We start from the raw sequence: 72,089 nt of genomic DNA, 5'->3' as shown, positions 1-72,089 counted from the left end.
TTGATAATTATATATTAACTTGTATCAATTTGATGTTTTGTGAACATATATTCTTATACATAATTTGACAATATCTTGGAGCCTCTACTACAAACATATGTCAGGACTCCTAATCATTCTAGTGGAGTACCATATGTAGAATGTCTTTCGGAAAAAAGACATAGAGTTGAGAGGTAATCGAGAATTCAATTTTAGAGAAATTATTGTTCAATATATATTGATTTTGATGTTAATTTGACAATTATAAATTATATCTAACTTGTGGTTTGAAATTTTATTGTGTAACCATCTTTAGAGCCACAAAATACTTAAAAGAGGCATGATTTTGATGATCCACCAAAAAGTGTAGGATGTGCTAGAGATATGTAGTAGTCACTTGTGGACATTTAGGGATTCATACATACTTATTTGGTATTTATATTTTATATAGATATCAAGATGGCATATGCCACATTTTGTAAAACTTTGTTGAGCTTGAGTTAGCGTTTACGTCATTTTTGTATATGGAAATACACAATTATTCTATAATTTGATATATAAAAGTCGACATTAAATCTAATTTGTTCCTCATGTGCATGTCGTCGTACTTTGAAACTTTAATTTTGAATGTATAATTAGTTTAGAATGGTTAAGATATGTACAATAGCATGGTATAGTGTTTGAATGATATTGCACTTCAATAGAACATATGAATGGAAATTGACAATCCATCTATATTCTAAGTGTTAAATTTGGTTACCTTGGGAAACTTCACCAAATTTTATCACCATTTTTTTAATTCTATCAATCGTAACATGAATTCTTATTAATGCTGGATAACAAGTAATTAAAATAGGATTCAATTTCCTGTAAATTTTTATTTCATTATCAAATGAATCACTTAGTAAGCCCATGACTAAAGAGGAAGTCAATTTTCATTCACATTGTACATTGCAAAAATGAATGTGGGGTCCACATTTAAAATAGTGACACATGATAATGGAATACATCCTTGCTACTTTCTTGAAAATATACAAGAAATAACCATGATGCACATGAACAATGTGATGCAATAAAAAATTGACACCTAAATGGCACCACAACATACTAAATAAAAACCACATCATTGCAAATTAACTATGATTTACATGACTATCTCACTTAGGATTGTTCTAGGTTCATTAGGACTATCTTACGTTTATTTAAAATGTCCTATAGTCACTAAGATTGGCTTAGGCTCATTACGAATGACCTCAATTCATTATGAATGACCTCAGTTCATTAGGGTTGTCCTATATTCATTATGAAACTCCTAGGTTTATTTAAGGTTTGTCAAAAAGTGTCAAAAAGTGTCAAAAAGTGTCAAAAAGTTACAAAAACTATCATGGGCATGAATCATCAGTGCCAATGTGTTTGGTTGATCTAGTGTATGCTAGGCATGCTTCTATTTTTCTTCCTTACTCACTTGAACATTCAAGGCCATACCCTAGTGATAATATCTCATAAGTACACCAAGTTGAAAAAAATGTCAAATTTTGATGAGCGTTTCTCAAAATCTAAGGCATATACAAATGATCCATTTGAACCTACAAGATCATGTGAGGCCTCTCTACAATAACCAATCTCTGATTTTCAAGACTAAAACCCATTTTCTTAAGGAAACAATTTTTCCTGTTAATGCAAAAGTTCTTAGATGCATGCAACATTTGCAAAGTTGCAAGGTAGCCTAATTTTTGTTTTGTTTATCGTGGTACCTAACCATCAACACCAACAACTCTCTGAAACATTTTGGGCCATACCTTAGTTGAAAAGTATGCTAAGTTCAAAAAATTATCAAAATTTGATGAGATGTTTCTCATAATTTGGGGCACATACGATTAATCTGTTTGAACCTAAATATTCATGTGAGAGACATATATAATAGCCTTTCTTAGGTTTTCAAGACTCAAAGACATTTTCTTAAGGAAACAATTCTTTTGTTAATGCAAAAGTCATTAGATGCATGCAATGAAAAGTTGCAAGGTAGCCTAATTTTAGTTATGTTCATCGTGGTACCTAACCATCAATGCCACTGAGTCTAGGTAGGTGGGTTTATGCTAGGCATTGTCTTTTTTTGCTTCCCAAATTAATTGAACGTTCAAGGCCATACCGTAGCGATGCCATCTCTTAAGTGTCTTAAGTTTGAAAAACTGTCAAACTTTGATGGGCTATTTCTTAGAATATGTGACACATAAAAACATATCATTTGAACTTGGAGGATCGCATGAGGCCCCCCTATACAATAACCTATCTCATATTTTCAAGATTCAAACCCAATTTCTTAGGGTAGCAATTTTTCTATTGATGTAAAAATTATCAAATGCATGCAATGAAAAGTTGTAAGGTAACCTAATCTGTTCATCATGGGAATGAAACATTAGTTCCAACACGTTGAGGTGGGTAGGTTTATACTAGGTGTGCTCTTATTTTTCTTCCCAACTCACCTGCACATTTCAAGCATACCCTAGCGATTCTATCTCTTAAGTGCGCTAAAGTAAAAAAACTATCAAACTTTGATGGGTAACTGTTTCTCAAAATCTGTATCACATATGAACATACCATTTGAACCTATAGGGCTACTTGAAATCCCTCTATAATTACCTATCTCATATTTTAAGACTTAGACCCAATTTCCTAGGGCAATATTTTTTTTGTTGATGCAAACACTGTCAAATGCATGCAATAAAAAGTTGCAAGGTAGCCTAATTTTTGTTTTGTTCATCATGAGCATGAACCGTCATCACCAACACATCCAAATGCAAACATCTACACTAGGCATGGTCATGCTTCACACCCAAGCTCTCCAAACTAACTACACCGAGATTTTGGTCCTGTAAATATTTCTCTTTTAGGTTAGCAATTACCATTCACAGACTATGGTACAACATGGGCAATAATATCTATCGCAAATATATTTGCTACATTCTACATAGTACTCATGGATTAAATAAAAGTGGGTAGATCACTGGAAAAAGTACCTAAAAAATGACAATACTAATGAACCTAGTATATTCTTAATCAACGTCCTAATGATCATAGGGTAGTCCTAATGAACCTAGAACTAATATAATTAATATAGGACAATGCTTATAAACCTAGGATGGTCCTAATGAACCTATGACAACCCTAATGAGCCTAGGTAAACCCTAATGATTGTAGGGAAATCCTAATGAACCTAGGACAACTCTAATAAACATAGGATAACCTTAATGAACCTAGGACAACCCTATTGAATTTAGGGAATTCTTGATGAACTGAGGATAGCCTTAATGAACCTAAAACAACATTAATAAAGGTAAACATGGGATATTTTGGTCTATGCATATTTTCATCAAAATCATCATTACACATACATGCAACATCTCTAGACATGTGTAAGTAGGTCATACACATAAGATTTGTTAGTCTATGCATCTTTTACATCATAATCATCATAATTTGCATACATTATAGACACATAGTCAACAATACACATACATGTGACATCCATGAACATACATAAGTAGGTCATACACAACACTTTTTAGTTGATGCGTCTTTTTCATCATAATCATCATAATTTTCATACATTCTAGACACATAATCAACATTTTACATATACATGTGAAATTTGTGAACATACGTAAGTAGGTCATACACATAAGATTTATTAGTCTATGCATCTTTCTCATCATAATTATCATAATTTGCATACATAGAAATAGAAACATAATTAGAATCACACATACATGTGACATCATATATCCACCATCAATATATCCTTATGATTTCCCATGTCCTCATGTACAAATACATCATATATCATCAATACAACTAATAATAGCCATATAATTTTGTCTGTTTCATTATGTACAAATACATCACTACATCCTACTATCGAGCTATTCTAGATACACAAGTAATACATGTGCTTCTAATATCCTTGCTCCATAATTTACAACTCCAACAATTGCTACTCTTGAAGACACCTACATTGCAATATTATAAAATATGTTAGTAAAAAAGAAGGAATATTGACTAAAGGTAATTTAATAATGAAAGTAACATGTACTCCAATTTGGATGCATTGCCATAGTAACTTCACATGTGTGTAGACAAGTGCCCACATATAAATTAAGATATACATCTATTAAGAATTGTTAAGAAACATAAACAACATGAACAACAATTTTTTATGATCATTCTTTGAAATTAAATTCAAGATAATAAATCAAGAGGTAGGAGTATATCAGGAAAAATCCTCTGTATGAATTACATTGAATGCACTAGCAATGATCAAGCAAAATGTTGATGCAATAATATTGTCCATCAAAATGCCTACATTTGTTATGAATTGTTAAGAAACATTAACAATGTGAACAATTTTTTTTATGATAGTTCTTTGAAATGAAATGCATGATAATAAATCAAGAGGTAGGAGCATATCATGAAGATACCTTTTTATGAATTAAATCAAATGTACTCGCAATGTTCAAGGAAAATATTGATGCAGTTTAGTACTGTCCATAAAAAAACCTACATTTTAAAAGAATTTTTAAGAAACATAAACAAAGTGAATAATAAAGTTTTATGATCTCATTCTTTGAAATTAAATACACCATAACAAATCGAGAGATAGGAATATACCTTGAAGATACTTGTTTATAAAAATTACATCAAATTTACCCACAATGTTCAAGCAAAATGTTGGCGCAATAGTATTGTCCAACAAAAATACCTACATTTGTTAGTAATTGTTAACAAAAACATAAAATCCAACATACGTTTCACTCAAAAATGGTTAAAATTAAACACGAGTATGAATATGACATGGAAATTATCATATTTCCCCCCATTTGGTATTAGCTAGATATGCTAGTCAAGTGTGCCTGAAGGTCATCTCTTAGCTTCAAAGTATCCAATATTGCTTCATGATTGACACAACTAACTATCCATAGTTCTTTTGTCCTTGGTTTGGCATGATGCTTCAATAGCTTAACAATTGTTGATAGAATTTAAGGTGGTAATACATGGGTATGTGCAAGATCATGGGGGGCCAAAAAGTGGCAATGGAGAAAGAAATGTGTTTTCAACCTTTCCAAACACGCCAAAATCCGCTTTGACTTTTTGTTTGGGTTGGGTGAAATTTGAATTTGGTTTGGTAATACCAAACCAAATCAGATATCCGATAATATCAACATAAAAAATATAGTTTAGTAAAATGGGCATAACTTTTGCGTTTCTTATTGAAATTTTGATTTTTTATAGGCATTGGAAAGGTAATTCATAGACCTATCAAATGGATGAGGTATTTTGATGATATTATAGACCAAAAATTAATTATAATCATTTGAAGTTAGTCCTTCAATTTTAAAACTTTAAATACTCACAAATTTTGCATACAAAGTCTCATTTTTTTTTTCCTATCACCTCCTTTATCTATCACTTGTCTATCTATACTTATATAATATATTTTATATATCTCTTTCTTCTCTACTTATGTCACTTGTTTTCTCATTCCATGTAGATAAATAAATTCCCAAGTTACATGCATCTCTGCATATATCTCCATCTTTCTATTCATTTCTCTCCCTCTCCCACTCCATCATTGTCAGTCCTTATTTCTATATTTCTCTCTAATAATCTCACTTCTCTCTATTTATCTCCCTCCTTTACCTTATCCTACCTATACTTATATATTACTTGTCTCTATCAACTCCATTCTCTCCCTATCTTGTCCCCTCTCTCTCTATATCCCTATAGATCTATCTTCATGTATATTTATATCTCATTATCTCTAAATCTCACTTATTCACTCCACCTCTCCCTCCATTTTTCTTACTCTCTCTATCATTTTCTATCCATATATATCTCTATCTCCATCATCACATCTCCATCTCTTTCCCTATCAATCTCTCTTTTTATATGTTCCTCTATCTTTATATATATTCCTCTATACATGATTAATCTACTTCTCTGTCTCTTCCTCTATCACCCTCTTGAAAATTTTATCTCTTTAGGTACCCCATCTTTATATATATTTTTCTCTCTCCCCACATCCTTCTCTATAGTGCCTTTATATATCTCTCTTCCTCTTTTTCTCTCTCCCTCTCTATCTATCCCTATCTATAATCTCTATCTCTTACTTTTTTTTATCTCTCTGTTTACCCCTCTTTGTCCATTTTTCTCCATCTCTTCATATATTTATCTTTGTCTTTACCTCTCTCTTTCTCTATATCTATTCACCTCCCTCTCCCTTTATCTTCATTTTTTATCTCTATCTTCCTCTCTCCTTTTCAATATCTAGATATGTCTACCTCTCTCTATCCATCCTTGTCCTTTAGTTTTTCTCCCTCTCACTTCATACTCCTTAATATCTATATCTTTATTTATGTCCTTGTCCTTTAGTTCTTTTCCCTCTCTTTAGTTCTTCATCTCTCTTCACCCTTATATCTCTCCTTATTTGAAAATTAGTATATATGGTCTCCTAAGGGGTTATATCATGTCTTAAGGGGTCATAGAACATCATATGACCCCTTAGGACACAATATGACCCCTAACGACACCATATGGTCTCCTAAGGGGTCATATGGTGTCATAAGGGGTCATAAAACACCATATGACCCCTTAAGACACAATAAGACCCCTAATAACACCGTATGGTGTCCTAAGGGGTCATAAGACACCAAATGACCCCTTAGGATACCATACAACCCCTAATGACACAATGTGGCATCCTAAAGGGTCATATGGTGTCCTAAGGGGTCATAGGACACCATATGATCCCTTAGGACACCATATGACCCATAGTACCATATAGTATACCAAGGGGTCATATGGTGTCTTAAGGGGTCAAAGAATATCATATGACCAATTAGGACACAATACGACCCATGACGACACCTAAGGGGTCATATAATATGACCCCTTATAACACCATATGGTGTTGTAAGGGATTGTATGGTGTTATAAGGGGTCATAGGACACCATATGACCCCTTATAACACCATACGATCCCTTACGACACCATATGGTGTTCTAAGGGGACATACAGCACCATATGACCCCTTATAACACAAGAAGACCCATAATGACATGATATGGTGTCCTTAGGGGTCATATGGTGTCAGGAGACACCATATGACCCCTTAGGACACAATATGACCCCTAACGATACCTAAGGGGCCATATGGTGTCCTAAGGGGTTATCTGATGTCCTAGAAACCTTTAGGACATAATATGATCCCTTAGCACACCATACAACCCCTAATGATGCCATATGGTGTCCTAAGGGGTCGTAGGACACCATATGACTTGTTAGGACAGAATATGACCCCTAACAACACCTAAGGGGTCATAGTGTATCCTAAGGGGTCATAGGACACCATATGACCCCTAATGACACTATATGGTGTCTTCAGGGGTCATATTGTGTCCTAAGGGTTCATAGGAGACCATATGACCTATAACAACACAAAATGACACCTAACGATACCTAAGGGGTCATATGGTGTTCTGAGGGGTCATAGGACACAATATAACCCCTTAACACACCATACAACCCCTAATGACACCATATGGTGTCCTAAGGGGTCATAGAACACCAAATGACCCCTTAGGACACCATATGATGCATACTGACACTATATGGTGTCCTAAGGGATCATAGGACACCATATGACCCCTTAGGAGACCATATGACCCATAACAACATAATATGGTGTCCTAGAGGGTCATAGAACACCATATGACCCCTTAGAACACCATACGACCCATAACGACACCATCTAGTGTCTGAAGGGGTCATGAGACACAATATTACCCCTTAGGACATAATATGACCCCTAATGATGTCATATAGTGTCCCAATGGGTCATAGGACACCATATGACCCCTTAGGACACCATACAACATCATACCACCCTTTACGACACCATATGGTGTCCTAAGGGGTCATATGGTGTCCTAAGGGGTCATATAACACCATATGACCCCTTAGAACACAAGAAGACCCATAACGACATGATATGGTGTCCTAAGGGGTCATATGGTGTCATGAGACACCGTATGACCCCTTAGGAAATAGTATGACCCCTAACGATACCTAAGGAGTCATATGGTGTCCTAAGGGGTTATATGATGTCCTAGGAACCTTTAGGACACAATATGACCCCTTAGCACACCATACAACCCCTAATGACACCATATGATGTCTTAAGGGGTTGTCGGGCACCATATAACACGTTAGGATGCAATATGAACCCTAACAACACCTAATGGGTCATATAACACCATATGACCCCTTATAACACAAGAAGACCCATAACAACATGATATGGTGTCTGAAGGGGTCATATGGTGTCAGGAGACACCATATGACCCCTTAGGACACAATATGACCCCTAACGATACAAAAGGGGTCATATGGTGTCCCAAGGGGTTATATGATGTCTTAGGAACCTTTAGGACACAATATGACCCCTTAGCACACCATACAACACCATATGGTGTCCTAAGGGGTCGTAGGACACCATATGACCATTAGGACACAATATGACCCCTAACAACACCTAAGGGGTCATATTGTGTTGTAAGGGGTCATAGGACACCATATGACCCCTAACAACACTATATGGTGTCTTAAGGGGTCATAGGACACCATATGACCCCTAACGATACCTAAGGGGTCATATGGTGTTCTAAGGGGTCATAGGACACCATTTGACCCCTTAACACACCATATGACCCCTAATGACACCATATGGTGTCCTAAGGGGTCATAGAACACCATATGACCCCTTAAGACACCATACGATGCATAATGACACTATATGGTGTTCTAAGGGGTCATAGGACACCATATGACCCCTTAGAGGACCATACAACCCATAACAACATAATATGGTGTCTTAGAGGGTCATAGAACAACATATGACCCCTTAGAACACCATACGACCCATAACGACACCATGTGGTGTCTTAAGGGGTCATATGACACTATTTGACCCCTTAGCACACCATATGACCCCTAATGTCACCATATGGTGTCCTAAGGAGTCATATGGTGTCCTAAGGGGTCATAGAACACCATATGACCCCTTAGGACACTATACGATGCATAATGACACTATATGATGTCTTAAGGGGTCATAGGACACCATATGACCCCTTAGAGGACTATACAACCCATAACAACATAATATGGTGTCTTAGAGGGTAATAGAACACCATATGACCCCTTAGAACACCATACGACCCATAACGACACCATGTGGTGTCTTATGGGGTCATAAGACACAATATTACCCCTTAGGACATAATATGACCCCTAACAATGCCATATAGTGTCTTGAGGGGTCATAGGACACCATATGACCCCTTAGGACACCATACGACCCCTTGTGACACCATACCACCCTTTACGACACCATATAGTTTCCTAAAGGGTCATATGGTATCCTAAGGGGTCATATAACACCATATGACCCCTTAGAACACAAGTAGACCCGTAACCACACAATATGGTGCCCTAAGGGGTCATATGGTGTCATCAGACACCATATGACTCCTTAGGACACAATATGACCCCTAACGATACCTAAGGGGTCATATGGTGTCCTAAGGGGTTATATGATGTCCTAGGAACCTTTAGAACAAAATATGACCCCTTAGCACACCATACAACCCCTAATGACACCATATGGTGTCCTAAGGGGTTGTAGGACACCATATAACCCGTTAGGACATAATATGACCCCTAACAAAACCTAAGGGGTCATATTATGTCCTAAGGGGTCATAGGACACCATATGACCCCTAAGGACATTGTATGGTGTACTAAGGGGTCATATTCTATGCTAAGGGGTGATAGGACACCATATGACCCCTTAGCACTCCATACGACCCCTAACGACACCATATGGTGTCTTAAGAGATCATATGGTGTCCTAAGGGGTCATATAACACCATATGACCCCTTAGGATACCATACGATGCATGATGACACCATATGGTGTCCTAAGGGGTCATAAGACACTATATGACTCCTTAGGAGACCATATGACCCATAACAACATAATATGATATCCTAGAGGGTCATAGAACACCATATGACCCCTTAGAACACCATACGACATATAACGACACCATGTGGTGTCCTAAGGGGTCATAAGATGCAATATGACCCCTAACAACGTTATATGGTGTCCTAAGGGGTCATACAAAACCATATGACCCCATAGAACACCATATGACCCCTTAGAACACCATACGACCCTTTACAACACCATATGGTTTCCTAAGGCGTCATATGGTATCCTAAGGGGTCATATAAAACCATATGGCCCCTTAGAACACCATATAACCCCTTAGAACATAAGAAGACCCATAACAACACGATATGGTGTCCTAAGGGGTCATATGGTGTCATGAGACACCATATGACCCCTAATGATATATAAGGGGTCATATGGTGTCCCGAGAGGTTATATGATGTCCTAGGAATCTTTAGGACACAATATGACCCCTTAGCACACCATACAATCCCAAACGATACCATATGGTGTCCTAAGGGGTCGTAGGACACTATATGACCCGTTAGGACACAATATGACCCCTAACAACACCTAAGGGCTCATATTGTGTCCTAAGGGGTCATAGGATATAATATGACCCCTAACGACATAAAATGATGCCTAACGATACCTAAGTGGTCATATAGTGTTATAAATGGTCATAGGACACCATATGACCCCTTAGCACACCATACGACCCTTAATGACACCATATGGTGTCCTAAGGGGTCATAGAACACCATATGACCCCTTAGGAAACCATACGACGCATAATGAAACCATATGGTGTCCTAAGGGGTCATAGGACACCATATGACCCCTTAGGAGACCATACGACCCATAACAACATAAAATTGGTGTCCTAAGGGGTCATAGAACACCATATGACCCCTTAGAAGACCATACGACCCATAACGACACCATGTGGTGTCCTAAGGGGTCATAAGACACAATATGACCCCTTAGGACATAATATGACCCCTAACGACGTCATATAGTCTCCTAAGGGTTCATAGGACACCGTATGACCCCTTAGGACACAATATGACCCCTTAGGACATAAAATAACCCTAATGACACTTAAGGGGTCATAGGATACCATACGACACATAACAACACCAAATGGTATCCTAAGGGGTCATATGGTGTCCTAAGGTGTCATAGGACACCATACGACCCATAGCACTATATTGTCTCCAAGCATATGGTGTCCTAAGGGGTCATACAACATCATATGACCCATTAGGACACAATAGGACCCCTGATGACACCTAATGGGTCTATTAGTGTCCTAAGGGTTCATAGGACACCATATGACCCCTTAGGACACCATACGACTCCTTGCGATACCATATGGTGTCCCAAGGTATCGTATGGTATCCTAAGGGGTCATATAATGTCCTAAGGGGTCATATGGTGTCCTAAGGGGTTATAGAATACCATATGACCCCTTAGGACACCATAAGACCCATAACGACACCATATGATGTTCTAAGGGGTCATATGGTGTCCTAAAGGGTCATGGGACACCATATGACCTCTTAGGACATAGTATGAGCCCTAACAAAACCTAATGGATCATATGGTGTCTAAGGGGTCATATGATGTCTTGTGACCCCTTAGGACACAATATGACCCCTTAGCACACCATACAACCCCCAACGACACCATATGACCCATTCGTACACAATATGACCCCTAACAATACCTAAGGGGTCATATGGTGTCCTAAGGGGTCATAGGATACCATATGACCCCTTAACACACCATACGACTTGTAATGACACCATATGGTGTCCTAAAGGCTCATAGAACACCATATGACCCCTTACGACACCATAAGACTTATAACAACATCATACGGTGTCCTAAGGTGTCATATGGTGTCCTAAAGGTTCATGAGACACCATATGACCCTTTAGGACACCATATTCTCTCTCACATTATTTATTTTCCTCAATTACCCTTGATAACCTCTCTCCTCCTATGGGTTTATAGATACTTCCCTCTCCCCCTCTACCCACCCCCTAATTACTCTCTATGTCTCTCTTCACCTTTGTCCCCATCTCTCTTCTCTCTTTGTTGATACTTTCCCCTCTCCCCCTCTCCTCCTACCCCCTAATAATCTCAAACTCTCCCTCTCATTCTCTCTTCACCCCAATCACCCCCTCCCTCTCTCTCTTCGCCTTCCACCTAATTACCTATAGCTCTCTCTCTCTCTCACTCTCTCTTCCCCCCAATTAATCTCTCCTTCTCACCTCTCTCCCCATCTCCTTTTTTTGATACTTCCCCATGCCTCTCCTTGTCCCCTCTGATGCAGAGATGAGAAGGAAATGCTAGAGAGACTAGTCTAGATCTTAGGGAAGAGAGAGTGACATAGAGGAGGAAATTATGAAGAGGTAGAAACATAAGCACCTTGTAGAGCTTGAGAGATTTAATGAGGTATTCATTGATAGTTAGAGATATCGGTCTAGAGAGAGATGTATAAATATGGACAAAAGAGAGGGAGGAAGAAACAAATAGGTGGTGTGATAAGTTTAGGAGAGAGAGGTGGAGAAAGGAACAAACATAGATAACATGGTTTATCAAAATTTATCGAACTCAATAAAATTCATAAATTTTTTATTATTAATTAATTAATTATTTAGTTTATTTTGAGATGATTGTTACAAAAATTCATGCAATAGGGAAATCATATGAAAAAGTCATGAGTTTTTTATGTTTTAAAAATGAAGGATGCATTTAAATGAATTATAATTATTTTTTAAAACAAACAATTGAAAATATACCTATTCCATATCATAGAGCTCTTAATTACTTTTCCAACGCCTGTAAAAAATCAAAATTTTGATATAAAACGCAAAAGTTATGCCCAATTTACTAAAATATATTTTTTTATTTTTTATAAAATTGGATATCCGATTTTATCCGATATCCAATTTTAAAACATAAATTTTTCCCCCCATATTTTGGTTCGAGTTTGCTTTGGGATTTGGCTTGGAAGTGACAAGCCTGGAAAGTCAACGGAAAAAAAGTGTTTTTCAGTATTCCTTGATTTTCCAGACTTTACACTAGTGGCTGACGACTTTTTTTATAGCCAAAATTGATAAAACAAAAAGGGTTTTTTAAGGACGTTCTCAGTTTTCCAACAATATAAGGCTTGTCTTATTTTGAATTTAATAAAAAATTATTATTTATTTTCTTATTGAATTCTGACAAAAGTCCTGATTGATTGACTGATTGAAAAATACTCATAACTTTCAAACCGCATAACATTTTTTGAATTTGAAACATGCGTCACATCCTATGCTTCGTCTACTATAGGGAAAAATTTTTAAAAAATGAATTTCATAAGGTTTTGACCAAGTTAAGGTGGTCAAATGTAGGAGTTTCTAAATTTCTGAAAAGTTGTAGTAAAAAATTCATAAATAATTATTTACTTCATAAAAAATTATTAAAAAATATGTGTCACATCCGGACATGAGTCTAATACTTATATTATAAATCTTATAAAAAAATATTATGATTTGATTGTGATTAGGGTGGTCAGACATACACCTACTTCTTATCTTTTTCCTAAAATTTTTGTACCACTGCATTGAAATTTGAAATTTTCATCAAATAGGATTTTTTTTTCTTTCTAAAAACAACTAGTAGCTTAGAAATTACATTCAATTTTCTATAGATTCTCTTCTTACATATTTTAAAAATAATGTTCATAACTTATTCAATTTTTCATGTCAAGTTGCATAACTCTGATTTTTTGAAATTTCATTGCCACTTAAGGGCCTGTTTTGGCACACCATGATCCTGCACATACCCACATGATAATGGTTTTGTGTTTCTTGTAGTCTTAAAATGCAGGTATGCCATTCTTTCTAATCATATATATTTACAACCAAGTTCTAGCAACAACTAAACTTGTAGGATACATGAACTCGTCAACATTTATCATCACTTGTGTTAGCTTCAACTTTCCTTGTACACATTGTGCCAACTAGTAGTCCAATCTCTCTTCATTCCCATGTGGTGCAACAATTGCATATGTCCTAGCTATAGAAGATTTAAAAGACGATCATAGTCAAGTGAACTTTCCATGTCATCATGTAAAAGGATATTGTTTCAAATAAAGGAGTTAGATAATGTGACATCTATGTATCTATTGACTCACTAGACTCACATTGATTAATTGTGACAAAAATAAGTCAAATGTTGTGTCTAAATAGTCCATGTACTTGCATGTAAGCTTTGAAATGAATGCATCTTTGAAGATTCTTTGATTGTCTGATAATCCAATTTGTCTCCTATTGTGCCATCATCAACCAATTAAAAGAACTTATGCATTTGAATCAAGTGTCCCTCTTTGTGACAATGATGAACTACACCAATCAACAATAGAACATGCATCACTAAATGTATCACCTGAAATCCTCAATTTCTCCTTAACCAAAGCTCTCTTCACACATGCACCTACTCCATCATGCTCCCTATTCCCATGCCTAGCTTTAAAAAAACTTTAAATATGAGGTATACCCCTCTCTACATGCATTCTACTTAACCAATAAAGCATACTAGCATTATTGAATTGATCCATTCACTTATCTAACCAAGTGAGATGTCGACCCAAATCAATATCTTTTTCCTACAATAACTCAAAAAAATCTCAAAACAATGATGTACATACTTCAAAGAGTGAGATATATCATCACTCATATAAAAATGGTAATCCATGATTATCTTCTTGTCCTTTTTTGTACTATCAAGGGCATGTCTATATGTCATGTGAAAAAAAATAGTAATCTGAAATGAATTTTAATATTGAGATTATACCTTATTTTGTGGCTGCAATGTGTATTTTTTTGCAAAATCGACCACTAACATAATAATCCCATTTGGGAAAGAGTCCTTAAACACATCTTGAATTGTTGATCTAATCACTGAGACCTATGGCTATGCTTTGCATATTTGTAGAAAATATTTTCCTTAAAATCTGAAATAAAATCAGAAACACTGACTTTTGTTGTAACCAACTTGCATCTAGAACTTTCACCTCCACTCTTCAAACTATATTTCACCATCTCATATCTCTTTTTCTTAAATGTTTTCTTTCCAAATTTTTTTAGTTGCCCTCACAAAAAAATGAAACAAACTTTGGCAAGCCACCAAATTGTGAACACTTCTCATTTAAACATTCATTTCTATAGAAAAGAAGCCAACATCTCTAACACCTAAATAAAAACCAACAAGTCCATGGATGACATCAAAAGTTGCATTGCACCACACTCATACAACATTTAATTAGAATGGAAAGTGGAATAAATATAGAATAATAGTTTATGATGCATTGAAAATCCTCATGGTATTTACAACTAGTATTACCAATTTTAAGAGGTACACAATAAAATGGCTAACAAAATTGAAAAGTCCTTTGTGAGATTTGCAAAGTTGGATGTGTTTCACAAAAAAATTGCGCAACATTGTTTGTCTTGATTCCAAAAAATGTTTAGGATGCGGTGTGTAGTCTCAAATGTCAATTTTGAACTTTAAAACATCCTATACATTGGGTGATACTTTAGAGTTAGAGTGCCAAAATTGTTGAATATGCTCCTTTACGTTATTGATTAGCTTCTTATCAACATGTGGAAGCCTCCCAAAAAAAGCCTATGTATCATTTTGAAGAGGATCATCGAGTCTTTCTATATTTAGAAGTGTTGTTTCTAACATTTTGTGATTTATGTTGAAATCAATACAAGTTTGTCTCATAAACAAGCCCTTCTCAAATGATGGCTTACTAAAGAGGCTATGAAAATTCTATGAGCAACCCTCTTATTATTTTTCTTTCTAATCTTTCTGATGCCCTGCAAAATGGACAAGGTTAGTCTAAGATGAATAACACACAAGAAAAACCCAGGAAATCATTAGTGTTAGTCAAACAAAAACTAATCTAACAAGGCATACCAAGAGAGACACTAAAAGCATGCTAATGTATCTAATAAACAAAACAAAGATTGTGAGACATCTCCAACTGCCTCTTAGCATGGCCTTAGCTCCTTCTCCCTTATTCCTCTCCTCTCCAAGTTCCAAAATAGTGTAGCTCTCAGCAGCTTTTTGCACTATGGATGCTTATGGAGGATTGAGATTTAGTATTGTGCTTCAAATATGAAATGAAATGCTAAATACTATGCTGTTGATGCTAAAATGATTTATTTTAACCAAAATAACAATATATTAGTTGATTATGCTAAAATGCTCTCTTAAAATGCCTATAGCTTAAATGCATACAAGTTTTCAGGATCTGGATTATGAAGAAATGGGCTCTATTTATAGGAAAAATGGAGCAATGGATGGTTGAGATTGAGTAATCTCAACAAGGGTCAGGATTGAATGATTTAAAATCCATGTGAGGGCTTTCAACCCAATCCCAAGATGACAAGTGTCAATGTGAGATAGGTTGAGAGGAGAGGAAATAAGCATTTAATGCTTGAAATGACCTTGGGAGTTTAAAGTCAAGGTTGGTTAAATGAATAAACTCTTTATTCCAAGAATAAAGCTTTTATCCAATGGATAAACTCTTGTGCAAATGTGAAATGGATGAATATGGTCGAAACAATAAATGTTTGGGGAGACAAGTTTGAAATAACCATAAATGGTTATGTAAGAGCCATAAATGGTCATGTAAGAGCCATTAGTGGTCTTGGAAGACTTTGGGGGTTAATTTGTTGAACACACAAAGCATTAAATGCTTTTCAAAGACTTTGGAGTCTTTGAGAAGTGACTCCATTTTGCTTAGGAATGTGACAATAATTAGGGGATGGATTAAGCTAATTAGGAAGGGGTTAGAAGAATCTAGAAGGAGATTAGATTTGCAAGTGGATTTGGTGGGTGAGGGAAAATAGGATTTTATTAAAATAAAAATTCATTTATTTCAATAAATGTGTGCAAGTTGTATTTGTAGGAAAATGCAAGTGGGGGGGGAATAATGATTTAAATAAATGTTTTATTTAATTTATTTAAAAGAGGAATAGGGGATTTTAATTAAATAAATATATTTTATTTATTTAATTGATTTGAATTTGATTTAATGAATTAATTAAAATAAATTGAATAATTTATTTAATTAATAGAAGAATGTTTGGGGATGAATTAATTAAATATTAATTTAATTAACTGATGGCTAGTGGATTTTTAATTAAATAAATAGCGAATATTTATTTAATTAAACTGGACAAATTTGTGTGACTACACTTTCCAATATAATTGATAGCATTAAAAATATTTTTTACAATAATAAAATTGTCTCAGTCTTTTTGTTCACACAAATCTTCAATTTGGCTAGAAAAAGTCTCATTTTGTGTATCTTTAGCAATTTTTAAAAATGTTAACATTCTTTAGTCAATGTCTTATTGCTAAAATATTCATTGAAAAGTTATGTAGCTCACAATTGAACAGTTCATGTTGACTTCATTCCTTCAATTTTTTTTATAATTTTCTCATCAATTTCAAGTAAGCATTTTGGGGTTCTTGAAGGTCTCGGATTTGGAAATGTCTTTCTTCCACAAAAGGTCTTAATTTCTCATATAATTTGGTGCTACACAATGTTCAATTGTTTCATAAGTTTCAATGTTATCAATTTTTTCATTTTGAATGTTATCAACATTTTCTATATCAATTCCAATATTTTATATTTTCAATCTCAACATTTTCAGATTCAATTGATCTACATTTTTAATATCAATTTCAAAATTTTTATTTTCAATTTCAATATCATGTTCAACAATTTCATATTCAATTTGATTTTCACTTACAATAACATTTATGGATGGAGAATAGGCCACACCTTGACTAATACTCAACATACTTTATCTTCTCTTGTTATGAATTTCTCTATCTTTTTATCCATATGCTTCAATTTTTTATATTGTGGGTTTTCTCATGTCTTTTTGTTTACGACAACTATTTCTCCCTATTAGACCTACAAAGAGATGAACAAAAATAATTAATAAAGTGAATTTTGTGTTAAAGAGTGCACCAAAAGCTAAATTTTATTTGTATCAGATAGAAAACATGGGTTTCTCAACTACAAAATGAATGTGGGGACTATTGGAATGCTCAAAATGGTCCACCTTCCTTTTTTGTATGACTCACCAAATGGATATCCTTTCCAAACTAATATCCATTCAGTTTTCACCAAAAAAGAGAACCAAAGGATTTTCCTTGGCCTCTTTTTTTTTTACGCATCCAAGGTAATCAATATCAAAAAAGGGAGATGGGGAGAGAGGTGAGAGAGCAGGAGAGGGTAATTAGAGGGGAAGAGAGAATAAGAGAGAGTTAGGAGTAATTATTGAGTAGGAGAGTGAGAGAGGGAGAGGGGGAAACTTATCAACAAAGGGAGAGATGAAGAGATGGAGAGAGGGGTAGAGAGGGAGAGATATGGAGATAAGTGAAGAGAGAGAGTGAGATAGAGGTTAATTAGGGGGAGGGGGAGAATAGGGAGAGGGAGAGAGGGAGGAAGGGATTGAGAACTAGAGAGGGGAAAGAGAGAATGGTAGGGAGAATGAGAGAGAGAGGGGGTAATTAGGGGTAAGGGGAGGGAGAGAGATGGGGAGAGAGGTTAGAGAGAGCCCATAATTATGGGGGAAGAGAAAATGAGAGAGAGATTTGGAGGTAACTAGGGGCTAGGAGGAGAAGGGAGGAGGAGCAAGTATCAAGTAAGTGAGAGAGGGAGAGATGAGGAGAGAGGTGAAGAGAGGGAGACACAAAGAGAGAGGGTGACTAGGGGGAGTGAGAAACATCAACAAATAGAGAGAGTGTGTAATGCCCCTCCCGTTTGCTTTTTTGCATTGCAAACTTCTTTGTGTGGACCCATCCTTATGCCCGTGGATTGTATCTCTTGCAATTTGATGTGGATCATTTTGTGGCACTCCATCTTGCTTTGGACTCTTTATTGTTGCAGTGTATGTTGTTTTGAGTGTTATCTTATGCCTTGCTTTGATATATGTCTCATGATCATTCTAGACTAGTCATGTGTTTGATTGATTCATGGTGATTTGATTATTTTGTTGCATTGAGATGTGAGCTTTCTTCTTGTGCTTGGTTGTGAGAACCATTGCATGATTGATTTGGGTACTTGACTTATTGGGTTGTTGCTACAACATAATCTAGACCTAAATTGTGCTTAATGATTGAAATAGACAAATGTTGTGATTCACAATTGTCATATGAGAAATGTGGATATAAATGTTGATTTCAATATTGATTAGAATGAGATAAGTGATGTTAGCTGGATTAATTGATTAAAAGTAATGAATCATATTTATATTTTTTTGGGGTGTCATGAGGTAGTTCTCAAATGGGTTGGTCTTCATTTTTATCAAACTTGATGCCGCATATGGTTTTTCGGAGTAGAATCATGCAACTACACCAAGATTTACATAGTTGCTGATGAAATCACGCAATTGCTAATTGATTTACACAATTACTAATTGAATCATGCAATTGCACTTAGAATCATGCAATTACACTCAAAATCACACAATTGCCTAGCAATGAGCTAATTTTGGGTTTAATTCTTCTTCACTGTCGTGTTTGAGTTGTTTCTCCAATTTTCCTTGATATCTTGATTAAGATATCACCTTGGTTATAGTTATTGCATGTTTTACTTATATAAAAACATATGTTTGTTACTGACTTTTTCTCCCCATCATCCTCTACACACTCAAAATACATTTAAACACTTTTTAAATTTTATTAGTTTTAATGTGTTCCAATTGTCATGTCTAAATGTCCATAAGATCAAAGTTGTTACCTTAAAGCTCATTTATTGATGGTCATGTGTCAGATTATCTATTTTAATAATATTCTCTTAACCTTGAGTTTCCTAAACCAACATATATGCAAAAAGTGACAATTGAAATAGGGATGTACTATGCAATGGGTATGGTATGTGCCAAGGTAAGTTTTGTGTTCCATTAATAATCTCTATTATAGCACCTTAGGGAACCCCCCTTGGTCTAGAACCAAAAGTGAAGGAGGTCTTGTACCCACCTTAGCAATTGGTCCTAAGTTTCCCAAGTTGAACATAGGTTTCATGATACTCTTTCCAAGTTTGACACCCGTAACATTTGGGAGACTATACAACCTCAGGGATTTGGGGTCTACAACTCAAATTACCATTATTTTCAATGGTTAAATAGTTCCTAAAACATGAGAGAGAGAGAGAGAGAGAGAGAGAGAGAGAGAGAGAGAGAGAGAGAGAGAGAGAGAGAGAGAGAGAGAGAGAGAGAGAGAGAGAGAGAGAGAGAGATATGTATCACAAAATATTGATAATCATCTTACTTAGATGATTAAAACTTTTCCAACATGCCTTACAATCACACAATTGTTATTGAACTATAGCTATCACTTATGTTTAGAATCAATTTACTTTGAATAGATCATAAAAAGATAAAACTATAATATTGTTCAAGACTTGCAAAACACTCAAATGTTCATCCATATTTTGAGCTTTATAAAAATTATTAAAACAACAAATTAAATAAAATATACAACGTTATGAATACATGTGTAAATCCAACCATCCCATTCTTGATCATCTTCAAGGTCTATGTTGATAATCATATCAATTTTACTCGCCTTTCATGGAAAATTTCCCATTTTCTTTTTATGAATGAATTCACCCTGGTTTTTAAGATGTTGATAGTAATAGAAGTTAACTGATCATTTTCAATTAGTCGATCTATAGAATTCGAAGAAAACACCTTGAATTCCTTCTTCAACATATAAAATTAAATGTACTTTCTTGCCCCATTTTAACATCTACGATTTTTTTTTATTTAATTAAAACTTGAAGCTTGCTTTCTTAACTAAATAAATCTATGAATATTTGAAAAGCTAGAGGTGATATTATGAACATATGAGGTCCCCGCAATGTGACTGCAAGAATATCTCATCCAAGGATGGTAATGTTCGCCATGCATGTCAGAGACTATAATTATATGACATCCAAGACTATACTTTTTCAAACTGGCTCTGCCTGTAAGTCATGGTTACAGAAGAGTTCACATGTTACCTGTAGATATCTCTGTCAGGGATTCACATGTTATCCTGAACTTATAGATAGCTCCTGATTTCTGTCTGCGTCTCTTTTGTTTGTGCATGGACTGACGTGACGAGACTGTATGTTGTGTCATTCAAGATAGACAAAAGCAGGATAAGATATCTCTGGCAGAGATTCTGTAAGTTCCTCTTCTGTGGGATGTGATGAGAGTATATGTTGTGTCATTCAAGATGGACAAAAGCAGGACAAGATTGCAGAGATCAGCTCCTGATCTGCAATTCGCAGAGATCAGAGAAATTCTGATTTGTTAATAGTAGAGGGTGAAGTTGGTCTTGTCTGTAGTTGGCCAGCCTTAGTTCTGCAGAATAGAGGAATTGTGTTGTACTTCTGGTGTCATAAAATTATATAGGTGTGATTCAAGATATATATATATATTTTATAAGATTCCTACATTAAAAGAAAATTGATATGATTTGAAATAATATCGAGAAAACATGGAACATTATCTGTTTATGCTATAACATATCAGTTGTATACTAATCAATGTATAAATGAAGGAAAATAGGTGCATAATGCTATGAGAAATTCTCACATTAAAAGAAAGTGATGTGTTTTGAGATATTGAAAAAATCAAATAAAATCAAGAAAATATAGAAATATACATTATATATTTAAAAATTATTAAAAAAATATGTCACAATAAAAAAATTATAATTTGATTGACATATTGAAAAATTTTAAATATAAAAATTTCTACAATAAAAAATTAAAAAATGATGTGATTTGAGATATTAAGAAAAAAAATCAAATAAAATTCATACTAAAAATATAATTTTTTTTTTAAAATTTCCAAATAAAAGAAAATGATTTTATATATATTTTTGGGAATTCACCAACTCCAATGACCGTCACTCACATTGAATATGGACAGGATATATAATTATTAAGCTACGTAGCTGCTACTTTAATTTGGCGGAAAACCGTACTGGTTTAAACGAGACGTTGAGAACTGTCCCCTCCACTAATGTTTATTAGGCTCTTGGGGTACCAAAGTTCCCTATTTATGCACACAAATTCCTTCTCCACTTCGTATCTCATAGTCGCTGTAATTTGGTGCTCGCAGAATTGGTTGGCTTTCACAAGATGAAGATTTTAAGTGGTTTAATTATTCTCCTGGTATGCTTTTCTTCTGTTCAAATTTTACTGATATATTTGATTTGATAATGTTAGAAGATATTTTTTAGAAGTCAAATTATAATGTTATGGGGATCATTATGAGAATAAATGGTGCATTTAGAATTAATAACATTTAGATGATATTCACGGAAGTAAAGTATTGAGTTTAGTATGTTTGAAGAAACTTCATGATTAAACATGTTTTAGTTGATAATGTACTGTATCTTTTGGATTTAAATGCTTTACCTCTACAAATAGGACCCTTCGATCTTATGAGAAATGAATCCCTTTTATTTTTCTTTATCTCGACTCTTTGTTCTTGTTTTCCTTCCAGATGATTGCTGTCCACTTGTTTCAGTGGTTGCTTGTTCTTAACTGTCCCTTTGTGACTGTATATTGCTGCTTTCTCTGTCTTTCGTTGTTTTGCAGTCAGTATTGGGCGCTATCGAAGCCACCACTTTGCATGGCAAGGGGGTCGGAGTACACGTTGGCACAAAGAGTCCATACAATTACAATTACGCTGCAGATGCGCAAATGCTAGCCGACCCATCGCTCTCCATGTTTCTACTGGAAAAAGATTTGCACAGCGGAACCAAAGTGTTTTTACGCCTAGTGCAGGACAACAATCCGGACGCCCAGAAGACGCATTTTTTTCCGCACGGTGTGGCGGAAGAAATCCCGTTTGCCTCCTCCAAGCTTTCGGTGGCTTTGAGGGAGCTCAACGTAGCGCAGGATTCCGATATGGGTGTGGCCATGGAGGAGACTTTACAGGAATGCGAGAGTCCCGCCATTAAGGGCGAAAGCAAATTCTGCGCCACGTCGTTGGAGTCCATGATTGATTACCGCATGTCCAGGTTGGGAAGCAACCATTTAACTGTTGTGGCAACCAATGTTCAAAGACGTGGAAATCCGTGAAGCAGGAATATACCATCACGGGGGTGGGGGGAGAAGTCGGTGGTGTGTCACAGTCAGAAATACGCGTACGCGGTGTTTTACTGCCACGAGGCGCAGGCCACGCGGACTGCTAGGGTTTGGGTTAAGGGCGAAGATGGCACTAGGGCTGAGGCTGTCGTGGTTTGCCACAAGGACACCAGCGCGTGGAACCCCAGCCACGTGGCATTCCAGGTTTTGAATGTGAAGCCTGGTGCTGCTTCTCTTTGCCACTTCATTCCGCAGGGCCATGTTGTGTGGCTGCCAGCCAACTAAGACACGCCACTTGTTCAATCGTGCATGCTATATATACAATATATATGTGTCTTTGTTAATGTAAGTACCTAGCATTAGGTGATGCTTATTAAGTTTGTTGTGTGGGGCAGTAGCTCTCTTTTTGTTGTTTATCGTTATACAAGCAGCAATCACAATACAAGTAGCAATCCCACATTGTGCGATGGGTATATCAAACTCGTGTGGAAGGTCAATTAAAGAAAAATGTTCTGTTTCTTGTATATATTAATGCATACATTATGTCAATTGGTAGGTCATTTAGAAAATAATGTGTTTTTGTGAAAAAGGTATCAATGGATAAGTGATAGTTTGAAATTGACTATGTATCCTCTTAGAAGGAGTGAAATACAATTGAGGCATAATCTCTAAATGAGGTAGATAATCAAACTTCATTACCAATAGGCTCATGTTATATTTGCAATAGAGAGAGAGAGAGAGAGGAAGATATGCAAGGATTTTTAGAACCAATTTTATACATGTTAATTTTTCATTTGTTTGAGAGTTTCTGAGGACTTTTACAAATCTATTTTGTGCATATTTTATGATCAAAGAAAGCCGTGATAATACATCTATGAGAAATTCTACTAAATAATTTTCTCCCACATAATCTAATCACTTTCAATAAAATAATGCTTATTTCTCCACTTACAAAATAATATTAAATTAATCTATAAATTATAATGTAACATTAAATAAAATTTAGATGATATCTATTATCAATTATATATTATACTAGCACTTGCACCATAAGGGAGTGCAACGATCACACCGATAAAAAAATATTTACAAGTTAAAATGATCATTATCATAAAAAACCATCCTCTTCAACGATCGCATCAATAAAAAAAATATTTACAAGTTTAAATGATCATTATCATAAAAAACCATCCTCTTCAATGACATTACACTGGAGCCATCTTTTGGTGTTGGATTTCTTTTGGGGATTTACCTTGTGACCTTCCAAGGTGTTCATGATGGTAGAAAATTTGAAGGTGGAGGTAAGTGAGATAAGTCACTTAGCCATTTCATATTTATTCTAGTATAAAAAATGTGATTCTATATATTTTATGTCTGTGGTATTGATCTATCTTTTTGTTTTTGCAAAGATGTTGAATTTGGTGAGGATAGCTGAGTTGCCCTAGCAATGATGGGCACAAATTCTTGGGCCACAAGTGGCAGCGACATGACACTTTCTCTCTCAATCTAGACCAAATAACTTGTGAGTTTCCCTACTTCCATTGTCAAGGCAATCAAGAATTTTAAATCCACTTTCCAATCATGACAAAACAAGTATGTAAGAGAGTGGTCTAGATACCTGACCTCCACAACTATATCATACATCATATTGCAAGTAAAAATCTACTTGTTGCATGGAATTAAATGAATAACACACACAAAGGTTATTCAAGATGTCTCTTATCTGGGGACCTACAAACCATTGGTATGCTAAGACGATCCATGAAAGAGAATACAATATGCCCCCCCAAAGTGACAAGCACTAGCCTCTACCAATTTAATGCATGGAAGAGTCCCTCACCAAAGCCACCATGGCCAACTAGATCCCCAACTAGGAAATGTGGTTGCAAATTGGGTAAAGCACTAGTCATATGGTCCAGTAGCGGGTTTAGAAATGTGCCTTTCAACGTTTAATGAAGTACTCTCAGCTACACTCGACTTCCCTCATTTTGATCAGCCCTAATTGCTCTCTATCATCTTGATGATGGATCACAGAGTGTGATCCAAAATGCTGATGCAAAAAAACTTCACACAATCTAATCTAGAAGCATTGATTCCTAATGAGAGTTTCAAATTGTACATCTTTGTACCACCTATGTTGCTCTAAGGAATGAAAAAAGTATTAGTCAACATTCTCTTCGATACCTACTATATTTGTTTTTTTTACTAAATGACATTGTCTAGATAGACTTTTACTAGTGTTCTAATCCATTAATCTTTTTCGCTACGACGATTTCATTGCAATGAAAAATATTTAATAAATGTGATTTTTTTCATAGCTATTCTTTCTTATCTCACAAAAGGTTATGTAGATTGGTGCATTAAATCTTATGCATTGACAACATTTAAATGATGATTTTTTGTTACAGTCATAAATGTCTATGATACTAAGAGCTGATAGAATATTCGATGGAATTAGGGGAAAAATATCAGTAGTTGTTATAGCTAACTTTGTGCACCCACAGATTCTAAACGGTACATCAAATTTTGATGATTTTTTTCTCTGCATGCGACTTAACTACTTATAGCTATTGTTTTGGCTTCTAGGTAGTAATGATGCACATATGTGATTTGTTATGCACGCAAGGGTCAAAGAGTACACATTTCAAAGTGTCACTTGATACTTGTGTAGACGTCTGAAATTAATTAAATTAAATATTTAATTAATTTATCATTTCTACATTATTAATTTATTTAATTATGGTCCCCTTTGTCCTTCTCAGAATTAATTAAATTTATTCTAATTAATCCTATAACTATAGTCCAATAATTGATTTATTAAATAAATCAATTATTCCCTATTCTTCTAAAGTCCTTAAAATTAATTAATTCTACTAAATTCCCTTTAGTTAGTTAATTCAAATTAATTAACTAAATCATGTGATTCCTACAAATCACTTCTCCTAATCCACACTTAGCCTAATTAATTCGTCTAGAAGCCCACTTAACATTATTTCCTAATTTTTTAGTTCCTCCAATCATTCTCTCTCCTCTTATCAAATCCTACAAATCCCACTTGTCTTCTAATCTCTTATTAATCCTCCTAATCCCCCTTTTAATCATTTGCTAGTGGCTAATCCCATGATTAGCCACCAAGTCAACCAATCCCTACAAATGGTTTGTCCCCTTCGCCTTCCAACCTTTATTCCCCTAATTGGGTCATTTCAAGGATTTCAAATTTCCCCATTTTCCTAGGCACTCTCATTTTCCCAAGGAATTTTTAATTCCTTTTCCCATTTCCTTTCCCCACGCAATCCATTATTTGAGAATTTTTAATTCCCTTGTCCTCTCCCAATGAATTTTAAATTCTTTTTTATTCCCCCAAGGTGCTTGAGGACCTCTTCCCCATGCACCTTGTGGAGTGTGGAGACAAGAAATGCCTTTATGGTAAATCTCTTGGTCTCCACACCTTGTCCTCTCAATCCATGTCCCCACCTTCCTTCAATCTCCACTCGTGATTCATCTTCAATCTCAACCATCCATTTACCCCCCTTCAAATCTATAAATTGGGGTCCCCTCCCCTTCATTTCTCATCTCCAATTCAAGTAATCATATGCTGCTCATTTGTGTTTAGAATCATCCTCTTAGCATCCTCATTATAGTTAATTTAGGCATCCAATTCTTAGTTCTCATAAACATTCATCCATCATCCACTGTCCATCACCCATATCCTTCTCATTTGTTGTGCATTTTGGAGAGCAATCCACATACCCACCTAGGACCAATCCAAACAATTTGAGAAGGGGCACATCTTTGGCTTTATCAAAGGTCCAATCGGAGGAACAAGTGGCTTCTTTGCAAGGTATAAGGTTATTTTCATGTGTTATTTGAATGTTTGTGTTATTTTAGTTTGAACTAACCTTCTTACTATTGCAATACATTTCCCTTGGTTCATTTTGGCATGCCTGGTGAGACCCACGTCCCTTGAAAGTAATCAAAATTTGGAGATTTTGTGATTTTTAGCTCGCAGGTCCCAGTTCTATGCCTGCATTTGCAAACTGACGTATCTGCCTTGTTGGTTCAACATCTCCACGAAGAAACAATGTATGCATTGAAATTTCAAATTTGCTAACCTGCCTTTTGCAGGTTTTCTATACTTCAACATTTGCGATTTCCTTTGGCATCTCCATCTAGTGTCTATTGACACTTTGTTTCTAAGTTTAAAATTAATTTTCTTGTTTTCTTTACAAGTTAAAATACAAAATCAACAAAAAAGGGTTAAAAAGAACAAAAGCAAGTTAGATTGTTAGTTTTCTTTTCTGTTTTAGCAATCTTTTAAGCAAATTAGTTAGGTTTTCTCGGGTTTCCAACGCACCAGCATTAGTGCAGACGTTGTGCTTCAATGCTTGCATTGTGGCAGAAAAGCCTGCTTAAATTTTAAATTTCAAATTTCAAATTTTTAAATTTCAAGGAGCAGTTGAGCATCTAATTTTTCCCACTTCGACGTTTGTGCACATGCCTAATGTCTGCACACAGGATTAACATTTGCGTTTTGGGTAGTTGAAAATTCAAATTTTGAAAATTTTGAATTCTGTCATTTTTTCTCGCTTTTTGTTGATAGGCTATGTGCAAACGGTTTCAGTGTCTACATGAACATTACATTGTCTGCATAGACATTACAACATTTGCGCTTGTGGTTCAGCATCTACGCTATTACCTTAGCATTTTTTTGTGTTATTGATCCAAAATTTAGTTTTTGCAGGTTTCTCGTTTGTCCAAGGCCTTAATATCAGACTATTGACAATTTTCCTTGCAACTTCGCTTGTCAAAGTCAATTTTTATCTCTAGAATAGTTTTCTTTCTTCCATTTTAGTGTAGAAAACATATACATGAGGGATTAAAATTAACTAGTGTCTTTCATGTCTTGTGCACTTGCATGCATGTTCGAGTGGACCCACCATTGTGCTTGAGTATCCTCTCCCCTTACCTTCACGGATCTTGGGTGTAAGAGAAAGACCAATCAACAACACTCACTTTTTATTTTTGTAGAGAGGGGTATTTTTTATTGGGGATTTCATCACCCCACAAGAATACTTTGAATTGGGACATGTCGGGGATATCAACTCTTCCAGCATGACATCGAGCGAGTTTTTCTGAGCCGCTATATAAATAAGCTAGTCAGGTGGCTGAGGTGTTGAGTGAATTCGACGTATGTGGGGGCCCTTGTTGCACCGATAAGCCTGATTAGAGCCTTAAGTGGCTTGCTTCAAGAAACTGTCCTTGGATTGGTGATCCCTTAGAAATTACACTAAGAACCAGTTTTAGTAGACAAAATCCTACATTTGATAGTGCAGGGGATGCGGATCATACCCTAAAGTTACCTCTCATGTACCCGCTCAGCATGAGACATGAATTCCCTATATCATAAATCTTCAAATCTTTAGGGTAAGAGAATCTGGTATGCGCGAGAAGTGAGTGCATTGTAAGGGGGAGTCAGTGCTACCAGACTCTCTATTTGTTCGCTTGAGTAAAGTATTGCTTGTGCGAGAGGCCTATCAAGTGGTTTCCACTTTCCAGCCTTAGGTCGTATGTTTTAAAAGCGTGTCTTCATTTGTGCAAAACCTATATAATCTGTTTGGGCTAATCTAGGCCCCCATCACTTTCACGCTCAAGTGTTGAAGCGTCACACTTGGCCAATGCGTATACTTTGCTTGATGTATTCTTTCCAAGAGTAGTTGACAATTACCAGCCTCCAAAACATTTTCCAAACATTTTTCCAAATATTTGACAACCTTCCTAATCCAAATTCACATAAGTGCAAATCACTCCCCATTCCACTAATTCCCTTCATGCTCACGTCAACCAAGCATCCCAAGAGGTCAATCCATCGTCAAGTCAAGAATAAGAATCCTAGTTTGAAGCAAACCCTCAAGCGTAACAAGTTCCTGTTGGTAGCACCGAGAAGGAAAACTAAGAGGGGGGTGAATCAGTTTTCACTATATCAAAACAATTAAGCACAATCTCATATCTGATCATCTATAGCAAAAGAAAAGATAACAACAATAACAACAACACACATAACACCAATATTTTTGACGTGGAAAACCCGGTTAAGGGAAAGACCATAGTGGGAACTTACCCACAAGGAGACAATACCCTACAATAGTATGTGTAAATATTACAATGGGGAATGCACATGCATTCAGGCAAACTACCTAGAGCTCACTGCTTAGAATACAATGACCCAAAAGTCTCCAACCCTCAAGGAAGGTTCACTACCTTACAATAAGATTTGGAATCAATCCGAAAAGAATGAACTACAATAATAGCATATGTTAATCCCTGGTGACAGTTTCGGTTGGGCACAAATGTCTGCTCTTCACCAATCTCTGTTGAACACACCACACTAAAGGATAATTTGTCTTGATTGCACGTACACCATTCTTTGATAATGCATAATCAACTCCTCAACACCAAATTACATGAATATTACACCCATTTATATAATTCATCAACCTTGACTACAAGGTCGGCCAGACCCATAACACCTAATTATAAAATTACATCACACGATACATAAATCAACCACTGGACCAATATAATGATATGAATAGCATAGCATGGACCTAAATCAAATCTCCAAACTCTCATCACCACCAAAAATCATGTCAAGACCAACTGCAACACGTTACACCACCAAAATACCGCATAACACGAAGAACATCACCGGATTATGAAAATCACCAAAAACTTGAACACCAATCAATTCAGATTGCCAAGACAAATAGGATATGATTAGGAAACACCAACAAGCATGTTAGAACCATTTGTAACAACTGCACGAACACCACTTATCAAATCTTCATCGATCAACATCTGAAACTCAAGAACAATCAAACAACAAGAACTGTCACGAGGAAAGATAACTTTCGGAGCACCAAATCACGATCCATCTGAAACGAAGATACACATGAGCATCCCAAACAATCTCCCAAAATCACAACTCAAGATCTGATCAGACCAAAATATACCAGAGGAAATGTTGAACTCTACAAAGCACTAATCAAAAGAACCAAACCGTAAACCAAATCACATGATATGATCAATTAAGCTCTCGGATCACTGAACCCAATACAAAAAGATATACTGATACTAGAAATAATCCATATACTGAACCATGATCGCAATAAACCAATATGCAACCACGGGAGCAATAAATCATAGGAATATGTTGACATCAATGACAACAACATATCCTAGCAGCAACAATGTCCAACAATCTCCCCCTTTGGCATTGATGGCAACATATGAATGTGAAAACAATCAATGCAAAGGAATGAATCAACATCAACAAAAATCTAATAGGCTCCCCCTAAGATCATGCACACAAATATCAAAAGATAAAATATTTTTTCACATGCTTCTCTCCCCCTTTGATAGCAATTCCAAAGATATAAACTAATCAAGCTTCTCTCCCCCTTGGAAAAAAACTCACAGCTCTAAAATAACTAACTAACTACTCCGACTGAGTAGCAACATCAACTCATCAACTTGGATAAAAAGATCCACCAGATTGATGCATCTCAATGCACCTAGTTCTCATCAGGAGGGGCAGAGACCCCTATCTCTCAAATGCACAAATGTATCTGCAATCTGATCTTTTGAAGACACATACTCCAAATTTACTTTCTCATCACTAACTTTCTCCCTCAAGAAATGATATTTAATTAATATATGCTTCATTTTAGAATGTAGTACTAGATTCTTGGAAATATTGATAGCACTTGAATTGTCACAATAGATAACAATAGGCTCGTCATACACAACTCTAATGTCTTTCAACATCTGTTTCATCCAAACCACCTAAGTACAATTTGTATCAACAACAATGTATTCAGCTTCAGCAGCAGACAAAGATATAACATCATGTTTCTTGCTAGACCATGACACCAACTTCCTCCCCCAAAAGAATGCTCCACCGGTAGTGCTCTTCCGGTCATCTACATCACCTGCCCAATCAACATCAATATAGGCACAAAGCATAAAATCATCATTCTTTGGATACCACAACCCATAGTCAGCAGTTCCCTTCAAGTATCTGAAAATTCTTTTAACAACAGTAACATGAGTCTCTTAGGATCAACTTGAAATCTGACACAAAGGCACACGACATGCATAATATCCAGTCCAGTCTGAGTCAGGTACAATAGTCCACCAACCATTGATCTATACAAGATCTGATTCACTTTCTTAGATTCATCATTCTTAGACAATTTGCATCCAGTCACCATAGGAGTTCTAACAGGTTTAGAAACATTTAGCCCAAATTTTTTTAGCAATCCCTTCACATACGTAGATTAAGAAATGAAAATTCCTTTACCAGTCTAAGTAATCTACAATCCTAAGAAGAATATCATTTCACCTATCATAGAAATCTCAAATTCCTTTTGCATATCATCAACAAATTTCATACTCAAATCATCATCTCCTCCAAAAATATTGTCATCCACAAATACTTCAACAATCAACATGTTATCATTCTCAACCTTAAAGTATAAGTTACTACCAGTAGTACCTTTACAAAATCCTAACTCCATCAAATACTTATCTAATCTTGCATACTAGGCTCTAGGGGCTTGCCTCAGTCCATACAGATCTTTCTTCAATTTGCATACCATATCAACTTCATCTGATAAAGAAAAGCCATCTAGTTGCTCAATGTAGACTTTCTCGTCAAGATCATCATTCAAAAAGGCTAACTTGACATCCATCTGATAAACTTTGAAGTTCTTATAAGCAACAGTCTAACAACTTCAATTCTAGCTACAAGAGCAAAGATTTATTCATAATCAATACCTTCCACAATAATTCACAGAGACAACAACAATAATGCACTAAAAGTGATCTAAATAATTGAATGGAAGATGTCAGTCATTGAATTTAAAAAATCATCTAATTCGACAACAAAGTTCCTATTAGATTGTCCGTTTGAAATGAGAGACTTATTCACATTATTTATATAATAGTCAAAAAAAGATTACAAGCATCTTTCTTTATTTCAAATCTATGTACTCAAATTTAATTGAATTAGACAGGCACAATGTTCCTCCCATTTGCATAGTATCAATTATTCACGCTAGCTCTGAAAACATGATTCTAGAGATATCTTCATTTTTTGTTTGTTTGTTTGGATTTTATTTGATTGGGAGCAATGCTATCAAATCATCGACTTTAATAAATGTCTCTTAATAAGTGTAATAAATCATTTATGTTGCATCAACATAAACAAATCATCAATGCCAACTGTCAGTAGAATAGTGTTGAGGTATTATAACATTTTATGTATTTGTTTTTTTCACCTCAATAGCTCTATTTGAGATGAGAAAAACAATTGCCAAAATATTAATATAATTTTGCCGAGAGGCGATCTACAATGGGATCAATACTATCCGTAAACACAAAACGCATTTACAAAAAATTTGACGTGTTGATTTGGCAGTATAGTAGTATTGGTGGAAGACATTCTTGGCAGGTTTTGGCAGGCAATTAAGTTGAGAGGCAGTTTGAGATGAGCCCGCATTAGATTTAACCTAATAATAGTAAATCTTAGTAACTCATCACCACTAAGAATTCCCTGGACTAAGTTTTCTTTTAATTTTCCTGTGATATCTCAAATCCTCAAATCATGCCTTCCTCGCTGCAATCTCATGTCGATCTCCCTCTAATCGACATTTCACAATTTCCGTCCGACTTTCATTGCGAAGACTTAAATTGCCTTAAAAACAACCCTGTCTTAGTGGTGGTGAGAGAAGCCTGCAAAGAATGGGGATTTTTCTACATCGGAAACCACGGAATTCCAATTGATTTTCTTTAACAAGTGGAGTTCCAGAGCCGTCAACTATGTTCTGTGCCAGCAGAAGCCAAAGAAAAAACCCTCACTTGTGATCCAGCAACGGGCTATCATCGCAATCCCAAGACACAGATCTTCACCATGTTAAATTTAACAGAATCTGATTCGATTCAGGAATTGAGCAACAAGATATGGCCACAGGAGGGAAGATCAACGATTTTCAGGTATGTTAAATTGTGAGGGTTTCTGTTTCTTTATACATTTGAAATTCAAACCCTAACTCATAAATAAAAATCGGTTCTTGGATCGAATTCCAGCGAGATCTTCCGAAAATACTCTTTGCTTATGGCAGAGCTCGCACGCAAGGTCTGCAAAATAATTCTTGCCAGTCTTGGCTTGGATGTGGAGAATTTCTATCATTTTCATTTTGAAAAATACACAGCTATCATGCGAATAATTCACTACCTTTCTGATGCCAAATCTGTGGAGGAGGAGCTGCTATTACCTCATACAGATATTGGTTCCTTTACAATTCTCTACCAGGGTAATGAAGGGGGGCTTCAGATGCGATCCAAGGAAGGGGAATGGCTGAATGTGAAGCCGATCCCGAATTCATTTGTTGTCAATTTGGGAGATTCAATGAAGGTGCGAAAAAACTGAAACAAAATCTATATTTGCATATTATTTTTTTAAATGAATATGAATAGAGAAAAAGATTTGGCAGTATAGTAGTATTGGTGGAAGACATTCTTGGCAGGTTTTGGCAGGCAATTAAGTTGAGAGGCAGTTTGAGATGAGCCCGCATTAGATTTAACCTAATAATAGTAAATCTTAGTAACTCATCACCTTTTGCATGGCATTTGATTAGCTTTCTCCATTCCCACTCTTGGCCGTTATATTTTGCAGGGCATTTGTAAAAGGAAAACCGTGCAGTGATGGCAGGGTAGTGGAGGATTGGAGTCGGTGTTGGCTACTGACATATAAATTCCCTCTTCATGCTAAGGAAATATGACAGGTCTCAAAATCTTCTTCTCCAAGTCTGCAATAGGTAAAGTGTTCTCTATTCTTTTCATCTCTTTTTGCTCAAAAAACTTTAGCAACAGAAGTCATGGTGACTGCATGGGAGAGAGGAAACAGAGCATTGAGGGTAATGTCCAATTATTTTCATCTCTTTCTCAAATTTCATTCTTCCGTTGCTGCAGGTTGTTCGAGATAGGATAGTGAGGAGGTGGAATATGGAGCTGGGCAGTGACAATGAAGGGTGCCAAAATATCTAGTGGTAGTATAATGCATCTTATAAATTTTAAATATACAAAGTGAGTTTTAGTTATTTGTTGGTGGGAAGATTGAACCAATTTTTGCAGGATTCTGGATGTCTTCTTAACAATTATGGAGTAAGTTGAGGGATGCCTTGACTGTTTCTTTTCTAGATGACTCATTTGTAGATAGTAGTAAACATTTTACTCTGGAATGGGGGATGAGAGTTAGGGTATAACTTGTAATAAGTGATTTTCCATTGTTTCAATTATTTTTTATGTTTGACAAACATTATGCGACCTCCCCTGTGCATAAAATATGGTGGTGTTTGTTTGTGATTTTCTTAACATATCATATTGCCTTCAAGAAGCACCATCTGGATTCCTTCCGACTGTTGTCATTCAGGGTTGGATTTATTTTTGAAGTTGTGTAACATAAGAGGAGTTTGGCATGGGGTTTTATTTGTGGTTTCTTTGGTATAAGGAGGGATTTGCCATCATATTCCTCTCAGGGGAGTTTGGACAAAGAATCCAACACTCAAAATATATTCTTGTTATCATGTGATGTGTGGTTGTGAGGGGCAACAACATACATGTTTGTATAAAGCATGTGGATTCTTCATGAAATTGGTGGCATAGGACTTGGATTGGGGTCGTGGCTCTATATTGAACTGATACGCTTAGAATCTATATTTAAAATACAATGGGATCTATATTGAACTGAGTATTTTCAGTGTGGAGGAAGCCATGTGGATTGCTGGAGCTTTCTATTTCTGTGCATAAGGATTTATATTACAAGTTGTATATAATTCAAAGTAATTGTTGTAATCTACATTATCGAAGATTATTTTATTATTTGAGATTAACTTCTCCTACAAATATTATTGAGGTGGGTTTCATTTATTTCATCTCTTTAAATTCCAGTTCCAAACTTCACTTATTGTAAATTAAGTTATATTATCAAATGATTTCTCTAGGATATTTCTCAATAGCAGCAACATGTTATATTATCAAATGATTTCTCTGGGATATCTCTCAATAGCAGCAACATGTTATATTATCAAATGATTTCTCTGGATATCTCTGAAGAGTAGTAGCATGTTAGAACTTTAATGTGAATTTTACTTTATCCTTGTTTTTAAAAATAAAACAAAGAAAAACTTTTATTTAATTTTTCTACATTTTTATCCCTACAAATAGTAGGGCAAAGACAACCTCTAAAGAGTTCATTGGGATTAAAATATAACATGTAATCTTATTCAAAATTCTATGTCCTTCTATTTCCCATATAATAACATAACAAATTTTAGATAAAAAATTTCATAATGTATTATCATGTATTTTTCAAAAAAAATTTAGTTAATTAAAATAAATCATTGATTTTTAATTAGGGTTAGGGATAAGTTTGGGATTGGAATAAGATTAGAGTTAAGTCTAATTATAATTAAGGTTACAATTCAATCAGATTAATAGTGATGGGTGTGTTTCAATTAGTGAAGAGTTAGAATTTAATAAGTTATAAGGTTTCATAAATTTAATAAGGAATAGGGTTCAATTAGGGTAGGGCCATGTTCATTTAGGATTAGAGTTAAGGGTTATAAATGATTAGGATTTGATTAGGGGATGGATTATAGTTTAATTATGATTACAAATTTGGTTCAATAAGGCTATCATAAATTTTGAATATTGGATAATGTGCAACAATGTGTTAGGTAATAATGTAAAAAATATTGGATACAATAAGATTGACTCCAAGATTACATTTAAATGTATTTAACATTTAATTAAATTAACATATATTTGATTAAATATGCCAGAGATAAATCATTTTTTAATGATCTATTAGGTAATAATGTAAATGGGATTGCATGCAACAAGATAAACTCCAAGATTAAGGTTAAAAATATGTGTGAGAAGGATAAATATAGATTTTTCTATTTAATATAGTTGATTTAAGTATGCAAAACATAAATGTTTTTCTAATTAAAATTAAACACAAATAAAAGTTATTATATAGGGATATAAGGTATGTTTAATTTAACAAAACTTGAAATCAATTTTAAAGTTAATCAATTTAAGCTGACTTATTATTGAGCCAGCTACTTTTATTAAAAGTAACTTGGTTTTAAATTAGGGTTACAGATAAGTTTGGGATTGAAATAAGATTAGGGTTAGGTCCAATTAATGTTATTGTTACAATTCAATTAGGTTAATGGTGATAGTTATGTTTCAATTAGGGAAAGTGTTAGAGTTCAATAAGGAGTAGGGTTCAATTAGGGTTGTGATTCAATTGGAGTCAATTTTAATTCAAGATTAGAGTTAAGTTTACAAATTATTAGGATCAAAATTTGGAAACGATTATAGTTTAATTAGGATTACAATTTTGGTTCAATAAGATTTAGGGTTAGGTTTTAATAACAATTGAGGTTTAATTACTTAGTTAGGGATAAAGTTCAATAAAGTTAAATATTTATATTTAGGTTTAGCATTAGAGATAGGGCTAGGATTATTCAATATGTTAGGGTTGGGAATCAAATATGTTTAGGGTTAGGGTTTGGGTTAGAATTCAATTAGTGGAAGGGTAAGGGTTAGGGCTCATATAGAAGGGTAAGGGTTAGGGATCATATAGAAGGGTAAGGGTTAGGACTCATATAGGATTGGGTGCAACTAGGATTAGGGTTAGGGTTCAGATAATATTAGGATTATGGTTCCATAAGGTTTAGGGTTAGAGTTTAAATAGGGCATGTTTGCCTAGGGTTAGGGTTATGGTTCAATTTGGGTTAGGGTTCAAGTTTTGGTTCAATTAGACTCAAGATTAGAGACCAATTAGTGTTAAAATTTTATTAGATTTAAGATTACCATTAAAGTTTAATTAAGGTAAGGGTTAATGTTGTGGTTCAATTAGGTTAAGGATAAGTTGGGGATTGAAATAAGATTAGGGTTAGGTTCAATTAAGGTTAAGGTTAGAATTGACTTAGGTTAATAGTGAGTGGTGTATTTCAATTAGGGAAAGGGTTAGAATTTAATAAGGTATAAGGTTCAATTAGGGTTTACATTCAATTATGTTTAGGGTTAAGGTTTATAAATTATTAATATTTTATTAGGGGATGGATTATAGTTTAATTAGGATTAGAATTTTGGTTTAATAAGGGTTAGGGTTAAGTTTTAATTATAGGTAGGGATTTAATTAAGGTTAGATTTAATGTTGAATAAGAATAAATATTCAGTTAGTGTTAGGGTTAGAATTAGGGATATGATTCTTCAATATGCAGTAATGCTATTTAAACTTCTATCTACCATATAAGAACATACCAATTTTTTGATAAAGAAAATTACATAGGTAGTGGTATGCATCAAAACAAATTATATCAAATAGTTATTGTTTCATATATTTTTTAAACAATAGGGTCAACCTTTTATAATGAATTTTGATTAATAATTTATTTATTTTTCAAAAAACAAAATCTATTTAATATCACCATAATCTAAATATGATAATATGATAAAGCTCTCTATACATTTTGAATATTAAAATGTAAGACATATGATGAAATATCTATGCAACTTTTTCTATTAGGTATAATGTAAAAAGGATTGGATACAACAAGATTGACTCCAATATTATGTTTGAAAATATTTGATATTTAATTAATTTAATATATTCTATTTAAATATGCTAAACATAAATAATTTTCTAATTATCTATTGGGTAATAATTTAATAGGGATTTGTATGCAACAAGATCTTTATAAATTATTAATCTCCAACCTTACTACAAAATTGACATAAGATAGTTTGAAATGTAAGGCTTGACATAAGATATACATAAAACAAGTCTATTGCAAAGACTTTACTATTTATTAGTTGTTGAATTAAGGTCGGGCTACAATTAGATATAAGATTAGCTTTAGCCTTCAATTATGATTAAAAGAAAAAATGCTTTCAATTATGATTAAAAGAAAAAATGCTTTTCAAAATAGATATCTCTCGGCGTATTTTACATAGATTTATTTAAATATAGGTATACTAGTTATTGACATTGACAATAAATTTAAAATTAGGTCACTGAAAAAAAAGCATCACATCTATATAAGTCATTTTTATTGGATGAGTAAATATTATCAGATGATTAAAACCTAATATGAAATTAAATTATTTAAATACTAGATTAAATATTAATATTAACTAAATACAAAAAAATATATTTTATAATAAGATAATAAAAACTTGACTAAATTACAAAAATTCAGATCAAGAAAATTCATTATTGTAAAGGTAATTATAAATTGACCTAGACTTCATTACAACTAAATAACTCTTTAATACAAGTAAATGACAGTTGAATTGAAAAAATAAAAATAATTTTTTTCTAGAACATTAAAATTAGTTCTAGTTTATATTTAATGATTGTTTCATCTATAATTCATAGCTCACAGAGCACACATTATAATATTTTGGCTTTTTTTTATTGGATTGATATTTGAAATAGAATAATTTACAATATATGAAGAATTGCTACTATTATTCAAATATTATATAGTATAAAATTATCAATATGTATTACAAAATTAAATTATTCAAATACTATATTATTAACTTTTTCACGTCAACAATTCATAAAATGAAAAATAGATCATTGTATTCAAATACTATATATCATAAGATTATCAAAATTTATTATAAAATTTAATTATTCAAATACTATATTAAATATAAATATTTTTGGACACCGGATTAAAATTAGTTCATGATTACAATGTTAAATTGTTAAAAAAATCCATTAAGTAAATCAATTCATGATTATAAAATTATTGTTCAAATAAAATTTTCAGTTATTAAACGAATTATTAAAATTGGAGTTAAGTTAAATTATATAATTGTTTTTTTAATTTTTACTTCATTATTTAGCAAAGTTAATATAACTGTTGTTTAATTAAACTTCATAGTTTACGTCAATTATTTAATTCTTCTTTTATTTGAAAAGTATGAGGCATAACATTTTGGCTTTTGACTTTCTGTGTTTGGATTGGAATTTCAAATAGTGTTTATTTACAGTATGCAACTAGTGCACTACACTAGCACAAATGTCCATATGTTAATATAATTGGAATATTAATATGAAGATGCATAAAAGATATTTAAAAAAAATCAAGCTAACATCATGGAAATATGGTTGTACATTATTATTAGTCAATAGAAAGAGAGGTAAATGAAATTTGAAAAGAATACATAAATTTAAAATCATAAAAACTTTGAAAAAAAATCAAGAGAATTCTGCATGCATATTGCATATTGGTTGATAGTGTTAGAAGAAATGAAAGTAGGTGAATGCAATAGCATTCTGCCTGCCGACAAGAACTAATAAAAGGAATGGTGCGCACAGACTTTATTCGTCTAAAATATTGCTATCAACATGGCCTAGGAAGTTTCCCACCAGTTATGAACACATCTTCTTCGAACATAAGAGCAAATGTGAAGGAGGAGAGAGAAATAGTCACCACTATGTGGAAATTACGTGTAAAGTTAAAACATAGGTTGTCATCCACTTAATTTACGTGTTTGGTCGCATCATTTTGTCAGTACCTCCGTCTGCCCACTCTCTTCTTTTTAACCTATACATACATCGCACTATATCTTATCCCCTTCTAAGACATAAGACCTCTCTTTTATTGCTTATTCCCTTACTCTTCTCAGCAAGATGCCCTCCTCATTGTTTATTCTCCTCCCCTTCTCAACAAGAAGCCCTCTTTTGATGCTCTTATCCTTTATTATTTTTGTGATAAGTTCAATCCATTACCATGGCATCCACTTCTAGAGCTAGCACTAGTACTAGCACAAACCCGTCTACATCTACATCTACTTCTGATGAATCTCTTCTCAGATACGAACCCCCAAATACTAAACGTGCTTTCCAAAATGATAAGAAGTATCATGTATTTCTGAGTTTCAGGGGACCAGATGCTATCTCCGGAGCAGGACTGAATGTCTTCTTAGACATTGAGAAATCGGAAAAGGGGAAAATCATTGATTTGAGAGAGCAGTGCCATACCCATTCCTATATTTTCTAAAAGATATGCAGTCTCAACTTAGTGTCTTAGAGAGGCCGTTGCAATGTTGGAGACCCCTAGCTTGATCATTCCTTTGTTTATTTTGTTCTATATGATTTCAAATGATTGAAATGTATAACTAATTTAAATTTTCAATGTTCTTTTTTCTGTTGTCAAATTTAATAATTTTCATAATTTTTATGTCATAATTTGTTTGTTTAATTTGTATATTTTTTATTAACACATATGATGTCATTTAGGATAACTGATTTTAAGGATGGGAAAGAACAAGCGAGGAACAACCAAATCACACTTGAGGTAGGAAAGGAAAGACAAAGGGAGGACTTGAGAAGACTACGTGAAGCAATAAAAATAGGAGGATAAGGTATGCAATCTACACCAACTCAATTGCATGTACCAAATGAACCTAATGCAAACCAAGAACAAGTGTCAATCAATGATCGAACAAATGTACTTAATACAAACCAAGAATATGCACCAATATTAACACCTTCTAAAATTATTTGTAAAAAACCAAAGTATCTAATTGATGTTGATAAATTTTTTTTGAAGCCAATGCTCGATGAAATTCGTGAATGCCCTTGTAGAAGAATACCTAATAGAATATGGAAAAACTGTTTTGAGAGCTTAAATCAAACTTCAATATGCCAATAAATTATTGAAATAATAAAAAATGTGAATTTTAGAGACAATGAAAATTATTTGCTTAAGATCATATGAAAATAATAGTGAAAAATCTATAGAAATAGATCTATTTGATGCATATCAAGTAATTGGTTCGATCTCACCCTCTAAAGATGCCAACGTTACCCAACATGTTCTTACATCAACCATACTGAGCAAGCAAACTAAAAAATCTCATTTAATAAGCCACAAAAGTAAGTCATTAAAGATAAGTAGAACAACACTACACCATGCCTTAAGGAGGCAAGAGAAAATTGAGGATCCTAATAGTAATTATCTTTGGTCATTCTTGAGTAGACTTCCATGAAAAGAGAAGGTTGTTGTTGATTCATTAATAGTATTAATTAAAAAAAATTGGCACGACAACACAAGAGTTTCACCAAATCAAAGATGTTTTTTTGATTGGTCAAATCAAAGAGATGTTGTTAGAAGGTGAAATGGATCGAAAAATCATAATCCATATCCGAAACACTTTTTGGATATGACTCAAACATAATTTATGAGAAATTCTTTCAAAGATATCCTCAAAAAAAATTAGTGAAAGGTTTTTTGAAATGGCAAAACCTTTTTATGTTAAGATAAATCATGCATGCACCACATGTTGTTACAGAATGCATATTGAATTTTCCATGCATTATGATATTTATTGTCATATATGTTGTACTTTTCATACTAATGATGTTTTGGAAGGTTGTGGTATACAAACCTACCTCCAAAGTCATCAAGAGATGTTTTTTCAAGCGTATTATGCAAAAAAGATGATGGTTGCACTTTTTATAAGGTGATGTGTATGAAAGGGTCATGTGCTACATGTGATGGTTTGAAACACTTGGAAAGATTCGTACATTTAGAGAGCACACATAAAATTGGAAAGAAACTAGTGTCTTTTGGAAAATACAAGTCTCTTACATATGGGGTTAAAGATGGAAAATATTTTTAAAAATGTGAGTAAAGATATATGGGTATGTGCAAGATCATGGTGGGCCAAACTAGGCCCTTAATTGGCAATGGAAATTTAAAAAAACAGAGTTAGGCATTTTGACGTAAAAAGTTGAATAAGTTATCAAAATTATTTCAAAAATATGTAAGAACAAAACCTGTGGCAAATATAATGTAATGAGAAGGATGGCAGTAAAGTTGATGCCATTTGGAAGCATTTATATCCCATTAGTCTTTTCCATTCTAATATTCTTTAAATTTTAATCTAAATACTAAAGGAAATAGTTGGATGTGCTTGTGCAAACCTGGGTTTGGCTTTTGCATTGGTGGTTGTTATAAATTGTGTGGATTCTCACTAGATATCACTTGCTTGTCTTGCATATTATTGTAATTTTATGATTGAAAGTTAATTGAAGTTCTTAAAAATTATCTTATACTATTTTGATAGCATTGAGATGCTTATCTTAGTTAATTCTTAAGAAATCTTATTGTTGCATTTTTGAGGTTGTTATAGATTACTAAAATATGTCTCAAAAATGTCATATGTACTATATTAACTTGTTCTTTAAGAAAATTTAGGGATGTGTACTTTACACCTAACATGAAATCCCTTTTGGATCTAAAATAATAAGAAATGTAAGACAACATTGTATACAGTCTAAACCTTCTTTTAGTATCTATCATGAATTATACTATTTTATTATGGATTTATTGTGGTAGACACCCTTCATTATCATTCTAACATGAGATACCTCTTACAAATTTAAATCATCTTATCCATTTCAAATTGACCCTTTCAAAAATATTATCTATCACCTATTGATTGGAGTACTAAAAATGTCTTGTTTTGAAAATCTAGGATTATGTATTTAAAATATTATTTAGGTCACCAATATCATGAATGATGATAAAATCGTGAGAATAAATATCAATTATAATATCACATTAGTATTATTTTGATTAATTAAAGCTGGAGAGGGCTCAGACCCTTAACATAACAAGGAGGAGTTCTCACATGCAGTGAGCCCATCAACACCTAAAAAGATGACACCCCTTTTTAGAAAGTCAGGCATAAGACTAAAACACCCAACCAGAGGGAACAAGGGTCTGAAACCCACAACAAGCTTACATTTTTAGATCAAAGGGGTTTAGGAGATCACCTTGAACCATAATCCAAACAAAAACCCTTGCTTTGACAACAAAATATGCAAGGAAACAACAAGCTAACAACGAGTTTTGAAAGTCTTCTCACAACCTTTTATCTGAAGGACTTCCATGAATAGAGACATTCTTTGATAGGGGAGGAGACCAAAAAGGTCTCAAAAACAACATGTTTTGGAAGACACCCAGAAACCCTAAAATAGTAGAATCACCTAGCCATTCTAGGCAAACATGATACATGATAGTCATAGAGTGGACTAGAACAATCAAGCCAAGAGGGTTTTGAAAGACATCCCTAAACCTTACTTCAATAAGATCACCTAGCCATTCCAGAACCAAGGAGTGGACCAGCACAAAAAATTCCAAAGGGTTTTGAAAGGCATCCCTTAACCTTTGACTGGACAAATACTTTGGAAATGAAGCATCACATAGATAACGGTATTGTATAAATATATACTACACCAATTCTTCAAATGATATAGGTATCTTGTATGATTTATTTGTCATATTCAATAGTTGATTAGAGAGAGAAATTCTTAATATAAATAAGATAATTGACATATAACAATTCTCCAACTTGTCTTAAAATTATCTAAGTTATGTTAAAATGTAACTATCACTTATGTTTACAATTAATTTTCTTAGAAGAAATCGTAAAAGGATTAAAAAAAAATTCACTTAATTCTATTGAAATTTAATTATCACTTATGTTTTGTACTTGATATATTAAAAGAGGATATTCAGGTAGTCCGGAATGCATGAATGCCACCCTTGGAATGTATGTTGAGTATATGATTTTTACTTTTATAAATTATGAGTGACCATATAATACATGACATACATGGTGGGTTTTGTATGCTTACACGATGACAATTTTATAAAAGGAAAGGAGTTACATGATTGAGTAAAGTGATTAAACATAAAAGCTATAACTAGTTCTTCAAAAAGCATGATATATGTCATGAAAAATCTATATAGTCTTTATCATAATTTTCATAAAAAAAATTAGTATTAAATATGTAATTACAAAATTAAATATGTTGAGAGAAATTCTATGAATGAAAAGATGAAAAGAATGTAGATGAAGTAAAATAGAAATAGAAACATAACTAGGTATGCAAATATTGATTGTCAATAACTTCATTTAGTGATTACATTATTTTTGAGTTGTGATGTAGATGTATCTCTTGCTACTGAGGACGACAACTAAATTACATGGGGATAAATGTTATGGGACTTTTTCCCCATAGTAAAAATAAATCTATTAAAATTATTTTAAAAGAGAAATAATTATATTTATCAAATGATAATTAAAACCTCTGAGAAAGGGTGTGATGGTTTAAAAAACCAACCCTTAAGGTTTACATAAGTCATCTATGTGAGAATTCAAGAAAGGAGGGTATGGGGTGGATACATACATAGAAAGAAATACAAGAGACAAAATAATTAAAAGGAACATAAAGAGGGGATAGTTAAGGTATGTGGTTGGGCATTGGAGAAGGAGCATATAGTGTGTGTCCAACTCGGGGTACAACGTACACTCGGGAGTGTCCTAGCCAGGGTTGTGTTTATTTCATGTTGTGAAAACATGCGGGGTTGTGTGTAGGAATCATGTCCTCCTAGAGTGCTTCCTTGCTTGGAAACCCTAGGCCTATAACTAATCCTCTGTGTGTGAGAAAGTAGCCTATTTGTGACTTACATATATGTAGTAATCAATTTTATTTGTATTCATTGTCCTAATGTTTCACTGTTGCAAATTATTATCTCAATGTTTTATTATTGATTATTGATGTACATTCATGTTTATAAAAGTTCATCTTTAATATAATTGTTGTATAAATGTTTTGAATGTTCATTCAATTTTAAATAATATAAATTTATGAGTAATTAGTTTATCATTACCTTGAATAATTAATTTTGAAACTTTATTAAAATATTGTGTAAACACTTCATAATAAATAGTAAACACTTCATAATGCATCGAGTAAACATTTTAATGTGATAGGTGACTCTGACGCGATATATCCTTCGGTACCACGTGGGCTGGGGGGAGACTAGACCTCGTGACCTCGTGCTTCACCACTGGAAGCTCTCACCAATCAAGCTATGTCCCCAACCCCATAATAAATAGTAAATTAAACACCTTACTATTAAATTATTTATCTTAGATAAAAAGGTTAATTACATTAGGTTTAACTTAATATTTGATTTATTTAATATGTTGCTAATACTTAATTAATCACATGGGAAAAGTACCATTACAGGGTAAAAAAGGGGACAAGGCTTATGATTTTATATAGTTAACTCAAAAAAGATTTAGTTATGAAGTGTAGAAACTATTGACTTCACACTTTAGTAATTAAAGCTTACTTTTTAGAATTTCCAAGTAATATGAATCCTAGTTCTTTTAATAGTTATAATAGTAGAAAGATGTTTAAAAGACCAATTCTTTTAAGTTACAATTGGACACCATATTCATAAGAAATATGTTTGAAAATCCAACTAGGGCATTAACAAGAGCTCTTGTCATCTAAAGATCATTTAAAAATGACATAACATAAATAAAGAGATTCATTGAAGTTAGTGCTATTAAAGTCATTACACAACAATGGTTATACATTGAATCAAGGTGAGATGTAAGTTGTAGGAAAAGTCCATCAATTGTTGGAAAATTGATCCTTAAAAGGGGAGAGGGGGTGTTCTTCTAAGGCAATAGAATTTGGATTGGTTGTCAAGTGTTTTTTAACAGAAAAGCTCTGATGTGCTTTGAATTTTGTTAGTTATGTGAAAGAGTTGGAAATTTTGTATTAGCCTTGTAGGACTTACCATAAGTAAATTAATTGTAAACATACATGATAACTACATTTAAATATCATTTCAATAGCAATTACATGATTTTAAGACATGTTGGAGAAGTGTCAATCATTTCATTAATATGAATATTGTACTTCTAGAATACATCTCTCTCTCTCTCTCTCTCCCTCTCTCTCTCACACACAGACAAAGACACAAGCACAAAGACACGTTTTAGGAACTATCTAACCATTGAACACAATAAATAAAATCATGCAAAATGCTTGTGATGAAGAATTGATGTAGTATATATCCATGCAATACTAGTTTAATTCAGCAATCGATAACGTTTTTGTTATTTTCTTGTCATTCATGTTACTATACTAAGACTTAATATTGTCCTATAAATACACAATCTGAAATTCTCAAATCAAATTGTTTATGAATCTGAAATTTGAAAAAAAAAAAAGTTAAGATTTTTGGAAAAAATGTTTAAAATCAATAAGAAAAATATAACTACAATTATAATTCTATTCAAACAGAAATATACTCCTACGATATTTTTGAGAAATAATAAATCTTACTAATTTATTTATAAAACTAAAATATTAAAATTTAAAATAATAAGTATTTTACTCCTCTCGTGGCAAGCTGGATGGTTGAACCCTTGGCTTTGGGACCGGCACAGAGAATTAAAGTAACAAGATATATTTAAAAAATAATATGTAGCCCAAAATAGATAAATACGAATTAAAATAAAAAGGAATGGTGCGGGGGGACTTTATTCGTCTAAAATGTTGATATCAACATGGCCTAGGAAGTTTCCCATCAGTTATGAACACACCTTCTTCGAATCTAAGACCTTCACGTTTGAGATATTACCTAGCACCTTCCTTTACACTTGTCCAAAAATTATCTGTGATGATGGGTCATGTCATGCATAAGGGAGGAGAGAGAAATAGTCACCACCGTGCCGGAAATTACTTCTAAAGTTGAAAACACAGGCTGTCATCCATTTAATTTACGCGTTTGGTCACATCATTTAGGCTGTCATCCACTTAATTACGTCTAAAGTTAAAAACACAGGCTGTCATCAACTTAATTTACGCGTTTGGTCACATCATTTTGTCAGTACCTCCGTCTGTCCACTCTCTTCTTTTTAACCTATACATACATTGAACTATATTTTTTATCCCCCTTCTAAGACACAAGACCTCTCTTTTATTGCTTATTCCCCTACTCTTCTCAGCAAGAAGCCCTCCCTGTTGTTTATTCTCCTGCCCTTCTCAGCAAGAAGCCCTCTTTTATTGCTCTTCTCCATTATTATTTCTGAGATCAATTCAGTCCATTACCATGGCATCCACTTCTAGAGCTAGCACGAGCACGGAACCATCTACTTCTGAGGAATCTTTTCTCAGATACAATCCCCCGGCTCTTAAACTTGCCTTCCAAAATGATAAGAAGTATCATGTATTTCTGAGTTTCAGGGGACCAGATGTGAGAAAGACTTTTGTTGGCCATTTGTTTGAAGCTCTCTCCTTTGCAGGACTAAACGTCTTCTTAGATACTGAGAAATTAGAAAAGGGGAAAATCATAGATTTGAGCTTGGAAGCAGCAATAGAGAGCAGTGCCATACGCATTCCTATATTTTCTAAAGGCTACGCAGAGTCAACTTGGTGTCTCAGAGAGGCTGCTGAAATGTTGAGGACACCTGGCTTGATCATTCCTCTGTTTTATGATGTGGATCCAACTCATGTCAGATATCCTGAAAAGGGTTCCAGTCCCTATTGCCCATCGTTTGAAGAACATCGCCGCAAGTCATATTACGAGAAGGAAGAGATTGACCGGTGGAATGATGCCCTTAATAAGATTTGTTCTCGGTCAGGTTGGTCAATGGATATAGCAGACGGGTAAGTAGTGAACCTCACTTTCTGCTTGCTTTTCTGTTTGTTTTGAGTTAAACCATTTCTTTGATATAGGTTATCCATGTCTCCGTTTGCAATATTATTTTTTAAGCTAGGGTTTTAGTGAAGGGACTCGGACTACAATTAATGAAATAAAATGAAAGATAGCCTTATAAAATAGAGGTTGAATTAATATAGAGTTGCATGAGTAAAAACAGCTCTAATGGATTTATTGTCTACTTCAGATAATTTTATAATTTATATTTGATTAATTATTTAATTATTTAAATAATACATAATATTTGCATTTTTATTAAGTAATTTTAAATATATATATTTAATATATAAAAATTATTTTAAATTTGACATGTTGAAATTATAATTTAAATTAAAAAAAATTGTCTACCATTTTATATTTTTAATTTGTTAACTATTTAAGAAAATTTATGTTTTTACTTTGCTCTTTTTCTTATGATTTTTTTTAATATAATTATTTAACTTTACATTTGATTTCAAAATAACAAATTAATAATCACTTTTTAAATTGTGTTATCAATTAAAAAATCAAATTAGAAAATTATTTAATAAAAATTAAAAACTTTATTAAATTTTATTTTAAATATTAAATTATTAAATTCAATTTTTTTTAAACATTACATATTTTAAACCTAAAACCTTTTACTAATTTTCTATTGTTATGTTATTAATTTATACGAATTAATTAAAATTAAGCCCTCCCTCTTATTTAATATATACAAAAGATGGTTTGGTTTTCCAATTTTCTCCGTGCTTTATTTTCAGACTATCTTACTACTCTTTGCAAAGAGGTATATCTATGATAACTAACAATGCTTATGCAATCTTTATTGACCTACTCTGACTGTTGCAGCTTCGAAGCTCGACTAGTAAAGACAGTGGTGAATGACCTCATCAATACATTAGATAGAGTGCTATTACAAGTTGCCAAACATCCAGTGGGAGTGGACAGCGTTAAGGATGCCCTTATTCATAAATTAAATCTCGATTCACTGAACCCTGTTATTAAAATTGGAATATGGGGCATTGGTGGTATTGGCAAGACCACAGTTGCCAAGGCCATATACAATCAAGTTTATACTAAATTTGAGGCTACTTCCTTTGTATCTAACATCCGCACCACAGCTGCAGAGTCCGAAGGTCTTATAAAACTGCAGAAAATACTTCTCAAAGATTTAGCCAAATATAATTCAGAAGTGGACAGTGTTGACAAGGGCAAATCTTTGATTAGAGAGCATTTGACCAGAAAACGTGTGCTGCTAATTCTAGATGATGTGGATTCTGTTAAACAATTAAATGCTCTGGTTGGGGATTGGTTGGCCCATGGTAGCAGAGTAATTATAACATCTAGAGACAAACATGTTATCAATGTTGCTGAGGTTTCATCCGAATGCATCCACGAGATGAGTGGTTTGGAATTAAAAGGTGGTCTCGAGTTATTTAGCTGGTATGCTTTTCTTAGAGCACGTCCAAGTCCCAAGTACAAAGATCTGTCCAAGAGAATAGTAGAAGCTTGTAAAGGTCACCCACTTTCATTGGAAGTGATTGGGTCCTTCTTGTATGATAAGCAGGATGAGACAGGTTGCTGGGAGGAAGCTGTTCACGACATAACTCAAAATTCAGAAATTTATGACACACTTTACATTAGTTATGATGCCCTTAGTGAGGACGAAAAGGAAATATTCCTGGACATTGCTTGCTTCTTTATTGGAAAAGACAAAGCGTTGCCCATTGTATTCTGGAGCTCCCTGTACAAGAAGGTGCACACTGCTATTTCTAATCTTTCCATGAGGTTATTAATAAAGATTGATGGCAGAGGATTCTTTGATATGCATGACCATTTGCGAGATATGGGGCGGAACATTGCTGAGAAAGAAAAAAAGGGTACCCGCAAATGGGAGCCTAACGATTCAAGCACTGTATCCAATGATTTATCTCGCCTTCAGCTCATTGGAGGCAATCCACGGAGGCTGGAAATGCTTTATACAGAAGGTCTTCGCTATCTTCATTTGCAAGATATGACCATTCAATGCACGACAATGGAGACGCTGTTCTTGCCTCCCCAAAGTTTGATATGGCTAAGTTTGAAAAATTGCTCCTTTGAAGTTAGTATGGAATTGGATAGAGCAGTAAAGAAACCACGATTCTCCAGGCAATGTATAACCGGTTGGTCTAGTTTGGAGCTTTCACTCTCTCCCCAAATTTCACTTCCTAAGCTCTTTGATAGCAATAACAACCTGTCACAGCTGCGACTCCTGGTATTGGAGGACTTGGTACGGTGTCACGACTTAAGTAGCCTCCCTGATAGCATTGGCAAACTATCACATCTGCAGCTCTTGAAGTTGCGATACTGTCCGAACTTAAGCAGCCTCCCTGATACCATTGGTAACCTGTCCCAGCTTCAGAAATTGGACTTGGGTAAATGTTTTGGATTACGCAGCCTCCCTGATACCATTGGTAACCTGTCCCAGCTTCAGAAATTGGACTTGGGTTGGTTTATGAGCAGCAGCCTCCCCGATAGGATTGGCAACCTATCACAGCTGCAGAAATTGGGCTTGTCAATGTCTGAGAGCTTAAGCAGCCTCCCTGATAGCATTGGCAACCTATCACAGCTGCAGGAGTTGGACTTGTCAGGTCGTGGCAGCTTAAGCAGCCTCCCTAATAGCATTGGCAACCTATCACACCTGGCGAAGTTGGACTTGAAAGGTTGTAACAGCTTAAGCAGTCTCCCTGATAGCATTGGCAAGCTATCACAGCTGTCGGAGTTGAACTTGCTACGTTGTAACAGCTTAAGCAGCCTCCCTGATAGCATTGGCAACTTGTCACAGCTGAATAGATTGCTGTACGAGTGTGTAAACTTAAGCAGCCTCCCTGACAGCATTGGCAAGCTATCACAGCTGCAGGAGTTGGACTTGTTAGGTTGTGGCAGCTTAAGCAGCCTCCCTAATAGCATTGGCAACCTATCACAGCTGGCGAAGTTGGACTTGGAAGGTTGTAACAGCTTAAGCAGTCTCCCTGATAGCATTGGCAAGCTATCACAGCTGTCGGAGTTGAACTTGCTAGGTTGTAACAGCTTAAGCAGCCTCCCTGATAGCATTGGCAACTTGTCACAGCTGAATAGATTGCTGTACAAGTGTGTAAACTTAAGCAGCCTCCCTGACAGCATTGGCAAGCTATCACAGCTGCAGTATTTGAGCTTGGGATGTTGTAACAGCTTAAGCAGCCTCCCTGATAGCATTGGCAACCTATCACAGCTAGCGAAGTTGGACTTGGACTGTTGTAACAGCTTAAGCAGTCTCCCTGATAGCATTGGCAACCTATCACAGCTGCAGAAGTTGGACTTGGACGGTTGTAACAGCTTAAGCAGTCTCCCTGATAGCATTGGCAACCTATCACAGCTGCAGAAGTTGGACTTGTCCTTTTGTGACAGCTTAAGCATACTCCCTGATAGCATTGGCAACCTATCACAGTTGCAGGAGTTGGACTTGTTCGGTTGTGACAGCTTAAGCATACTCCCTGATAGCATTGGCAACCTATCACAGTTGCAGGGGTTGGACTTGACAAGTTGTAACAGCTTAAGCATACTCCCTGATAGCATTGGCAACTTGTCACAGCTGATTAGTTTGACACTGTGCGACTGTTATAACTTAAGCAGCCTCCCTGACAGCATTGGCAACCTATCACAGCTGGAGGAGTTGGACTTGTTCCATTGTAACAGCTTAAGCATACTCCCTGATAGCATTGGCAACCTATCACAGTTGCAGGGGTTGAACTTGATAGGTTGTAACAGCTTAAGCATACTCCCTGATAGCATTGGCAACTTGTCACAGCTGATTAGTTTGAAACTGTGCCACTGTTATAACTTAAGCAGCCTAGCCTCCCTGACAGCATTGACAACCTTCTATAGGTGCAGAACTTGTACTTGCAAGGGTGTGGGAGCTTAACCAGCCCTCTCTGATAGCATTGGCAACCAGCCACAGCTGCAGAACTAGGACGTGAGATTATGTAACAATTTAGCAGCTTCTGAACTTCAGATAGTGTGAAAGCTTAATTAGCCTTCCGAAACCATTGTCAACCTGACACAGCTGCAGCACTGAAACTTGAATTGCTGTATAGGCTTAAATAACTTCCGGCATCATTGGCAATCCGTCACATTTGTAGTGCTTTGTCTTCAAAGATGCTTTCTCACCTGTAGCATTGAGGGATTCTAATTGGGACATTTATAGCCCTTTTATATGGGAGGTAAATATAGATTTATGTATTTTTTACCTATAAAATTGAGCTCAGAGACATCAATTGAACAGGACGCGGAATGCAATGCAAATCTCTGCTGAATCTGCACCTTAACACGTCTTATTATTGAACGCCGAATTAAATTCTCTCAAGATTTTTAAGGCATAGCAAATTTCGTTTTTCTATGCTTACATGAAAATGCAAAAGCAAATTGATGATGGATAATGTTTTTTTATTGAATTTTTTAATATTTGGAAATAGGAGAATAAAGTCCACGGCATACTATAATAATTGTCAAGGGTTTTTTTTTGGTATGTAAAATTATATAAAAAAATAAATATAGGCAAGTGCAAATTTTATGAATTTAGTTTTATTTGAAATATATATAAATATATGTATGCATTTATTAATTTGTGTTATTTGATAAGGAAAAAATATTTTATTCTATTATTTATAATGTAATTAAAGGATTGATTTTAGCCCATTTTAAGAGATCTAGAAGTTGTGGAGAATTTTTTTATATTATTTTCACTTGTATATTTATGAAAGTATCAATATTTGAATCATATATTTACATTAACATCTAGGACATTCTTGCATGTTTGTTTATTATGTGTGATCATATTTAAATGTCATTTACATGATTTTGTAAGAGTTTAAACAAATGAAGGCATATTCTAAATTATTGGCAAACTTCCAACCACACTAGTTTTTATTTAGATTCAAACACATGCCAAGGACAACGTTAGATTTTTTAGAGATAAAATCTTAAAAGCTAGATCAGATCCATTATTCACTTATGATTCATACCAAAAGTGATCTAGAGAGATAGATTCAAAACACATTTAATTGAAAGCATATTCCCCTTATTGGCAAACTTCCAACCACAAGCTAGAGTTATTTAGATTCAAAGCACATTTCAAGTATACCATTAAATTTTTAGAAGCTAGATTGGATCCATAATCACAAAAGATAGATATGTAAGTGATCTAGATATATACACAAGAAGTTTACATATTTAAGATTATTTTATCCAAACCAACTAAATTTTCTACATTAAGGAGTCATTTAATTTTGTTACCTTAGATTTATTTGAAAAAGTTAAAGACATATTTATTTTTTCTTTTCATTACAAGCCCTCTAATTTTCTTGGGAATTCTTGGAACTAAGAAATTAAAGAGGATAGCAATTATGTTATCAAAATGTTTACTTTAAAATTTTGGATTTAAAATATATTTTTAGGTTGAACTTTAATTTTTATCAAAGAAAGATACTGTAACTTGGAAAATTAAAATACATGATATCTAGACCAATCAATCAATGAAGTAGTAAATATATGAAAAAATCTAGATAATATGATTGTGGGCATAAATATTAAGAAGTTGAATCATTAAATGTGAAGAAGAAAAGTACTTAGCTCAATCATCAAAGATGAACGAATTACTTTGATTAGGATTTTCAAATCTTCCATTTTTAGTACGGGAACAATTCATCTCTATTTGTTTCACCTCAAACTTGATGCAAGACATGTGTCTCTATTTGGGTTAAGTATACACCTTTGGATTATTTTTACATGAATTGGTTCTATCAATTCTCTAATTTATCTAATCTATTACTCTCTAAGTCTCTACTTTGAAGTTTTATCATATTTGGTTATAAAATTTTCTTATGAGATTCAAAGAGGAAGTCTGGTTTTGGATCTACTAGGGTTTGTGTCTTTTCTGCAAATTTTTTGCATTCTTTATGTCATATCACACCCATAGAGCAAGAAAACCTTTTACGTCTTGCATTTATTGTATTTTTTTAAAACTAGTCCTTTTTATGGCCTCAAACGACTTCCACCCAACAATTAATGTTGGTGTTGATAGTTTGGTAGCTTTACATAATGGCTTCCCCAAACAAGCATCCTTGAAAGTTCATTTTGAAGGTATTTCATGAGGTACACATTCTGAATCACTAGTAGATGTGCTTTTTCCCATCTCTAAATTTGACAGTACTTGTAAAAAGTTATAACATTTCACTTTAATAGGGTATTTTGTGGGAAACATTCCCCCTAAAAGTATTCTTTGAGATTGAGTCAACAAGTAATGGACCTCGCATGGGTCTAGCTTGACATCGTCTAGAACCTCACCAAAGGGTTCTTTCTTTTTCATTTTGTTGAGGTTAGCTATGGAGAGGTTATTCTTAAGCATGGTCTTTGGTATGTTTGTGTGCATCTATTCGTCTTTCAACCTTAGGCACAAGATATCTCTATCTTAGACAAGAAGAAAGGTAGTGTGCTACTTTGGACCAAGTTATTAGGTTTACCTCTTCCATGTTGAAACTTTTTGCATACTATTATCGTCTTCATAGGGAAGATTATTTATGTACAACCTAATATATTTTATTAGGCTCATCCATAAAAAACATGTTTGTGTTGAGATTGACTTGACCAAGGATTTAAAAACAATCTATAGATATTCAGATTGATAACCTTTGTCACACCCATTGTATGCTTTACCTGCATTTGCCTAACATTTGCTTTAAATGCTAGTCCACAAAGCACAAAAATCAAAGATTATCCTTTGTTGTCCTCTTGGGTCAAATAACTTTCTCAATTGATTGATGTTTCTTGGTTTTAGAGGTTCCTACCTCAAAATTTGAAGATAAATGGACAGTGGTTTCTCATTATAAAGGCAAAAACACTGATCGTAGTAGTTCATAAGCTAAAGATTTATGACTATTTTAGAACATTCAATTGTCAAAGTGCAACTTGCTCCTATTTCACACCCTTTAGAGAAAAAGAAAGAAGTTGTCTCACCCTCGTGTGAGACCTCTTCTAGGCCAAGATTTTGATGGACACCTCAGCCAACATTTGTTTCATATTTCTCAAATGGATAAGCTTATTCAATATCCCCCATACCTTACTCGTATGTGATAGTATCACGTCCTTCCTAGGTGGTTGGAATAGGGGGAGTATGCTATTGAGAAGAAATGTTCATAACAACTCGTAATATTTAGTTTGGTAGTTTCACCTTAATTTTTTCTTATAGAATTGCTTCCCCTCTCTCCAAGCGTTAGATAACAATGACATGCCGCTTGATTGTCATCAATGGATTTCTTCTCCTATAATTTTTGAGGTCTTAATAACCTCTTCAAGAAGTATTTTATGTGTTATATTCATCAGAAGCAACTAGTTCTAGATGTTTCCCTGCTTGCAAGAAGCAAAGATCACTATTTTTGTTGCTTTCAGTTGCTGCTTGTGTCATTTGGCCAATCATCTGTATGTTTTGTAGAAATCAAAACACTAGTTGTGGAGGGGTCATTATCTTTATCTCTCCTAGTTAACATTAGTATGTTGTTAACCACAATGACTATGTGATTTAGATCCTCTTAAATATTGACTACCATTCTTTTCATATTATTAATATTTATGCTTTCAATGATGTTGTTTAGAGATCTCTTTTATGGTGATGAATTGATGATTCATTACCTATCACCACTTGGGTTATATGTAAGGAATTCAATATGGTTGAAATGGTGTGTTATAAATATGGGACCTTGCCTATTCAATGGACATTTGGTAAGTCAGAGGCATGGGATTATAAGGCCTTTGCTACAATCAATCACATCAACATACAATTTTTTTTTTGGATTGGCTTTGATAAAAATATTTAAATGTTTGGACCATCTGATGATTTCTACACAATGCTTTTCTTCCTTTACGAGTTTCTTTTCACTATAATAATAAGTTAATTAAATAAAGGCTTGATATTTCATTGGCATAAATGTTCATAAATGAACAACTATATAGTGATATAGAGTTTTGCCAATTTTCATAGTTCCTACACCTAAGCTAATATTATTTTATTAAATGTAGTGTCCTAAAATTGCACCCTTTACAATATTGATTGCATTTGTGGCCCCCGCTTTAGCGTTCTCATCCTCATGCTTGATCTGAACCCATTTGTGCATCCACCATGCAATAAAAATCATATTTTCATATTTTATCTTACTAGGACCCCTTAACCTTGGCCCAATTTGGGGTAGGACCAGGGCGTAGTGCCTTGGTCTTCATTGGGACCATGGCACCACACCATGTTCCTCCCTAATTGAGGCCCAATTTGATCCCTAGGCTCTATCCAAATTTGAGAGAGAATTACTTCTTCATGTCAGCCTATGTCAAAAATTAAATATGTTTGACAACGGGCAAGTATAATTCTCCCCTCTCATCTTGGATATAGGTGGATAAAGAAGGAGAACTATAGTCAAGCAATCAAGCATTCAAGAATTGAAGCATTCATCATCAAGCATTTCTGGAGGCCTTCAAGGTTGCATATTCTTCATCCATCCATCGTGGAGCAACATTATAACATTCATTTGTAAGCATGTGTGTGTGATTAGGGTTTTGTCATGTTCATGTCATTTCATACAAGGGTATGTGCAGGATCATGGTGTGCCAAAAATTGGCAATGGAGAAAAAAACGTGTTTTAAACTTTGCCAAACACGCCAAAATCGCTTTGACTTTTTGTTTGGGTCGGCCAAAATTTGAATTTGGTTTGGTAATACCAAACCAAATCGGATATCCGTTAATATTGGATCGGATATCCGATTTTAACGGATATCCAATTTCTGATGTCACTATTGTGATGCCATGCTTTTTTAAATCGGATATCTATTTTGCTCAACATAAAAAGTATAGTTTAGTAAAATGGGCATAACTTTTGCGTTTCTTATCAAAATTTTGATCTTTTATAGGCATTGGAAAGGTAATTCAGAGACCTATCAAATGGAAAAGGTGATTTTATGATATTATAGATCAAAAATTAATTATAATTATTTAAAGTTAATCCTTCATTTTTTAAAACTTTAAATACTCACAAATTTTGCATACAAAGTCTCCTTTTTTTCATATCACCTCCTTTATCTATTAATCGTCTATCTATACTTATATAGATATACTTTATCTATCTCTTTCTTCTCTACTTATGCCACTTCTTTTCTCATCCCATCTAGATAAATAAATTCCCAAGTTACATTCAGCTCTGCATATATCTCCATCTTTCTATTCCTATCTCTCCCTCTCCCACTCCATCATTGTCACTCCTTATTTCTATATCTCTCTAATAGTATCTCTTTTCTCTATTTATCTCCCTCCTCTTCCTTATCCTACCTATACTTATCTATTACTCTCTCTAATTGTATGCCATAAGACACCATTTGACACGTTAGGACACAATATGACCCCTAATGACACCATATGTTGTCCTAAGAGGTCATAGGACACCATATGACCTGTTAGGACACAATATGACCTCTAACGACACCTAAGGGGTCATATGGTGTTCTAAGGGGTTGTAGGACACTATATGACCCCATATGGCCCCTAAGAACATCATATAGTGTTCTAAGGAATCATATGGTGACCTATTAGGACACAATATGATGCATTAACACTTAATACGACCCTTAACGATACCATATAGTGTCCTAATAGGTCATAAAACACCATATGATCTCTTAGGACACCATACGACCCATAACGACACCATATGGTGTTCTAAGGGGTCATATGGTATCCTAAGGGGCAATAGGACACCATATGACCCCTTAGGACACCAATGACCCATAACGACACCATATGGTGTCCTAAGGGGTCATATTGTGTCCTAAGGGTGTTGGCATTTAGAGGAATTGATTATGTGTTGCATTGATGTTTTGTCATTGATGTCAACACTAGCTGTTTTGGATGCTTTACCGACACCCTTCTGGTCTCGGTAAGATGAGTGGTTTCTGCTTGGTTTGGATTCGACATAATTCGGTATGCTCCGGTATAGTTTGCTTATGGAATTGTCTTATTCATGGTAGTCATGTTCATATTCAGTAAGTTGGCTTTGGTCTGATTATCGGATGCTATCCTGTTCGCTTGGAAGCTTGGCTTGTGGTTCCGACGAGGGTTTCACCAGTAGAGCTTTGATGAAGATCTTTGATGATATGCATAAGTGGTGTTGGTGCAGCTTCTGGTGGAGATTTAGGATGCTTTTGTTGATCATGTTCGATACTTAGCGGATGGAGATCATTGCTTTAGTGTGTGGACCTATATTGGGTTTTGATTGATCTAGGTTATGGACTTGCTTAATGAAATGTATGGATTAGACTTCTTGATGTGTTTCTGGGATGTCTTATGTGTTGGATATTGTTTGTTTGGTCTAAGGCCGACATGTTTTATAATTATGTAATTGGTTTATTGTCTGGTGACTGACTTGATTGCTGATGGTCGAGGGTTTGTATATATATGATGTAAGATCTCATTGTAGATCATCATAGGGATATGGTCAAGAAATAGATATGGGATGTAATGTGTGAATAATGTAATATCATTCAGGCAGAAGATTTGGTCAATCATTGGAGATCGAATTGGGTTTATGTAAGAGGATTTAGTTTTCCGGTATTGAGATTAACTTGAACTGTACTCAGGCATAGGAGATGCTATCTTTATAGTTCATTCCTTCTTCCGGATTGTAGTTTGGATTTCTATGTAGTCAGTGAGACTCCTTTTGTGATGAGTAGTGTGCTCTAGGCTGTTGGCCTTCCTGCAAGTGCAGGCCCCTCAATTGTATTTCACATACTTATTGTAGAAATATTATCTGACTGTGGGTAGGTTTTCCACCGTGGTTTTTCCCTTTACCGGGTTTTCCACGTATAAATCTTGGTGTCATGTGGATGGTATTTATTCTTTGATTACTGTTTATGCTTAATTGGTTTAACTACTATTTCGGTATCTAGTTTAAGCATTTCGATATTAATGTTTTGGGTTCCGGAATAAAAGTTTTAATTGCTAAATGTTCTGGTAATCTGTGACAACTGATTCACCCCCCCTCTCAGTTGTCTTCCGGTTATTTGATCTATCTAACAATTGGTATCAGAGCTTTGGTCCTCTCCACAGAAAGCTTAACCGCTTGAGGAAGATCCTACGACGACTAACAATTCAAGTTCATCTAGCTCATCTTGAGCTATATTTTAGAGAGGTATTCTTAGGCTTGATGGAACAAACTACACAGTATGGAAGATTCAGATGGAGACTCATCTGAGATGTCTTGGAAAGGAGATTTGGGAGATCAAATAGAATGGTGTTACACCTTATAATCTAACATCTGACAATCCTCCTTCAACAAACCTGGATAAGGAGCTTGAGAATGATTGTAGAACAAGAGAAGCCCTCTTGTGTGCACTTTCTGATCAACATATAATGGGATTAACTGACAAATCATATAGAAAATCTATATGGGATAAATTGGAGACTCTTAATGAAGGTGACCCACTGTGAAGATTGCTAAACTTGATGGTTACCGGGTGAGATATGAAAACCTGAAGATGGAAGAAGATGAAATGATTATTGCATTCATGGAAAGGGTAAATGAGATTGTTATGGGAATTCAATGTTGTGGTGGAACTCTGAGTGAAGATGAAATTGTTTCTAAAGTCATGAGAGCCCTACCATTGACATACAAAATGAAGGCTACTTCTATTAATGAATTGAGAACAATGACTAATACTTCTGTCAATAGAGATACCTTGGTTGGGAAATTATCTGCTTTTGAACTTGAAGAATTTGGAACTTCTGGAGTTGTGAAGTCTGAATCGACTTTTCATGCATCTGCATCATCAATCGGTAAGAAAGACTGGAAAGCTTTATATACTAAGGAATTGGATGATATGAAGAGAGAAGATGATGAGTTTGAGCAACTTGAAGAATTATTTGCTAGAAGAGAACCTAAAGGACCGATAGGAAGTAAGTATGAAGGAAAAACAACTTTTAAATGTTTGCATGTAATAAGATTGGTCATTTTGCATCTAGATGTTCTGAAAGGAATTCAAGATTTGAGGAAAGAGTTAGAAGATCTTTTAAGCCTAACCCTAGATATCAGAACATGTATAAGTACAGGAAAAATAGAGACAAATCATGCTACATAGCAGACGAGGAAGGTATAACTAACTCTGATGATGAACCAACAGAAGACTCTGCTAGTGGTTCCGACAATGAAAATGAATGGGTGTTTTTGGCTATCAAGGAAGATGTTCTGATACTGGAAGAGAATGTACTTGAAGAGAAGGCACTTGCTGCTAAAATTGAAGACAAAGATGAATGGGTAATTGACAGTGGATGTTCACATCATATGACTGGAGATTAAGGGAAGTTTCTATCTTTGCAAGAATTTGATGGCGGTTTGGTTAGATTTGGAGATAACAAAGCATGTATGATCAAAGGAAAGGGAACTATATCATTGGATGGTGAGAACAATACTAATAATGTTTATTTTGTTGAAGGTTTGAAGCATAATATTTTGAGTGTAGGACAATTGGTGAATAAGGGATTTCAATTACAGTTCAAGGATGGAAAATGCAAAATCATTAACAGATTTGGTTTGAAGATTGCAACCAGTACATAGACAAAAGGTAATATATTTCATTTAAATTCCAGTGAGAAGACATGTTTGATTGCACAAATTGATGATAGTTCGCTATGGCATAAGAGGCCGTGTCATGTGAATTTTGATTGCATTGTAAAGATCAGTTCAACTAAGACAATTAGAGGTGTACCTAAGATTGTGAAGCCCTATAATCCGGTATGTAAAGAATGTCAAATGGAAAAACAGGTCAGAACTTCTTTTAGAAGTATACAAGATAAATCTAATGATGTTCTTGATTTTATTCATACTAATTTATGTGGCCCTGCTAGAGTTAAAAGTTTTCAAGGTGATAGATATTTTATGCTAATCATTGATGATTATTCTAGAATGATGTGGGTTACTTTTCTAAGGGAGAAATCTGAGGCTTTTCAAAAGTTTAAAATCTTTAAAGTTAAAGTGGAAACTGAGACAAGATTGAAGATTAAATGTTTGAGGTCAGATCATGGTGGAGAATTGACATCCGGTGAGTTTAATAACTTTTGTGAGAAGCATTGTATTAGGAGACAATCTTCTGCTCCCCGGACACCTCAACATAATGGAGTTGTGGAAAGGGGTGAACTCAAAATAATGGTTCCCACTTTTTTGCCACTTTTGACACTGAGATGTACATTTTAAAAATAATCTTCAACTTCCGAGAACTATAACTTTTAAACTATTAAAAATTTGAAGATGATGTAAATTAGTGATTTCTAGCATTTTGTTTGCAGATTCTATATACATTTTTTTCAAATTTTTTTGAAGGATTTTTTTTAAAAATTTTCCATCTCCCTCGAAAAGTAGTTTTTTACAACAAACTACATTTTTTAAGAGTGATGTGCCTCCCGAAATGTATAACTTTTTTTCTATAAATGATAAAAACTCAATTCTTTCGAATTTTGGTTTGTAACATCAATATCCAGGGCTTGCATTTGGTTTTATAGTGATATGTTCAACATTTTTTATTTTATAGAGTTTTGAAGTTCGACTAGTCATAATTCAGACATAGGTTTACGTTTAAACATATAACTTGTTCTATATAAATCGAAATTCAAATTTTTTTTTTTGTTAGAAAGAAGACATCAATACCAGGAGCATAGATATTTTTCAGAATTTTTTTGAATTAGTTTCTTATTTTTCCCAATCCGTTGAACAGAGAAGTTCATGTTCGGTGAAAAACCAATTTTCCATAAAATTAAAAAAACAAGAACATAATAAATTCAAAATATAACAAAATTATACTCGTTGGAAAGCTTGCTCCGAGTACTACCATTTAATATTTTTGGGTTATCAAGATTATTTCATTTGTGCTTTGAACTAGAGCTCCGAAGTCATTAATTCTTCAGAACTCTAAAATTTTTTGGGAGAAACCTCTAATTGGAGGGTTCGAATGAACAGTACTTCGAGCGAATTGGGTTCGCTTGAACCATAAGGGGTTTGAGTGAACCCCCATTCGCTCGAACCAATGGGCTTGATTTTGGCCCATACTTTTTTGTAACGGTCATGTTCGAGCGAACCCGACCATTTTTAACAGTTGGGTTTCGTTTGAACTTTGGCCGATGCATTTTTTTTTTTTTTTTCATTTGTGGAGTTGTATAAATGTCCATAATTTTTTTCATTTTTTATCACACAAATGATTAAAATAATTCACATTTTTTGGATGAGAGAAGACATTTGAAAATTATTTTGAGGGCAATAATTTGAAGGTTTTTTGTAAAAGCATGGGGAACAAGAAGAGAAGGCAAAATAAGACTTCAAGGAATTATTCTCCCGAAACGGAAGAAAGATATCGAGAACAAAGAAGACAAAGATATCATGATGCAAGTATGTATTTTTAATTTTATTTCTATTTAATTTAATATGTATTAAGTAACAATTAATTAGTTCAATATTTTTTATCTAATATTTTTAATAAAAATTAATTTAAAAAATCTTAATTAAATTAATTGGAAATAATAGGATTAAAAATAATCTTGTTTTAATTGGAAAGCATAATTAATTTGAGATAATACATGTGTATTTGCAAATTTCAAATTCCATCAACTTGCTTGTTGTGTAATTGCATTTTTCTCCTATATAATTAAGTCCATTTATAATAGATAAGACCTATTAAGTCATAAAATTAATAAGACCTATTATGTCATAATTTCTAGGTTCTAAATTATATATATTGAATATTTAATCTACATGTACACTTGTAATTTCATGTGATAGGTCCTTTAATATCACATAATATATTTGTCTTAAAGGGAGTTAAGTATATTAATATTGAAATGTTTTTTCATACGTGGTCATATTGATTTTAATAATAAGGCCTATTAGGACTATTACATTGATTATAGGTCTTAAATGTGACATAAATTTATAACCTATTAAACATGTTGAATAATTTAGGTGAACTATTTATATGACTTCACGTACATGCAAAAACATTTCAGATTAGGAGGTCTATTATGCATTAATAGGTCTTAAATATACACACATGTGACAAATTATAGTCCACCTACATTATGGTCCATAACAAATTAATATGAGGTCACCTTTATCGTATGCATTCATCAAAATATTTGTACTTTTAATTTTCAAAATTGGAATTTCTAATTTATCAAAATTTTATTTTATGTGTTAAATTAGTGCTCAAAATTAGAGATTGAACTTTAATCCTAACCTGAGAACAAATTGAACTTTAAACCTAAACAGGTAATTTAATTAGAGTTATAACAATAAGGTCCTGAAAGTAATTAAATTTAATAAACCAAATTGAACGGGCTAATTTTAACATGTAAAGCTTTAAGCCAAATTCACCCCTATTCTTAAACCTAATTGAATAATCTCTGATTAATTCAAGAACCTTACACAAACTCTTAAATTATGTGTAGAACGGGCAAACGAACCTATTGAAGAACACAATATAGTTGATGAACATAGGGAGGAGATTGTTCAAGTTGAACCAATGGAGACCTTTGAAGGAGAGGGGTTAGGCTCCTTACCTCCTACCACTGATATGGATGAGCATATTGTGGATCTAGCTAAATAGGTGAAGATAAATATTTCTTATAAAAATTTAGATCATTTACTTGAAATGGATGTGGATGAGTTGAAACGTCTCAGTGAAGAACCTAGACATACTAAAAGGAGGTCAATGAATAAAAGTGGAAAAGAAATAATGTCTCATTTCAACAATCTTGATACTACACTAGAAAAAGCTCAATTGTTATCAATTGTACTTACTCATAAAGACTTAATAGATCCAATGAAATTGTTGGGTATAGATACAACAAGTCAAAAGAGGAAATCTTCTCAGCTACAAAAATCTATTGTTGATAATGTTAAGAAAGGTTTGGTGAACATTGGTAAAAAATCTCGAAAACTAGATAAGACCATTTCAATAAGAGTGATGTTGACATCGTTAGTAAATCAAAGATTGCCTCAAAAAAGACAAATCTCTTCACTGTCATCTGAGTTTGGTTTTAGTAGAAGGACAATATCTAAATATGTTAAAAGGAGAAAGATTTTGGATGATACTACCTCATAAGGGAATTGGGCAATTATGTGTAGAGGTCCTCGTTATGATAGAATTGAAGATGTTGTTAGGAACTTTGTGACAAGTTTTTGGAATGATAATACTCATCCTTCATCAAATAGTAGAGATGTTATCAAGCAAAGGATTGGTCCTGATCGTTATGATCTCCATGTAAAACATTGGATAGACACAACAAAACATGAATTGTATGTATTGTTTACTAAAACAAACCCTCATATAAAGATTGGACAAACCATGTTTGAACGATTAAGGCCATATTATGTGAAGTTAAACAAAGTTTTTGAAACTTGTTGTTGTCATTATCACATCGAATTTGACTTGTACTATCAGGTGTTTCGAAAGATTAGAGAAGATAGTGATGGTTATGAAAATGCTCCTCCTAAACGAACAAGTCAATTCATAGCATCCATCTTATGTGATAAATGAGATGATAATGCAACCGGTCAAATAAATTGCATAACAGGAATTTGTGGAACATGTGGGGACTTGGCTAAATTGCCTTTGAGAGATGAAGATACTGACACGAGGAAGATGGTAAATTGCAAGAGTTACAAGTACAAAAAATTTGAAACAAAATTTGGAAAGGAATCTACAAGGCTAGATTATGTAGAAGAGGAAATACCTATTGGAACATTTATGGAAAATTTTCGTAAGTTGATAAAACCATACATATGCCATGGTTTTTTTGCCAAGTGGCAAGCAGAACAATTTAAAAGATTAAGAGACACTTTCCCACTTGGAACTATTCTATCTGTAGTTGACTTTGCAGAGAATTACTCTTTTGCACATCAAAAAGAGATTCAATCAGAGTATTACTTTTCAAAGCAAATCACTATTTTGGTGCATGTGTGTTATCGACATGCACAGATGAATTTGGATGGTGTTGATAGTACATTTGAAAATCGTGTCATTAAGAAAGAGTACCACTTCTATATCAGTGATGATAAGGAGCATGACACACTTTTTGTACAACATTGCTTTAAGAAGTTTTTTGAATATTTGAAAGATAGAGGCATAACAATAGTTACACATTTTGTTTGGTCTGATGGATGTGCGACACAATTCAAATCTTCGAGGCCATTTTATGCACTATGTAGATATCATCGAAATGACAAAATATCACATGTTTGGAGTTTTTTTGAGAGTGGTCATGGAAAGGGTGAACATGATGGTGCAGGGGCTTGTATCAAACGTGCTCTAATAAATCATCAAATAAAGTACACAAGAGAACGTATAGAAGATGCACATGATGTTGTTGAATGGTGTAAGAAACACTTTGAGCAACCTAATTATCCTGGGGAATCATCATCGAGAACATACAGACCCATTCCATATAGAGTGTTTTGGGAGATAACCGGTATGTGTTCTCTTTTAGTATTTTATTTAATTTTTTAAAAAATGTTCCTATTTCAAATGTTTCAATTTAACAACTTGATCTACATGTACATTCTTGTACACATGTACATTTTGCAGATGTGGATAGAAAATCAATGCATGGATGCAAGAGTGTGGAGAGGACAAGATCTTTGCATTGTGTCATGAGTACAGATAATCGCCCATGGACATTATACACTAGGGATTATTCATGTTTTTGTTCTGAACGCATTTTCGAAAACTATGTTGATTGCAAGAACCAAGAGCTTGGATATGTTAGTGAATGGAAAATGGTGCCACTAGATGTTTCTGACACATACGAGGATTCAAATGAGGATGAAAACTTTGAAGACATTCCTTTGATTTCTGGTAATTACGATTATATTTCAGGATTGATTAAAAAAGGTACATACATGACGTACACATGTAAATATTTCCTTAAAAATGACATATAACTTAGAATTTATTTAACTTGTGTCAAATTGCAGGAGATATTTTTGCAGTCATAGCAGAAGATGGAAATATAGAAGGTGTTAGTTATTATTTATTGCGTTGCACAGAAGAGAGAAATAAGTTATCAAAATATGAGATGAGTGATGGAATGTCATTTCCCACAGGTTTGAGTTATGATTTGAATATGTACATGTACAAATCGCTTATGTGGAAATTTTTAATTTCTCACGTTTCTTATATACATGTTCATGCAGGATCAGTTGTAGTGCAAGGGACATATTTCAAACAAGTTAAAATTGTTCAACATGGGATTCATTTCACTGAATACCAAATTGACAACAAGGTATATCAGTATAGTCACTTGGTCATTGCTGTTGGCCTAATTCTTCAAACAGTTCCACATCGAGGGCGGTCTCAAAAGTGGAGACTAGATAGTGAAGATCATGACAAAATATTAAGTGTTATTGAAGAGCGTTCTGAACCACTTGATGTGGTATGAACTATATATATATTTAGTAATCCAAAGTACACATGTGGTTCAACCCACATGAATTGAATTTTAATGTACTCAAGATAAATTCTAGATCTCTTAACTTGTTTTGAAACTAAAGGATAAATATTTTTTAAGTTTATTTATACATTATATCAAATTAGGATGTATTCAAAGTTAATTCAAGTACATGTACATGTTTAAATGCATGTTTAATTTGTATGTATAAGGTACTGTATCTAATTCTAAATGCATGTAATTTGTAAGGACCACTAGTTAAAATAATTTAATTAAAAAATGCATATTTAAATTAGAATGTAATATGTACATTTGTAAAATTGATATAATATGGAATTAGGACATTTGTAATTAGGACATGTACATGTTGTGAACTATTTAACTACAATATACATACCTAGAAGCTCACATACCATGTGAACTATTCAATACATGATCTATTAATTTTAGTTTGTTCATTTCATACATACTCTTTTGTTTGAAAATCAAACACATGTATAATCATACATACTCTTTTGTTTGAAATATATTTCATATAATCAAACATGTATAATCTGATCAAACACAAATCAGGTATAAAGTATAATCTAGAGTCTAAACTTCATTGTACATTCATGAAATATACAATCTAATCAAACATGTATTTAAATCTAATCTAATCAAACATATATAAATCTAATCTAATCAAACATGTATAATTTGATCAAACACAAATCAGGTATAAAGTATAATCTAGAGTCTAAACTTCATTGTACATGCATGAAATATACAATCTAATCAAACATGTATAAATCTAATATAATCAAACATGTATAATCTGATCAAACACAAATCAAGTATTAGCTTCATTGTACATGCATGAAATATACAATCTAATCAAACATGTATAAATCTATAATATAATCAAACATGTATAAATCTAATATAATCAAACATGTATAATCTGATCAAACACAAACCAAGTATAAAGTATAATCTAGAGTCTAAACTCCATGTACGTGCATGAATATATATAATATGAAAGTCTATAAAAAGATAAATGTAAATGAGCTATAAAGTCTGGAGCAAATCAATAGGGATCATGTCACCTACGAACTGAGCGACCATCTGAGGGGGAGTCCTGCAAAAGTAGAATTTATTTAAATATTAAATATAATATATCTATCTCTCTAGACGTGCATGTACATCAAATCCAAGTAGAGTTAAATAAAAATTTAAATATAAATTATAACGTGCATGTATACATACATGTACATATATGTACCAAAAACCATAACTAACCTGTACACTAACAACATCTAAAGAATCTCTCCTACGCACACACTTAGAGCTCAAGGAAGGAGTGACATGAGCTAACTGTCAATTTAAGGATTAGTCCACGATCAATTTAAATGATCTACAAATTAAAACTTAGAACTCTAGATTATTTATTAAATGTGATCTATATATATAGATTTATCCTACAAATTTGCAACATGTATACATATCTTCTAAAAATTTAAACGCACATGTACATGTACATACCTGTGTATCACCTAGAGTAGGCTGTATAGTCTGATCCTGTCCCGTGATCATATCAACAACATCACTCGTGCCTGGATATCTCTCTCTAGTTGTACGTATCACTGAGGAGTGCAAGGGGCTAACTAGATGAGTGGGCATCGCGGATGAAGTGTCTCACTGTAGTAGCATGTCCATAAATCCAGTATGACTCAAATCTCTCAGTTGATCCTCAAATGAGTCCAAACCCTCATCTGTGATATGGACCTGATCAGCTCGTATCTCCTCCTCAAATGAATCCAAGCGACCCTCATCTGTGGTATGGACCTGATCAGCTCATAGCTCCTCCTCTGCAGCAACAGAGTGATCTGTAGGTGGGTTAGTGCTTGGAGCATGCGTAGAGTGATGAGAATGCTGTGACTGCCTCAGGGTATGCGTTGATGTTGCTGTAGCCTGACCATCTTTGAGAATCTCCTCTCTAAGATCAGCCAATGGTATCCCAAGTCGAGATGAAATAAAACTATAAGCATGTAGTAGGTCCTCGACTAAATACTGTGACATCTGTACATGTCTACTACCTCCGACTATAGCTGCTACCTCATCCGGGGAGGGGATGCTAGCAGAAATATAGCGATCATTTGAATCTGAAGCCCCCCCATGACTAGAAGATGCATGATCTGTGGATGATCGCGAACGTGGTCGACTCATCATATATTTGCCCACCCAGTCAGAAGATATGGTGGCTGTTGTTGATGCAATCTGTCCAATCCTATCAATTGCTTCTCTCTCAGAAGCAATCACAACGTGATCCGCTATGGGTGCCATGGCTGGGACTACTGCAGGAAATCTCTGGCCAACAAGGTCCCTGTGTCTAGGCGGAGCTTTATCATGCCTACGATATTCATCTCTATCAGCAATCCTGCCCCTCCCTTGTCCATAATATCTTGGAATATCAAGGTAGTTTGGTTTCATCTGACAATGAACCTCAACAAATACCTGTTGTGCAAAGTATAATGGTATCTGGTCGTTATTAGGATAACGACCATGGGCAGCTAAGAATCGTGGGTAAATCAGTGATGCAACCTGTGGGTCAATACATCTGGTAACCTGATATCCCCTCACCTTACTCTTCTCCTGATATTGTGGAAAGCATCTCTCCTTGATGGTCTCCTTCAAGACCACCCCCACCACATCAGCAAAAGAATGAGGACCCCTCACCTCACTCCTCAACTGTCTATATATATCCTCTATAACCTCAGGTGAGAATGAGGTATGAGATACTAAGCAGTCCCTCAATGTTCGCAAACTATAAAAAATGGACGTGCATGTACTCTTGTACACGCCATCAGTACAAGGGTCATCTAATATGGCCCTCAACCTATGCAACTCCCGATCACTGTACTGAAAAATAGTAGCAATGTCAGGCAAGGGGGGATCCTGCTGTGGAGGATCCTCCACAACAGGATCAACATCATCAATGTGTGGCTCCTGATGTGGAGTCTGCGCAGGTGGATCCTGATCAGGAGCCTGCGAAGGTATATCCTGGGATGCCATCTATCTAGGTACATGTCATAAAGTTAAAATAAATAAGTAAGCACAGAGAGAGAGAGAGAGAGAGAGAGAGAGAGAGAGAGAGAGAGAGAGAGAGAGAGAGAGAGAGAGAGAGAGAGAGATCATTTTCATGAGAGAGAGAGAGAGAGAGAGATTATACATATAAATCTTCATGAGAGAGAGAGAGAGATCATTTTCATTTTCAAAAAATACATGTAAAAATTTCAAATATTTCGGTGAGAGAGAGAGAGAACATATATTTCAGAGAGATAAAGAGATCTAACACGTGTATATTTAAATCTTTGACATACATAAAAAATTCAAGAACGGGAATGTCTAACATATATTTCAGATCTAGAGATAACATATATTTCAGAGAGATAGAGAGATCTAACACGTGTATATTTAAATTTTTGACATACATAAAAAATTCAAGAATAGAGGGATCTAACACGTGTATATTTAAATCTTTGACATACATATTTAAATCTTTGATTATAAAAGTATTAAATTTGCGATATGTGATCTTAATGGGAATGTCATACGACCCGTTAAGACACTATGTGATGGACTAAGGGGTATGTCATTCACACTAGGATTTTATAAGGGGTCATATGCGGTTCTAAGGGGTCATGCATATGTTAGGACACTATATGATCCTAAGGGGAATGTCATATGTACAGTAGGATGTTATAAGGGGTCATATGTGACCTACTAAGGGGTCACGCATGTGTTATAACACATGCGTGACCCCTTAAGACCACATATGACCCCTTAGGACACATAGGAAATGCCATATGTATAGAAGGATGTTATAAGGGGTCATATGTGACCTACTAAGGGGTCACACATGTGTCAATGCATTTGTGACCCCTTAGGACCACATACGACCCCTTAAGACACTATGTGATGAACTAAGGGGTATGTTGTTCACACTAGGATTTTATAAGGGGTCATATGCAGTTCTAATGGGTCAGGACCACATATGACCCCTTAGGACACTATATGATCCTAAGGGGAATGCCATATGTACAGTAGGATGTTATAAGGGGTCATATGTGACCTACTAAGGGGTCGCGCATGTGTTATAACACATGCCTGACCCCTCAGGACCATATATGACCCCTTAGGACACATAGGAAATGTCATATGTACAGTAGGATGTTATAAGGGGTCATATGTGACCTACTAAGGGGTCACCCCTCAGGACCACATATGACCCCTTAGGACACATAGGAAATGTCATATGTATAGTAGGATGTTATAAGGGGTCATATGTGACCTACTAAGGGGTCACGCATGTGTCAATGCATGCGTGACCCCTTAGGACCACATACGACCCCTTAAGACACTATGTGATGAACTAAGGGGTATGTCGTTCACACTAGGATTTTATAAGGGGTCATATGCGGTTCTAATCACATATGACCCCTTAGGACACTATATGATCCTAAGGGGAATGTCATATGTACAATAGGATGTTATAAGGGGTCATATGTGACCTACTAAGGGGTCACGCATGTGTTAATGCATGTGTGACCCCTTAGGACAACATACGACCCCTTAAGACACTATGTGATGGACTAAGAGGTATGTCGTTCACACTAGGATTTTATAAGGGGTCATATGCGGTTCTAAGGGGTCATGCATATGTTATAACACATGCATGACCCCTCAGGACCACATATGACCCCTTAGGACACTCTGTGATCCTAAGGGGAATGTCATATGTATAGTAGGATGTTATAAGGGGTCCTATGTGACCTACTAAGGGGTCACACATGTGTTAATGTATGCATGACCCCTTAGGACCACATATGAACCCTTAAGACACTATGTGATGGACTAAGGGGTATGTCGTTCACACTAGGATTTTATAAAGGGTCATATGCGGTTCTAATGGGTCACACATGTGTTAAGACACTATTTGACGGACTAAGGGGTATGTCGTTCACACTACAATTTTATAAGGGGTCATATGCGGTTCTAAGGGGTCACGCATGTGTTATAACACATGTGTGATCCCTTAGGACCACGTATGACCCCTTAGGACACTATGTGATCCTAAAGGGAATGTCATACATGTACACTAGTATGTTATATGTGATCCTCTATGACCTCCTAAGGGAATGTATAGTGTCATCAGGGCATATGTGGTCTTAAGGGGTCATGTTGTGCGTGTAATAAGATGTGAAAATGGGTCACATTGTAGAGGATTTATTTTGTCTAATTTGTTTAAATTTGTTATCTAAATTTTCTAGTGTTTATTTAAATTAAAATTTATTAATTTTTCTAACGTTTAATTTATTATATTTACATTTGCAACATTTTTCTAATTTTCTTTTTTTGCTAATGTTTTTCTAAGTTCTGATTTACTACCTTAGTTTTCTATGTTTTTCATAACAATTTTTTAAAATGTTGAAAAAAATATACATCTATACAATTATGTAATTTTAAAAACAAATTGACACATTTCAGTCAAAACATTAAATTATCAAACATTTTTCTAAAATAATGAAAAACAATAAATTATCAAACATTTTTCTAAAATGTTGAAAAACAATAACAATATACAGTTATTTAATTAAAAAAATAAATTAACAAAC

The 72,089-nt window shown here is 34.4% G+C and overlaps 3 protein-coding genes across 4 annotated transcripts; all 3 read left to right on the top strand.

Moving 5' to 3' along the window:
• Positions 1–22,193: 22,193 nt before the first annotated feature.
• On the top strand, positions 22,194–23,772 carry LOC131051146 (BURP domain protein RD22). The gene is given in 4 exon segments (XM_059220195.1): positions 22,194–22,302; positions 22,732–23,214; positions 23,217–23,260; positions 23,262–23,772. Coding segments are annotated over 4 exon segments (807 nt in total). The 5' UTR covers positions 22,194–22,269; the 3' UTR covers positions 23,509–23,772.
• Positions 23,773–32,879: 9,107 nt separating this feature from the next.
• Positions 32,880–35,076, top strand: LOC131875606 (probable 2-oxoglutarate-dependent dioxygenase AOP1.2). The gene is made up of 4 exons (XM_059220194.1): positions 32,880–33,276; positions 33,370–33,697; positions 33,959–34,100; positions 34,255–35,076. Exons 1-3 carry the CDS (start codon positions 33,194–33,196, stop codon positions 33,986–33,988), a joined length of 441 nt encoding a protein of 146 aa, XP_059076177.1. The 5' UTR covers positions 32,880–33,193; the 3' UTR covers positions 33,989–34,100; positions 34,255–35,076.
• Positions 35,077–47,138: 12,062 nt separating this feature from the next.
• LOC131051142 (disease resistance protein RPV1) lies at positions 47,139–52,283 on the top strand. Of its 2 annotated transcripts, XM_059221341.1 has the most exons (3): positions 47,139–47,863; positions 48,747–50,976; positions 51,046–52,283. In XM_059221341.1, exons 1-3 carry the CDS (start codon positions 47,307–47,309, stop codon positions 51,835–51,837), a joined length of 3,579 nt encoding a protein of 1,192 aa, XP_059077324.1. In that variant the 5' UTR covers positions 47,139–47,306; the 3' UTR covers positions 51,838–52,283. The 2 variants fall into 2 exon arrangements, with proteins under 2 accessions (XP_059077324.1, XP_057841505.2); XM_057985522.2 differs by having other exon boundaries at positions 48,747–52,283.
• Positions 52,284–72,089: the final 19,806 nt, after the last annotated feature.

Source organism: Cryptomeria japonica, chromosome 5 (assembly GCF_030272615.1).
Source record: "Cryptomeria japonica chromosome 5, Sugi_1.0, whole genome shotgun sequence".
Lineage (NCBI taxonomy): Eukaryota > Viridiplantae > Streptophyta > Pinopsida > Cupressales > Cupressaceae > Cryptomeria > Cryptomeria japonica.
Note: the sequence above shows the minus strand (reverse complement) of the source record. Positions and strands in the feature narration are given on the sequence as shown.

Bases quoted from the DNA above. Each gene is read 5' to 3' on its own strand.
- LOC131875606 (XM_059220194.1), top strand. From the start codon at position 33,194: ATGTTAAATTTAACAGAATCTGATTCGATTCAGGAATTGAGCAACAAG. The intron at 33,277-33,369 runs GTATGTTAAATT...ATCGAATTCCAG, and splicing joins GGAAGATCAACGATTTTCAG to CGAGATCTTCCGAAAATACT. The intron at 33,698-33,958 runs GTGCGAAAAAAC...TATATTTTGCAG, and splicing joins ATTTGGGAGATTCAATGAAG to GGCATTTGTAAAAGGAAAAC.
- LOC131051142 (XM_057985522.2), top strand. From the start codon at position 47,307: ATGGCATCCACTTCTAGAGCTAGCACGAGCACGGAACCATCTACTTCT. The intron at 47,864-48,746 runs GTAAGTAGTGAA...TGACTGTTGCAG, and splicing joins TCAATGGATATAGCAGACGG to CTTCGAAGCTCGACTAGTAA.